This window comes from Glycine soja, chromosome 10 (assembly GCF_004193775.1).
Source record: "Glycine soja cultivar W05 chromosome 10, ASM419377v2, whole genome shotgun sequence".
Lineage (NCBI taxonomy): Eukaryota > Viridiplantae > Streptophyta > Magnoliopsida > Fabales > Fabaceae > Glycine > Glycine soja.
This window is the reverse complement of record NC_041011.1, coordinates 372,361-427,178: the sequence shown is the minus strand read 5'-3', so window position 1 is coordinate 427,178 and position 54,818 is coordinate 372,361. Positions and strand designations below refer to the sequence as shown.

Genomic DNA, 54,818 nt, shown 5'->3' with positions numbered 1-54,818 from the left:
TTTGCCTTACTTTTGATGTGAATTCTCACATAATCAAGCATGTTAATATTAATTCTGAAACTAAAATTGATTTTGAATTAAAATAAATAATTTAATTTTATGTTTGAATTGACATTCTAACACAACAAATTCAAAATCTGCCTATAAAAAACAAATTCAAATGTAACCATTTTTATTGCATGTAAATTTTGTGTCTTTATTCATTTTAACATGTGAAAATTTACTTAAAATTGTGGATCACATTTTAACTTTTGCCCCCACAATCACAGCTTGTATCATTTCTAGGATAGCCATTCAGTTTATGGGAATATTTACTTAAAATTACATTAGTTGATATTTAAACATAATTTTAGATTTTAGATTATTTAACATGAATTAAAACTTGCATTCAGTTTAGTGTAAACTTAACAGTGTTTACAAAATGTAGTAGACCAATAAATTAACATATAAATAATTAATAATAACTATTATAATTAATGATATGCTAATAGTCTATTGATTTTTAAGTTAACTATCATATCATTAAAGTGAACTAATTTAGTTAGAACAAGTTATGGTAGATGGTCGTCGATTGTCCTCCAAGATCTATGTTACACTTTTAAAACTCACTTCATTATCGAACTGCTTAACTTCCTTATTTAATAATGAAGAAATCATTCAAATTGCAATGTATGTATACATATAGTGATAATGATATAGGTTTACCAGAACTTTCTTTTTCTGTCGCTTGACTAGCTTGGAAATAATTATGAATGGGTTCAATAATAACATTTGTGGATAATAAAATTATAGATATTATCACTTGCTATTGACATTAATGTCTGTTCACTTTGCTTAAGTTTATAACTATGGTGCTATAATTTTACAAATTACTCCATTTTTCATACGTTCATTTTAAAAGATAGCGTATAAGTTAAATAATATACTAATATATATTTCTATTTGTATTAGAATTAAAATATTTTTTAACTTTCTAATATGATATTTACTATTTTTTTCTTATTTATAATCATTAATTATATAAATTGTTAAAGAATTAATCGAAGGTGAGATAATAATTAATATTATATTGAATTTTGGAAAATAAATAAAAAGAATAAAAAAACGAATAACATAATATAATAATTCACTTGCATTTGTATGATGGTATCAACACATCTGTTTTTGTAACTTTTAAATTGGTTAATACATCCGAGAATCAATCATGTGTTTTTGTAAGCTTTAAAGGGGGGAAAATGTAGTATGACATGCACTAGTTATATAGTGTCTTTTGGCATATTGTTTTTGATATGGACATTACAAGGGGGGGAAAGATAATCAACATATACTGAGATATAGTGAAAGTCAAATGAAATCCAACACATGACAAGATATCAATGGACTGATTTTGCATTATTAATTATAAGCTATTTTCAAAGGTATTAATGGATATTGCAAAGGTAAAATATCGACCTATAAATAGGAGAAGGAACTCTTTTTCAGTTTTTTTGTCATTCTTAGCAAATAACCCCAGGTCCCCAACCTTTCAGCTTTGTGTCCTTATATTATTTTATGATTACATTGACCAATAAAAGGATAAGATTGATGGATCCAAAGCTAAAATGTTCTAATCTATATGATAAGATTAACCAAATCATTATTAAACTGATCAATTCAAAAGCAGATTAACCAATTCGGGAACAAATTGCCCAATATCCTAAGTCATATAACTAATTAAGCGAGGTGAGGTTAAGATTGGTTGGTAACCATACTTTGATTTTGATTCAGTATGGTGTGAGTGTGACTGGTCCTGTCAACTTTTTAGATAGGAGTTGCATTGCAATATATTTGTATAAGTCGGTTTTAAATTGGACACATTCTGTCATTTGGTCTGGTCCAAAATAGGAGTCACACACTCACGTTGGCGGTGCTTAAAATAAATTTAACCACCACAACATATATGCATGATATGTGTATTTTATACACAAAATCTTACATATTCAATAAATATATATTGGTTTTTATGTGGTTTAATCACTAGTTTAATCAGTAACTCGATAAATTAACATTTTAATCAGGACTTACTTAAATAAAAAAATTTATAAGTATTTTTAGGAGAAAAATAATAATAAAATCAAATAATTTTTTTATAAGTTAAAATTAGCTAACTTATAAGCTTAATTGAAATAATAAATTTTACACCAAAGGAGTTGAATAGTATGTTAGATAAATCTTAAAGTTTTTTCAAGAGATAGAGAGTTTCACAAAATAAATTTATCACTTATATAAAAATAAAATGTTCTTAACAAGAGCGTCTAAAATATTAACAAAAGATTTTTGCAAAAATAATTTTCACAACAATTTGTGCATTCAAAGATAAGATAGAAGCAACTGAAAATAAATAAGTAATGACAAAAGCTAGCTAGAGTAATAGCTCAACTTTTATATTAATTCACTCAACTTAAGCTAGGTTAAGTTCTCATTCACAAATGGTAAAGAATTTCATTAATCACAATTGATTACAAATGAATTTTACTTTGTCACTCTTGATTACCGCAAGTATTCTCTATGTCATTCACTTTTAGTTTATCCTTAAATTAATTTTACATAATATTTTTTTTATTTTTATAAATAAATATATTCTATCATTGAGTGGGGCAATTAGTTTTAAATAACTTTTTAACCAAAAATCATTTAGATTTTGTTTTGTTTTGTGTAGAGCACATGTATCCTTCAAGTATGGGTGACAAAACTTCCCTTTCAAGTATTTAACACAATTGCATACATAGGACATGAACCTCAAATCTTTGTTTAAGCTAAAACAACTTCACATCACATTATCCATGTGGTCTTTATTTTAAAAAGAACTTTAAAAGTAAAAAAAAAACAATTTATAAAAGCTCTAGGTATGCAAAACCAATTTATCAAACAAACTTTACTTTATTATGAAAGCTCCTATTTTGAATTTTTAAATATAATGTAGCTTCAAAGAAAAAATAAAAATAGACAAAAAAATATCATATATTAAAATACAATAAATCACACTAGAGATGGAGGGTTGAATAGTGTATTAGTTAAGCTATAAAATCCTTTCGAATGGAAGATGTTTATTTAATAAACCAATTTATAAAAACTCTCATATAGTGACTAATATAAGTTTTCTTAAGCACAAGTAGACTATCGTCTAATGATGTATAAAACTTATTTTCAGTGAAAACCTTGTGTGTAGAATGTATCAATAATAAACTTTAAAATACTTTGGCAAGCTACATAAGAATAGTAAAAATATTTTATTTTATATTGATTCACTCAACTTGAGCTACGTTCAGTTCTCCTTCACCAACCAACAATAAAGAGTTCCGTTAATCAACTTTGACTACAATAAGTATTATTTTCTGTCATTTCTGGCTTACAAGTATTCTCAAGGTCACTACTGATACAGCTCTTAAACTCCCTTTGAATCTAAAGACACTCAAGTATTGTTTTGTCACTAAGTCACTCTTGACTTTCACAAACAAAAGTTTGGTTTAAAATCAAAGATTCTTTACAACACTCGAAGAGTGAATTTACAATGAAGGTCTAATCTCTCACATATATTACAAAGAATGGACTCTATTAAGCTCTGTGTATTTCTCTATAGATATTTTTCTTTTTTCTCGTTTCTTGTTTGACGATTCTTGTTTTTCTATGTGTTCATCATCATTCTTCAAACCTTGATGTGATATTTATTATTTCAAAGTTTAGTGTTCAAATTTGGAGGATAGAAAAATTGTAATAGTTAACTAGATTCTCAAATATAATAAATCATCAATAAAGTCGATAAATATTTAAGACTTGTAACATGATAATAAAAAAACACATGAAACCAAACACATCACATGAAACCAAACACATTATTATACAGAGACTCTAACAAGCCCGGTACTCATCAAAGACAAATTGACATCATTGTTTTGGTTTTTATGTGTGAAGAATTGTCATCTCCAATAATTTTCTCAAGATTATCACTATCTTCCTTTGTATAATTTTCACCTTCATTCACAATCTAACACATCATAAATGACTAACATTATTACTATGCTTTCAAATTCAAGGGATTGAAGTTTTGTCTTGATATTTTTTTCACTCCTATTCATGGTGCTCCCATGCATCAATGATGCAATAGTTACCATCGACTATGACAGTTTCGTGGTGCCTCTCCTTGAGCATGCAACTCGTGCATTGCATCCACATTTTTGGTTTCTTCACATTATTTCTATGTTTCTAAGAGTTATAAAAAGCTTTAGACGTGACCATTGCAAGAAATTATTGTTCTTACCTATTTTCAAAAAGATAATCAGTTACTCAATCCCATCAAAACATTATGATGAGTAACGAGCATGAAAATTAAGAAGACACACCAAAACTCATATTTCCATAAAAGAAGATGAAAAAGGAAAATGGTAGTTACGATAATGAAGAACAACAAAAAGCATGAGAAAAGACACACAAGACAAATTTTGTGGGATTGGCTTGCCTTGTTGTAGTAGCTTTTTTTAATGGACAATGATATGTAGGTTGGTAACTCATCCTTTCATTTAATGACATGTAACTTTTTTTGCCACGTCAGATAATAATTTAGTTTTTTTTTCCAATTAAAGTACAAGGACTATTTTGCAAATTTAATGTTTTTGTTTTTCTTTTATATTTTCTATTTAGTGTTTTTGGAAAAGACAGTTTCCTAATCCTTATAATCCTTACTTAATCCCTAATCTTCTTGGTCTCGACTTACTTTCCTACTCCTATTCATCATGCTTCCACGTGTCAAGAACTGTGGAACTCACCACTGACCATGACGACTTCATGACGCCTCTCCTTCAACGTGCAACCCGTGCATCACACCTATGTCTTTGGTTTCTTCACGTTAGTTCTATCATGCTAAGAGTTAAAAAAAATATTAAAAAGTGATGAGTGCACGAAATTCATGCTCTTACTTGTTTTCAAAAAGAAAATCAGTTACTTGTCCCATCAAAACCTTCTTATGAGTAACTTTATTATATTATACATTAAAAAATAATTTTTTAAAACTAAAATCCATTATGATAATTTAATCAGTCGGCTATGTAGTTTTCAATATCATATTACACAACAAAAAGAAACATTACATTTTTTTCCATTTTTTTCTTATTCTTTGCATCACATAACTCTTAACTCCAATGACTAAAATAAAATCAACAAAATAGAACTTTAATACACCATGACCCATAACTTAAAAAACTTTAACCAATAAAACCTGACACCATAATTTTAAAAACCTTACGATTTAAAGGCAAATTAAGTTTCTAAAGCTTTAGATCCAAATCCATTGCTTCCACCTCTAAGTTGTCATCGCCATCCATGTTAACCAAGTCAATGAAATCAATCTTCTTGATGGGTTTCTCCAACTTCGAGATATATGGCTTAGAGCCATCACCATTAATACTTCCTGAAAAAGGAAAAGCTTGTGGCGAAACTTGCATTTGCCTGATTGGAGTTGATGATGAGCCAATTTGGCTAGAATTGAAAATTGGGTTTTTACTAATTGGTTGAGGCATCCTCATAGGTTGTGATTGTGCTTGGAAATTCCTGCCGTCACCCATAGCAGGTTGTGGTGGGAACTGTTGTGAACCCAATTGCATTTGAGAATTGACATCTGGTGGTGATGAATTGAGCCTTCTAAGTGAATCCTCTTCTTGTGCCATGTGAGACTCAACATGGGTTAGAAGGGCCTGAGTGTCGGTGAAAACTTGGTTGCACAACCGGCATCCTTTTGGGTTGGTGTTGTTATAAAATCCAGCAAATTGTGCATTGTTATAAAAGTTGTTGGCCATGGTGGTGTTGGGCAAAGAAATGGAAAAAGGGATTTGGGAAAATTAGGTCAAAAGGGTGTGAGGCAGAACTAGTCCTAGCTTGGTAACACTTATTGATCACTTCAGATTAATCATATGTGGGTGGATGAGGGGTGTTATATAGCTTACATGTTACAATGTAGATCTATTTTTGCATTAATTTGCACGCAATGGTGCTTATGTCATATGTGGTTTTTTTTTTGTATTTGTATTTCTTCTAGAAGTAATCTTATTCGAGATACTATTATAAACACCTAGAGATTTGGTATTATGGGATTGACAGCTAATTAATATGTTTAGAAAAACATTTATGACACTTTAAATTAGAAAAAAAGGTATTTTATATATTTAATTTAGCTATATATATCAATATTATATTATTACGTGTAACAATACATACATTGTAGAGACAACTAATGGAAAGAGAAACAAAGAAAATATTTATCATTATACAATTTTGACTATATTTGACAAGTCATTTAAGTTGATTTTTAATATTTTTTTACTAGTTGAAAAACTTGTTTAACTATTTGAGTTTAACAAATAATTTTATTGAATATATATTATTTAATAAGTTAACTTAACAACTTCCAGGTTCTAATTAATTTTTTAATTTTCAACTAATTTTGGTGAACAAAACCTTTGATTTTGTGATATCTACCTAAATTATATTAGTGGATTGTATGAAAAATTAAAGAAAGTTAAAATGTGAGCTTCCTAAAATGTAATTTCAAGTTTGGACAAAGATCGATACTTGACAAAATGTTGTAATTAGTTAAGTTTAAAATATTTCAAATATTATTTTTTTATTATCGATTAAGTAATATTACGAGTTCATAGTTAAATTTTTATATCATAACCTCATTTATATTATATATTTCCCCTCTTCCCTTGTATATATTCATTAAATTTTTCATATTTAAAGTATCTAATCGTGTAGAAGATTTTCCAATGACATTCTATAACAATTAAGTTTATCCATAATTGCAAAAGATTGAAAAAGAATAAAAATTAATGTTCTTTCTTATATCCAGGGTATGAAAAATAAAAAAGATTCCACAAAAGGTTTGTAGTATAAAAGTACAATATTTTATGAGTATGTTTGGAGTCACTAGTTTAGGAATTCATTAAATATATATAAAAAATCTTAACCCACAAGTAGAGAAGTAAAACTACTACAAGCACGACAAAATTCTTCCTATTTTTTTTACTGTCCTATTTTTTTATTTTTTAGAATGGTTAGAAATAGAAATTGATTTAATTTTGAATATTTTTATTCAAATTGTGTATATTTAGAAATTCACTTAAATTTGGTTGAATTGGAGTAGATGTGATTAGATTTAAGTTAAGAATCAAATATGTGTTTTCTTCCTTAATTTTTTAAAAATTTATGATTAATCTCAAACTTTTATTTTATCTAATATTTTAATCTTTTACATCTATTTTAAACATTAAGGGATGGCGTGACGTTTGATCCCAAAAGCCAAGATCAAACAAACTAACATGTTCCACCATGACACGATGTTTCTGGGAACTTGCACTTGGTTTATTGGTGTTAGCTCTGCTTATGGAGTTGCGTCCCACACAAACCGCAAAATCCAAGGCCCATTGCCATCTCCCAAACCCTCATCTTTCCTTCACCTTTTCCTACGCTCTCATAGATCACTACAAAAAATATATGATCTGGGCTTTTGTTCTTATATTTTTTTAATTGATTTGATTTTTCTCTTTGATCTTTTAATTTATTCCTCAATGATTTTAAATGTGTATTCTTTATCAGAACTAATTTGCTTATGTAATGCATTTTTCGGGACAATTTGTGATTTATGAAATGGTTTGGATGAAGTTTGATGTTGCATGTTGTTGGTTAAGATGAAGCAATTTGCGGTGACTTTTACCCGAATAAATTATTTAATCTTTCAAAAATACAATGTAGGATTGTAACTAGAAAATAAAATAAAATAATAAATAAAATATTAATTAAATTTTTAATCCTTTAATTTTTCATGAATCCAATTTTTTAATCTCACATAAAATAGTCTCTATTATTAATTTCCTCTCTTAAGTAATTATGTGTCATTTCTGGACATTGCGGACTAGGTAAGTGGTGTCACGTTGCATGTCAACCCATTTGCCACATGTCTTAAAGCTATTGGTTGTGAAAGAGACATTGGTGTGTGTGTGGGAAATTTAACATTGACTGAATGGGTTTGAAGATGTTCACGTTGGAAATTAGGGTTACTATTTTAGAAAACACCAAATTAGTCTTTGTGAGTGGTCCCAAAAAGAAAAAGAGGGAGAAGAATCTTCTCAAACTCGTGATCTGTTGGTGCGAATCGATAGTCACAGACCAAAGGTGAGAGTCTTGTGAATCTGTAGAGAGTGCGATTTTGTTGTCTCTACAAATATTCAATCACTCAAAGGAAACGACACAACGTATTAGACGAAGCTCGACACGAGGAACACATGAAGGTAGGCGAATCTTGCTTTACCCTTTTTGCTTGGCTGGTTGGTGTGAATCGATAGTCACAATCCATGTGTGTTGAGGTTGGTCACTATTGGTTTATTTATTATTTTTTTTTTTTTTACTTTTTTAGGGTTTTCTATAATTGTTAATGAAGGAAATTGCCACTGTTGGTTGTGAGTGACTATGGAGCGGGGCTTTTTAGGATTTTTTTTCTGTAATTATTTTTGTCATTGTTAATTGGGGATTATTTTAATTGCAATTTGTTGTACCTATGTGGAAGTGGAGTTGGTTACTTTTGTCTCATTATTATTGTGTTTGATGTATTGTATGCAAGGATGTCATTCACTGTTGCTTTCTTCCATTTGGGGCATTTTATAAATACACCAAACCTAAAGTATAATGGCCACGGGAAAAATGTATACAAGAATGTAGATGCTGACAAATGGTCCTTTTTTTAGGCTTTAGGCATCGTAAGGAGTGATTTGGGGTACCATGGTGAAGTTCAAATGTGGTGGAAGCTTAAGGAATTGTCCCTTGAAGATGGATTGTTTTACTTTGTGGGTGACAAAGATGCATCATTGTTAAGTGATTGTACTAAACAATACACTCTGTTATGGTCATTCAGTGTTGCACTGACAAAAAAATGCAAAGAAAACACTTGTCAAACGAAGCTGGACAGACTGACCCTTGATGTAGAACCTAGATTTCAAAGATTCTACATGTGTCTTGATGGATGCAAGAAGGCTTTTAAATCTGCATGCAGGCCTTGTTATTGGTCTAGATGGTTGTCATCTTAAGAATAAGTATGGAGGTATCTTTTTAGCAGCTATTGCAACTGACCCAAATGATCAGTATTTGCCACTGGCCTTTGTGGTTGTTGAGTCAGAGAATAAGGAAAGTTGAACATGGTTTATGACTTTATTCTTGAATGACATTGATCATGATCGCAGTCAAAAATGGGTTTTAATATCTGATCAACAAAAGGTATATTTTCCATTACATGTTTTAAATTGTACTTTAAATTGAACTTGACTTACAACTAATTTAATCTTCTCAATTATTGCAGGGACTAGTTCCAACTTTTGAGGAGATGCTTGGGGATAATGAACATTGTTTCTGATTAAGGCATTTATACAATAATTTCAATAAGAGATTTGGAGGAGGCATTGTCATGAGGGATCTAATGATGGGTGCAACAAGAGCTACCTACCATGAAGCATATTTAGAGAAAATGGCTCAACTAAAGGAGATCAATGAAGCTGCACATAAATACTTGGTTGACATTGGTGAACAACATTGGTCCAAGCATGCTTTCAAGACCTATGCAAAGTGTGATGTTCTCATGAACAATCTAAGTGAATCCTTCAATGCTATTATTCTATTGGCTAGGGAAAAACCAATAGTTACTATGCTGGAATGGATTCAAACTTACTGTATGACTAGATTTGCTACTATGAATGAAACAACTCATAAAGTTGAAGGGAAAATAATGCCAATTGCCGAAGCCAAGGAAGAGGCTCGGCAAGGAAGATCAACACAGTGGGAGTTGGTTTGCTTCATTTTCAATAGACAACATATGTGAAGTTACTCACAACTTATTCATTGAAAGGTTTGTTGTTGATTTGAGCAAAACTTCGTGTTCTTGCAACTTTTGGCAGTTGGTGGGAATCCCCTGCAGGCATGCTATAGCTGCAATCAATTACAAAGGAGAGCATGCAGAAGACCATGTTGACAAATATTACCATAGGGATACTTACAAGCTATGTTACAGTCATAGTATTACAACAATCGATGGTAGGAAAAAATGGTCTAAGACTAATGATCCTGACTTATTGCCTCCTAATTACAAACGTGCAGCTGGTAGACCAAAGAAGTTGAGGCGAAGAGAAGTTGATGAAGATTAGAATGACCATAAACTAAGGGGGACAAATACAACCAATTGATGTTGGAGATGCCATAAGCTTGGACATAACAAGAGGACTTGCAAAAATTCCCCCATTCATCCAAATCCAGCAAAGACTCGTGTTGAAGGTGAGGGAGCACCCAGTGAAGAACAACAAAGTCATGTTCAAGTTGGACCAAATGGAACACAAGTGCAAACTGAAGCGAACACCAAAGGTGATAATGGAACACATGAATGGAAATTGATGCAGTGATTAATCTGCTAACACAAGCTAGCCAAACAAATCCAAATAAGGTAAAATCTACACCATTTTGAGTTAGAAGCTATTGTGTATTTCACTTTCATTTTCAGTCTTTAATGGTCCCTTTACACAAAAAATCAAACCTTGTTTCAAAGAAAACTGGTCCTACATCTGCATCTACATCTACAGATAATCCTGGTATTGCAAAGAAAGTGAGTTGTGCAACAACAAAAAAGGTAGGATTTCTTGTGACTTTGCACTTAAAAATACCCAGATTCATAGTGTTACCACATAAAAACTAAACTGATTTTGGTTTGTTTTTGCAGAAAAAAGAGACCTTGAAGAAACCTCACCTGTCTGAACAAAGTGCACAATGTAGCAACACTGTTTCAGGAGAAGACATGGACACTCCGTAGCTTATTGAACTCTTGAAGAGGAAGATGGGGTAGTCTTTTTTAGGATTAAGAATATGTTAGATCTGGGTTTTTTTGGCTGGTCATTTGGAATGTATTTTGATAGCATTTGGTTGTTCTAGATGTTGAGCACATGTTATTGTTTTGAGATGTATACTTTATTATTATTGTCATGACTTCACTGCATGACAACTTTATTTATGATTTACTAGTTTTAAAATTTTACCATTAAAAATTTCAACCACCCACACCAATTCAATAGAATGCCATAATTGCAACACATTTACGTTAATTATTTATAAAGAAAACAAATGCTGTAATTTTAAAAAAACTAATAATTTTTATTTTTTAAAATTAATTAATTATTACAAATATTATGACACATGACATATGAGTTGACATGTCATGTGAAATTATTATCCAGTCAATAATGCCTAAAGATGGCATATTATCACTTAAAAAAAAATTATCGTCATGAATCATTTTGTGTGACGGAAAAATAATGAGGAACTAAAAATTAAAAAAAAAATTGAGGACTAAAAATTGGATTCATTAAAAGTTAAAAGACTAAATTTAATTAATCCTAAAATAAATATCATGTTTAACGTTTAAAATAGACCTAAATAACTAAAATACTAGATAAAATAAAAGTTTGAGGATTAAGATTAATTGCAAAAAATTCAGGGACGAAAGCTATAAATTTAAATAAACTTAAGGAAGAAAAACATACTTTACCCTTTTTTAAGTTTTAATTATTTGAATTGGTAAGTTTAGTTATACTAATTAATTATATATCCATATGTCACAGATTCAACTATGATAAAAAAAAAGTAAGGTCACATGCAAATTAGCTAGACTCCTTATCATTAGGCCAATTAGTGTTTCTCCTAAACATATGAGAATTAATTTATAAATTAATTCACTTCAAATTTAATTTAATTTATAAGGACTAAGATATTATATTCATTTTCTTATCTCACTTTTTTTGTTATTCAATAAAATATTGCTATCGAAAAAATACTAATTAAGAAGAATACGTATTTTGTTTAGTTGATAATATTTGTATACATATGATACTTCTTGAAACCACGTACATATTTCTATATATATCATAATTTTAATTGTGGGTAAAATCCATTTTCTTCTATTTTGCTTGAATTTTGTTTTCAGTTATTTATTTAATTTATTTTCTATTTGTTAATATCATTTTATCCTTATTTTTTGTTGATTAAATTTTATTCATTAAATTGATATTTTTTTAGTCATGATTTTATAATGAATAATTGTTCTCTCTCTCACACACACACATACATACATATATATATATATATATATATATATATATATATATATATCTCAATATAAAGTTTTTAATATAATTTTAGTTTCATATTTATCGAAAATAATGTGGTATTAGCTACTCATGTAATTTAATTTAAAATTGAAAAAACGTATAAATTTAATAAAATAATATTTTAGTAAAAATCGGGAAAAAGGAGATAATTTTTAAGTTTAGTTTGTTTCCCTTTTTAATGGAAAATCAAAGCAAACTAGAGTTGCAAACAACCGTAAATTTAACTTTTTTTTTTATGAAACAAAAGCATCCAGAACTTGAAGTACAAAGGTTTTGGAAGGAACAAACATCTTGGTGGTAAACCCTACAGAGTACAGACATCATTTCAGGAACCAGAATCAGAGATTTAAAGGTTGGAACGAAAATTAATCATCGATGGCAGCAGAGACGAAAGAAGTTTCAGGTTCGGAGATGTCTCTAAAGGATCAGGGCAACGAGTTTTTCAAGTCAGGAAAGTATCTCAAAGCTGCTGCACTCTACACTCAAGCCATCAAGCAAGACCCTTCTAACCCTACTCTCTATAGGTACCCTCCTTTCCTTCAAATTTTTCATTTGGGTGTCATTGTTCACTTCTTTCAGTTGGTGGGTTTCAAATTTTGCTTCTGCATTCTGCTTTTCTGTTTTCTCTCTTGTTTGTTTTGTGTCTTTGTTCTGAAAACTAAATCACAAAAGGGAATCTTCTTTGCTATTCTTATCGTTATTATTTTAATTTAATTAGGTTTTTCAGTTATTGCCAGCTTATGATCAAAGTTTCAGAATTGGATTTTTTTTAATGAAAGGTTTGCATTGTCATGTGTGTTGTTTGGGTTGGAGTTAGATCGATATAACGCTTAAGGCTTAAGATGGTGCACTTAAATAGGAAAAAAAAAATCCCTTTTCATCAAGTTTGATTCTGCTAAGTGTGAAGCCGTGTAGATTAGTAGGCTGGAATATACTGAACTTTATGGTCTTTTTGATATGGTGGAGAGAAAAAAAGTGATAAGATAAAAGTTTGAAGGGAAAGTGGAAGGAAATGAAAGTTTAAATTTTTGTTTCTTGAAGTCAAGATTTTTCTTTATTTTCACTTTCTCCTCCCCCCTCCCCCCAAATGTTAACTGTATTTTCATTCCTCCCATCTGAGCATACCAGCAAGCTCTAATACTGGTTTGGAAAAAAAAATGATAACTAGCGATGAACTAAGTGGCTAAGCTTGTAAATAGAACACATTGCTAAAATATCCTGCCACACATATATAGTTTCTCTTACTGCCTTTGAAGTTTTGAACACACAGTAATTAAGAATTCGGATTATTGGCTAGTGAGAAAATAATTCTGTAGATGCTTATCATGATAGACCGCTCAGGATATTGTGGTATCTTTGAATGGTTAAATATTTCATGGTATCCATTTTTATGCTTAATTTTCATCTGATATCTGTATTTGTTAATTGTCATACACTTCAGTTGAGCTTCTGATCATATCTCATGTTGGATGGCACATTGCTAGAAATAATTACTAATGTAGGTCATTCTAGAAATGTGTTGTGTGGCACTTAGAAGTTATTGACTTGTTCTTTCTTAAGCAAATTAAGCTGTTTGGATCAATGTTTCACATGTGAGATTTGCCACATGCACTCAATGTATAAACATCTTGTCCTGATGTAGTTTCTGTTTATTCATTGTTTGCCAGTAACCGTGCTGCAGCATTACTGCAATTGGATAAGCTTAATAAAGCTCTAGATGATGCAGAGATGACAATCAAATTAAAACCCCAATGGGAAAAGGTAAATGTTTATCTATTAATATTTGGGTGTTCAAACCCTTGTGATACAATTTTCAGTAATGCTTCTTGAATACACTTCCAGGGATATTTCAGGAAGGGAAGCATATTGGAGGCCATGAAACGATATGATGACGTATGTATATAATAGCCTTTTGCTTAAATTTGATCGGAAGCTATTTACTCTGCTATGTTTTGGGATTTTGATCCTACTGTGTCTGCTTGCATGAATATCTGTTTGTAGGCTTTAGCTGCCTTTCAGATAGCATTGCAGTATAACCCGCAAAGTCAAGAAGTAACAAAAAAGATAAAGAAGATAAACCAACTGATGAAAGATAGCAAGCGAGCTCAAGAAGTGGAGAATATGAGATCCAATGTTGACATGGCCAAACATTTAGATACATTCAAAACTGAAATGGTTAGTATACATGTATTCTCATTCTGTTCCTAGGAGTGCTCGACATGTGCTTTTTTGAATTTTCTTTTGAATTAATTATGATATGATGATGAAAGGTTTAGGGAGAAAGAGAAGGGAATAAGTTGTTCATGGAGAGAGACAAAAAGGAGGGAGAAATACAGTAGAAAGGGGGGACAAGTACACAAGGAGGGAGAAACATAAGTTTATGAATGATGTATATTCTTAAATTTAGTCAAAAGTATCAAAATCAGTGCATAGCTATCCTTATGTAGGCTAACCTCAGTTGTCAAAAGAATTATGTATATTCTTAAATTGAGTCAAAAGTATCAAAATCAGTGCATATCTATCCTTATGTAGGCTAACCTCATAGTTATCAATCTCAAATAATAGTGCAGAGTGGCTGACCCTAAAACTGCTATAGTGGGATAACCTGTAGTGGCCACTTTTATGAAGATTTTTAAGTACAAATTAAATATTTTATATTACACTTATAAAAGTGCTAAATAAATGCTCATTTTTTTAAAATTATCCAAAATTTGAGGCATATTCATAATTAGTATCTAAAAGTTTTAGTCTTATGCTAAATACACAAATCAATAAATTGATAGTGAAAGTCAAGGAATCAAATAAGTAATGCATTTATGGCTTAAAGTAAAGTAGTAAAATCGATACAAAAAGTCAGAGACAAAAACAAGAACTTAAATAAAAACCTAAGGTCACTGCCACCAAGCAAAGGACAAAGGCAAGATCTTTGTGAGAAAGAAATACCTGTGTGAAAACTGAGTCATGCTATTGAGAACTTGCAGAACAGAGTAAGTGCACAATAGAGCAATGGGTTGCAGAGCTTGGCCTGAACAATGCTGGCAAGCTGTGGGTTGGAGGGATTGCATCAAAACAGAGAAGGTTGTGGCTGCGACAACATAGAAAGGAGGGATAAAATGGGTTTTAGCTGCTGTTCACAGTCATTGCCACAAAACCCACAAATGGCTGTGATTTCTGGCACAGTAGCGGGCCTAACATCTGAGAAGCCAAAACACTACCAAATATTGTGTGCTGTTAACAGCTATGGCTAATGCGTCTTGATAACCAATCAATCCAATATAAACTCCAAATAACCTAAATTTATGAACATCAAAATGATTAATCAATAAATACCAATATATATGTAATATTGTTAGATCTTCTGAGATATTAGCATGCTTTGTTGCAATATTCATGATCTATGTATGCTTTTTTGCCTTTTCCCCCTTCAAGTCCTTACTTTGTTGTCCTTTTTCCCTTGAGGATTTCTTATACTCTACTTCTGTATCTTTCTCTTTTTTCCTAATAAATTCTTTGTTTATCAATAAAAAGGGGGCCAACTGGTGGTGTTGGAAGAAACATCAATTAATAGCTTTGGATTTTAAACTTCCTCATGAGTACGAAATCAAAGTGAAGCATGACAAATGTTGGTTAAACTTCAATAGGTTTCACATCAACATTAATAGTATTTTTGCCTCTTCAAGTGGTTGTGTGTTTATGCTAATATTGACCTATCAACCAAAATGGATGATCAAGAGTAAAATAATTGAAAAGGAATAACGCAGAAAAACACAAGGATGGTTGAATCAAGTTTTTCTCCTCTTTAATACTATTTCAAATAAGAGCAATCAAGACAAAAAACCTTTCGCAAAGCAGCATTTAGACAAGCATTTGTTTAGGCAGACTATTGGTTTATCTTCATAATAGATATCTTGAAAAGGATTTTTTGAAAAAAGATTTTCTTTTAACAAAATCTCATATCAAGTCTCCAATGAGTGTTAGTAAGAGCATACAGAGAGAAGGTGATGGATACACGATAATTTATACTGGTTCATCTCATAAACCCAGGGCTACATCTAGTCCTTAACCAAAAGGCTAAGATTTTCACTATCTCTTTAAACTGTTTTATACTCTTAGTGTTTCACTGCCAAATTATTCTTTTACCAGCCTCTGCTAGTTTTTTTATCAGTAAATGTTAGCAGTTAATATGTTATGTTAGTAGGGGGATTTGAACCCATGACCTCCTTATCACTCCAATCCTTAAGCCCCTCCCCCTAACCACCAAACTACCTTTTGATTCCCACCAGCCTCTCTTAACTAATTCCCAAGTATTTTTTTTCTACAAGTCTCTTTGCAGGAAAGCTATTTTGGGAAGTATCTTTGATTGTGCAGCTAAAATCTCTGCTCTTGTAGCCTTCTCATGTAAAATAGGAAGTATCTTTCTTTGGGAAATTGGGAGTCCATTTGGCATACTCAGTTTTGTGATAAGGACACATCTTTCAAGAGAATTTGACTTTCTTTAAGGTACAGTTGTCAAAGTCCTAAAATGTCCTTGATATTTTCTAAGACATTTCAAAACATCAGAAACTTGTGTATCTATGAGATGCTTGCTTATATTGACACTTAGATACACTGATTCTTTTGGTTTTATGAGACACTTGAAATTCTACAAACTTAATACACTTGTTAGATTTTTGCAAAAATTCATTCAAGTCCTAATGTTTTGTTATTCATTGAATCTTTGGGGTGTCAACCATCTTGGTTCAGAATAATTTTTAATACACATGTTTGTATGACCAAAGTTAACTCTTCATACACTCACTTGATATGCCCCCATATAGGATCTTCCATCTTTTGTTATGATCTCACATTTTACCTTTTATGTTTCTATCTTCCATGTCTGAACCAAGATGGGATTTACAATTTTGACATCCATGGTGCTGCCAGTCATTTATATGACAATAAGCTGTAGGATATCAACACATTCAAAATTGAACAATGCATTTATTCATCCAAGTTCAACTGAATCAACAACAAAGACTCCAATTCTCAAAAGCAGAGAAAAACACCTGAAAAATGAACCAAGAACATTGGAAATATTTCTCTTTCCTTCTTTTTGTATCTTGGTTACTGAGATGTTTTATTTTACTGTTTCCTTTAACTTTTGATTCCTTGTTATTGATATTTATATAAGGTTGTTAAAGAATTCATTTTTTCATATAATCATGCATCATTTTAAAAAATTTCCATGTGAGGATTAAAATGATCTCCTCCGTACAGTCCGGGAAGTATGGATTAGAAGAAGGCTGGAAAGATTTGTTCTCATTCCTTGTTGAGACTATGGAGACAGCTGTAAAATCATGGCACAAAACTTCTTCAGTGGATGCTAGAGTTTACTTTCTTCTTGATAAGGAAAAGACAGACACCGATAAGTATGCCCCAGTTGTGAATATTGATAAGGTATGCATTTTCTTGTTTCATGTTAAATCTTTGTACAATTATCATTGTGGTTTCCTTGCTTTTTGTGCTTGGATATCTGATTTATGAACTTTATGCTTAATATTCATGCTTATTTAACTGCTTTGCTGTTTGCATATGATTATCAACTCAAAAAGTTCCCTATATGGTATTCTGAGTTTTAATCTTTTTATTTTTCTCATCTTCTTGGCCAGGCCTTTGAATCACCACATACACATGGCAACTGCTTTGCATTTCTTAGGCAGTATGCTGAGGAGTCTTTCTCCAAAGCAGCCTGCTTGGTGACTCCGAAGAACATCATTGCTTATCCACAGGTAACTTGATTTCTTAATGCATTGAGGATTGAAACTTCCACATCAGAAAATGTAGATGGTTAAGAAAATGAACAGTTAAATGGGAAATTTTATTACGAGGTTTAGGGGTACTTTTGAGGCATATGATATCACATCTTCAACTAGGAAAGTGAAGAGAAATGATATTTGTACACCTAGGGTGCAAGGCGTGTGAAATTTGGATGTACAAAAATGTTTAAGCTGATCAGTTATCACTTTAGGTGGGCTCTGTATGAGAGTATATAATTCAGATGCTTTCATTTCCATTGGTGTGTTGTGAATTCCGTGGAGTAGCAGCACTATACAACAACAACAACAACAACGCCTTATCCCACTAGGTGGGGTCGGCTACATGGATCAACTTCCGCCATAATGTTCTATCAAGTACCATACTTCTATCCAAACCATTAATTTCGAGATCCTTTTTGATAACCTCTCTTATAGTCTTTTTGGGTCTTCCTCTGCCTCGAATTGTTTGTCTTCTCTCCATCTGGTCTACTCTCCTCACTACAGAGTCTACCGGTCTTCTCTCTACATGCCCAAACCACCTAAGTCTATTTTCCACCATCTTCTCTACAATAGGCGCTACTCCAACCCTCTCTCTAATAGCTTCATTTCTAATTTTATCCTGTCGAGTCTTACCACACATCCACCGCAACATCCTCATCTCCGCTACACCTACTTTATTCTCATGTTGACTCTTGACCGCCCAACATTCTGTTCCGACATGGAGTAGTGTTAGGCTTTCGACAGCCAACGTTAAACTTTGTCGAATCTCTATGACATGGAGTAGCAGCACTATGAGAAAAGAAAATAGTAAGAGGTCTGTAGCATCATTCTTTTAGTTAAAATATTGTGGTATTTGATATCATTTAAGTTTTTTTATACACTACATACTCCAGACATGGCTACACGGCGATGGTAAAAGATGGACTGAAGGGAAATGTTTCCCATCCGAATGGCTTATATTTACTTTTGTACTTCGACAAAATAGATCTTTGTAACGAAAAGAAGATTGTCAAATACTTTTTAAGCCTGAGCTGGTGGTCTCAGTAGGAAAAAGGGGTTTTGGTTGCTGATCAGCTCATTACATCAATGATGATGATGCAGTAACTCTAACTCATAAAGGGCTCTTGGTTTAAAAATGCAAAAGTGGTAACAGTAAAGCTATCTGATCAATGTTCATTTTCAACAGATCAGGTTACAACCTCAAAATTCCATGTTTTTTTTAGGTTAATTGTGAGGCTCAGATTGCCTGCTTTTCTACTCATTCTGTTAGAATTGCGAATTCTGAATGTCAGCAGAATCTATTAATGACATTCTATGCCTGCAGGTCTGGAAGGGCCAAGGACCAAGAAAGTGGAAACATGCACAAAGTGATGGTTTCTTTGTTCAATTTGAGTCTCCTTCCCTGCGAAAGCTGTGGTTTATACCAAGTTCGAATGAAAAGGGGCAGACATTATGCAGGTTTCTCTCCCACTATCTCTCGCACACACCTATTTACTGCATAGTTTTGTAATTTAAGGAGGCCGCAGGGTGATAATTGCAAGGATTGATTGTTCTTTTAAGAAAAACGAGGATACACACTTATAATAATGGTTTATATAATATTAGCTTTTTTATCCTTTCTTATATCCACTAGGGTGATAGGCTGGTTTTGTTAATCTAATTTCTCTGCAGAATTATTAATATGAAAACTTTGCTATTGCATACGTTAATCTTGTGATATCAGGCATTCCTTGTACTCAAAGTTTGGTTATATAGACTTACGTAGTGTTTGACTTAGCTTATCTTAGGCTTCTTTTCTCAAAAGAAGTTGTTGAGAAATAGAGCTTTTAAAAATGTATCTTTTTTTCAATGAAGAAAACTTTGAAAAAAGGAGCTTTGTCTTGAGAGCTTTTGACTTCTCCATTTCCTTCTTCACTTAAAATCCCTTGATCTATAAACACAATCTCAGAAATTATCCAAGAAATTTTAACTTAAAAGTAACTTTTAAGTTTAAAAACTTTTTGTGTTTGCTATGTTCAGGGATCCAGAGGTTTTGGACATTGGTGCTCATGAAGTTCTTCCCCGGTTATTCAAAGAAAATCTGCCCCATTCTTAGTGTACTACTTCATTAGTACGTGGTGTATTTCTTAAGGTAAAAATGTCAGGCTCACACGAAGGTTTGCATGTTCAACGAATACAGACACAATATGGTGCCGATGTTTTGTCGTCTTCTTAGGATGTGAAAAATGCTGGCAAAAAGGATGTGTGCTTCATAATTTTGTTAGATCCGTATATTTATTTATTAAATTATTTTAAATCATCCAAGCCATCGAGGAGTTGCATTTTGGTATTATTTTATTGTGTTTGCTCTTCTGTTCTTGAGGTTTGGAGACCTTGGCCTTTAGTTTGTTTATTTGAGATGTGACACTTTTATGTTGCCAAGGCAAAGTATTCAAGTAGTTAGCATAGATATTTTATCTGTTTTTTTTTGTGGTTCAGATATGAATATTGAATTTGGCTGTTAATGTTCATTTTGATCAATTTATTTTTGTATCCTCTCGTTTGTATATGGCAAGAATTTTCTGATGATGTTTGGTGAAACTAAGAATTGGTCAATGAGCTTTTGTTCTCTAATGATCAGGCAAGAGTTGCAGAAGAAATTCAAGAAGCTTAGGACCGATGGTTGGTTGAGTTGAGTAGTTTAACGCACAGGTTATGCCAAGGGGCTTGCCATTTTAACACCCTAAATCAAGGTTGTCAAACATGAGTCTTTGTAAACTCGGGGTGCTTATATAAACACAATTTGGAGACATGTTTGCCTTAAATAAAAATAGGAAAATGGGGTTAATTAAATTTTTAGTAGCTTAATTTTTTAGATTTCAATTTTTAGTCCTTTAAAAGTTTTTTTAAACATATTTTAGTACTCTGTTAATTTTTTCATCAATACTTTTAGTCTCTTAGTTTTTTTTTTTTCATTTTTAGTCTCTCATTAATTTTTATTGTTCAAGTTAGTCATTGTTTCATCCATTTTTAGTTCTCATTATTTTATTTATTTTGAACAATAAAAATAAATGAAGGTGCAAAATTTTTTTGAGGGACAAAATGTTTGAGAAATTAATAAAAGACTAAAAGTTGTCAAATAAATTTTGAGAGACTAAAAATTTAACTAATCCTAAAAAAAGTGTACTAAAGTATCAAATCACAATAATAAAGTGTGATAGTATATCAGTCCAAAATAAAATCAAACTAAATAAATGATTAAATTCATAAAAAAAACATAAATAACTAAATCGAAAGCAGTCACTATGGAGTTGGTGGAGAGCAAATATTGTATTTGATTGCAAACTTGCTAACCATTTCTTGACTGGAGTTTATGCGAGTTTGAGTTTAATGACCTGAGTCTATTTGAAAAAGAGTTTGATAACGAGTTAACTTGATTTATCTATTTAGTTTAACAACCATATTCTGAATTAATTTCTTTAACCATTGAATTTAAAAACGATCATAGGATTCTGTTTACCATGAATTATGATGAAGGATAAAATAATCACTAAGTCAAGAGAAAAATATTTGTGTATTGTATTTCAATATGATAATGCATGATAAAAAAAAGTTCTAATTTTACCCATATAAATTAAGTTAATTTAGGTGCCTGCGAAATAATTGATAAACATATTTGGCTCATGTTTGGATTGATTTGGAAACAATAGAAAAAGTAAGATGACATGAGTGCAAAATTTGGTCATGATATGATAACTGACATAGAGGAATGCTTGTAATTTATTTATCAACACCCAAATTTGCGTCATTTATTTGGTATTAAATGAGCTCCCAGTAAAAGTGGATCATGTTCTTGACTTCTGATTACAAGAGAACAATTACTTAGGCTACTAAGTCTATATATGTCAAGAAATCAAATGAAAATATTAGTGGTACGTGCAAAAGAGGAAATGAAAGCAGTAGGAGAATTATCAGAGGTGCAAGAAATTGGTACAAGTTGCTCACCTTTAAACTAAATTGCATTCTATTGTAAATTTTCTCATTCTGGTCTTTGCGATATTTGTTAATTGTCTCAAACACTGTGAAGTTGAAAACAGAACTCATGCACACACAATCACCATGTAATTCTATGTCAAGAGTAAAATATTCTGTAAGACAATTGGAACACTATTGGATACATACGTTGCAAACATAGGACTTTTGATGGTAAGTTGTTTTGGTGTATAAATTTGATGGCATGTTGATGTTAAATAATTTTTTATATCTGGGGAATCAAAATAGTGACACCATTTCTGAAAAAGTGTACTTAGAAGTAGGTACTTAAATAGTATATACGTGTCTCTAAAAAAAAGTATATACGTGAGGTAATTTTTCATTGAAAATAAAAATTTAAATAATGGAAATAGTTTGATGCATTTAATTAGAATATTTTTGATATAAAATTCCAGAAACATATAATTTTATCTCATGAATATTTTATGCAGTTGTCCGTTTATTCTTAGAAAAAAAAATTATTTAGAGGGAAAAAAACTTATTTATTAGCCTAGTTAAATTACATTTTATTAATCGAATGATAATGTACCAAAAAAAATCTGGATGTTGAATGATTGGTTCATTGTTGAGTATAATTGTTAGCATCAATTCACTTGATGTTTATTTTATTATCTATTTTATGTGTTTGTTCATTTATTTGATATTAATTTTTAAATTGTTTACTAAATTTGGGTGACGAATAAAAATATATGTACATATCTCTTTATTCTAACAAATTAATTTGTTGTAATAATTTATTTATTTAAAAGATGTTTGTTTTAAATTATATTTTCATTGTATTTAGTGAGGTTGACCTAGTGATGAGAATGAGTTGAGATATTATATATGAAATCATAGCCGACATCGTGCATAGAAAAATATTTACACTGAAAAAAAAAACAAATTTTCTTTATTGATTCCAGCATGAGAATTTGACATCATGAATATTTTCACAATTTTAAAAATATGCATTATTGTTTTATCATAAACAAAAAGGATTAAGTCAAGCAGGTAGTTTTGTTAATCCTACATGGATAAACCACCAAACACATAGATCATATGACGTGGAGGTGTGCAGTTATTCTAGTTTAACCTAGAGATTTCATAAGAAGAGATGCCCTTATGAATTTTTTGTAACCATTTAATGAGTGTATCTCTCTCCTTAGAAAGATTTTCAGTGCTGGGATAGACTTTGATATTAGACTTTGATATTATCTTACAAAGTGGGTCTAACTCATATAGTGAACAACATCTGTTTAGCATAAAACATTAAAACTTCTATGTGCACAAGAGGAGAAAAACATATGTATGCACCAAAAGAAGTAATGCAAAGTTATCGTTCAAAAGAGTGACGAGTCAAATTATCATGCAAAAACGATGTTACATCTCTTAAATTTTACTTATCAAATTTTAATACGACTTGTGTTACTGTCTTACAGCTTTGCCAACACCTATAGAAGCCTATATCTTTGTAATAATATAATAATTGCTGTTAGGAATTAGTATCCCACTTTGTAAAAATTATACACATTCAAAAACTGTTATATTGCTTTCTCATAGTGTAATCCATGAGACAACAAATACAAGAAGAAGCTCTTCTAATTTTGGACTTGAATCAAAATCCCTTGCAAGCTAGGACTCTGAATTTGTAAATACAGAGTTTGTTATATGTTTTGAAGTCTAAAAAGTGAAGAAACTCTGAATTTTTGTACCCTTTTTGTTGTAGTGAGAAGTCCATGAGGCTGCAGCCAAAACAAGCAATAATAAAAGCTTATCACTTATCAGATCAAATAGTATTACCAAACTAAGTGACATACATGACTTGGCCTTTATTCAATGAGAACTATACATGATTTTTTGTGTTGCACTATCATTCAATTTTATGGTGAGAACATGTCACATGAGAATAGAATGGTAAGTAGCCGTACTGACATCGTGATGATCATGTGAAGTAATTAGAGTTTGTGTTTGTGATCACTGTACTTGTAGAGCCACACTCACTGACTATGGACCTGTCAAGCTTTATTGAGCATGGATATTGGTAGTTTTGGGCAGTGAAACCAACATGTGAAGATGACCTTTGCATCCTCACTGGCCTTGGGACATTTCTTCCTTCCACTGAAGCTCTTCTTCGGCTTGGCTGCCTCTCGTTCGAATCTGGCCTTGACTTTGGTGCACTCTGTGATCTGGCTTTGGCCCTCGACGATTCCGTGTTCGCCATGTAGTTTGGAAACAAAGGGTAGTCATAGGACATGGGTTCTGTGTATGCTGGTTTAGGGAATGCAAATGGAGCCTTTGTAATTTTATTATCCACTCTTGACACTTCTTCTGAGTAGTAATAGGGACTGCTTTGTGCTGTGCTGAATGAACACTCCTCAAAATGACCATTGCATGCTCTTGGACTCAATTCTGTCAGTGTTGATGGTGCAGGTGATGATGCATTGTACTTTTCCTCCTTTGAGTATGAACCGTTTGATGAGTAATATGCAGAAAATCTATGATCAGAAGGCTCGCGATTCGCAGCGCTGTTTCTTCCTCTTGAGTTGCCTTTGGATTCACAAACAGCCATCTCCACAATCTTGGCATTCTCTTCCAAACCACTGTCCATTTCCTAGATGAAAAAAAAAAAAAAACACATTCTATATCAATGAATAGAAGAACTTATTGTTATTTCCCCTCTTTTCCTTTTGTTTGGCCAAAGTAAGTTATTTTAGTTTTCAGATTCAACAAAATGTCTTGTCTCCTGAATAGTGCCAAGTATGTATCTTTTCATTTTAGAATGTGTCTTCATAGTTCATATTGACAAAATGCTTCACCAATTAATTCAAATGAAAATTTATCATTTTCTTTCTACCTTTGGCTGATATTTGAAAAGATCCATGCTTATCATTCATTCCTTAGATAATTCACCATCCTCTATATACACATCAAATCAGAAAATTTCCATGTAAAATTTGGACTATCATTCCACAATTTGAAAGGTAGTTAGTTGGCAGGAGTTAATTATTGAACTCACATTATGCATAAGCATGAAGAAGTTTTCCTCAGTGGTTATTCTGTAGGGTGATAGGTTTTGATCTTCTGACACCATCCGCGCCCTCTGAGCACGAGCCCTGGCTTGTGCTATGACCAAAGCCTGAATGCATCTCAGTGTCTCCCTGGCCTGTTTTCTCACCAAGTGACCCCTCACCAATGCCTGCAACTTCACTAGTCCTCTGAGAGCATACAGTGCCTTTCTTGCCTATTACAGAAACATTCAAATATTAATCGCTCACACATATCAGAGCTAGTATTAGTATTCCAGTCACACACACAAAGTCCAATATTTTCATATTTTTTTTGCTTTTCACTTTGTTTCTTGTATTTTGAAGTCTACAAAAAAAAAAGTGAAAACAGAAAACTTTTTCTCAAACCAAACGGTCTCAGATGTCACGTACCAAGTAGGACCGAAACACCGATTGAATTTTAATAGCTGCAGCCTCTTCAGAACATCTTGTTGACAACCCATTGGAATCAGGATCATGCTCCCTTTGATCATTCTCAGCATTTTGCACTGTGACTGAAGAAGCAATGACACCAGATTCTGCAAGATTCAGTTCCCTGGAAGCTGGTGATCTCCTGAAACTCCACCTTCTTTTCTCCTTGGTGGTTGTTGTTGTTGAAACTGGTGTGGTTGGATTTTCTGTTTCTGTTGTGCTTGTGATGCCATTCAACAAACACATGTTGGTGCCACATTTTTCCTTTTCCTTCTCTTTCTCTCTGTCTGATCTCTTCCCTGTCAACAAGCTCCTGAGCCATTTCCCTGTCCTCCCCATCTCTTTCAACAACTCCCAAGAAAGTAACAAAACCAAATATGAGATTTCTTCATATCTGCTTTATTTTTTATTTTTTTTTTATAATTGCTTTCAATACTATGGTCCCCATCCCATGCTAAGTTTAGCTGAGCATTTTCACAGCCCCTCTACTTATCTTATTGGTTATTTTCATTACTAACTATCACTTTCAGAGCATGTTTGGGTCCCTGTGCCATGTAATTAGGTAACTCCTCTGCTTGTATAAGTTGAAGCATAGAAGCAGCTTCCAATGATAAGTCAATTGCCAAGTCCTTGAACACTAGTGATACACATCCATTGAAAATGTATAGATAGATAGATAAATATATAGAATTATAGATACATAAATCAGGGATGTGTAAGATTTTAGCACTCACAACATTTAATATTTTTTTTATTGAATAACTTATTCTAAAATTAGCTCACTACAGATAGATACAAAAATAGGATATATGTAGTGAGGTAGACATTTTTTATGGGAGAAATAAATATAAATTATTAGATACGATAATAAATGGTGAAGATTAAAACTAAATAGAGTTTTTTTTTTATAAAAAAATTCGTATTGATTTTTAACTGTTTACTTGACTATTCATGCTTAATTGTATATATGAATTCAATTTACTCTTTAGAATGTTATGACATTGGTAAATGACATTATTTTTTAAACTTGTATTATATATATGAAACATTGGTTTTAACTTTTACCTATGTTAAAAAAGAATTAGAATGTTATGACATAATTGATAAATGACCTTGTTTTTTAAATTTATGTTAGAATGCATATAAAAAATTATATATTAAGAGATATTAGTTTCTTAAATAAATCTAAATATATTAAGAGATTAGTTTTTAACCGTGATCCAATGTTATTTTTTTTACGCTTCAATGCTTCATATAAAAAAATGACTTTCACACTAGTAATAACATTTAATACATTAGATTTTGGGTTTCCATGGTTGTCGCCAAAGGTCAAAAGCACACTTCCATGGTTGCCAAGTGTGTTTTGTTGATTTCTATTGTCGGGGTTGGATCAGAAACCATGTGAAAAGTAGTTGCAGGTCCATGATGAACTATTGAAAATTAAAAGTCCTAGTGCGACCGGATTCCACTAATTATAAGCGGTTTTTTTAGGGTTAATGCAGATTTTCACGTGCCAATACTTTGTCCATGAAGTTAAAAACATGATTGAGTTTGTGTTGATCAACGAATAAAATTGATTTTATATAATTATTTCTAAATAAAATTGATTTTGAAATGACTTAATTTATGTTTTAATGTTAAGAAATATTAACGATATTCTCTCTAAAATACTTTCTGTGTTATTAGTTGAAATTAAAGACGAACCATCCTGAAAAATCAGAATTCAGTATTTATAGTTGAAAAAAAAGAAGAAAGAATCGTGCCCCCTCTGCATAGAATAGGAATACTGTCTTTATGGTATTTGAGGCATTCACGTAATATAATGGCCAGAATGCAAAATATATTTGTAACTTTAAGTAAAATTTGAATCAACATATTAATTACTACCATTGGTATTTAATATTTATAAAATTGTTAGCACCGCTTTGAGAAGGACCAGTGTTAGTACAAATGTTTTATAAATGCTTTGCAATTTTTAATGTATAGTTGGTATTTTGTATTGACTCCTTAGATAACTTTTTTCAATATTTATTTGTGATGATGTTTGAAAAATAATAATTAAATTGTTAATGTATGACAACTTAAACAATTGTTTTTATTCTTTAAAAGAAATCAATAGTTTTGATCCATCTCAGCCTACTCATATGCCACAAGCTTTGGATTGATGTTTCACCCCGGGATTCTAACTTCTAAGCTTGATGAGCAACATTAAAATGTAGAACTCAGTAGAAGAATTCATCAAAGAATAAATGAATCCTATTATTTATTTATTTGAAAATGGAAAAAAGAATTTTATTAAGACAAAAGTAATTAGAAATAAGCACAAGATGTATAAATGAATGCTATTAATATAGAGTGATCATGGATTACATCCATACATATATATATATATAGAGAGAGAGAGATACTTTGACTATTTAATTATGTTGAAAAGAAGGTTATAAAGACATTTGTTACACAAAAATTACAAAAGAGTATATCAAATAAAAAAACTAAAGAATATCATGATCTTGAAGAAAAAAATAGTCATTGTTGTTAAATCCACCCCCCCCCCCCCGAATTTTTTCTGGTTGCGTCCCTTTTTGATGAATTTTACTTTTTATTAAGTGATAGAAAAAGAGTATTGTTAACATTTCTCTTAAATATTTTTGTTCTAAATGCAAGCTAGTAATAAAATTTCATAAAACATTTTATGTAATATAAAAATTATTTAAATTTGTTTCAATTTAAAATCAATTTGTCAACGTCAAATTAAATTTGGGAAAAATAATTTAATATTGTTTTAGATGGTATTTGAATGTGATTTTAGAGAATCAAAATACATTGAATCATGTGTTTATTTTTTTTTCACCACTTGATTCTGCTTAACCCAGGGTTGTCCTGATGTACCAAGGCATTGTGAATAAGGGTGCATGGATGCAAGAGCTTTTTCATGGTCTCTGTTGAGCAGAATGTGTTACAAGTTTCCTGGGACATTGCTTAATGACCATAGAGAACTATGAGTTTCACTATATGTTATTTCCTTTTTAAACTACTTCAAGGGGCTAATACTTTCTGTTGTCAACGCCCCTTGAATATTTTAATATTTCACATTTAATGTATGTTTGGTTTTCGTTAGGGAGCCTCCCAACAGTTGAATTCAAAGTTTTGAATTTCTATTTTTTATAAAATGTATATAAGAATATTTTTTTATTCAACCTTACGTTAAATCAAAGACACTTTTAGAAAATGTGAAGAAAAAATTTTCAATTTTAAATTTATTCTCCCCTATCCCCTTAAGATGAAACTCTAGACTTCGCCTTTGTTGGCTCCCAAATACCCATAAAAAATACTAAGGTGCAAGTGATTTTGTCAACATAGAGTTCAATTAACTTATGTTACAATTTCAATTTATGCTAGTATCCACGAGTGAGGGCCACCATCAGCACCAAAGTTTTTAAATAGCCAGACTAATTAGTTTAGGTGATGACCAAAAAAGCATTGATATTATTTTCCAAAAAGAAAAATCTACGAATACTAAATGCACCATCATCATGCACTTTAACTCCGTTGAATCTAAAGTACATTCAAGACAAAGAAAAAGATAACATTTCGATCGGTTGCAATGAATGCATTTTTTTTCAACTTTTAGAAAATGATATTAGATCATAATAGTAAGTGTTAAATATACTTTTATTTTAGTCTGTATAAATAGGATACTTTTTTTTATCTTTAATACCTAAAAAATAAATCTTCTTATTTTTTTTTTTCTATCATTCACTTATAGAAATGTGTCAAATGTGGTTCTTGTTCTTTTAGAAAAATTGTCGTCTTTTGATCCATCTTTTATGAAAATAATGATCATATATGACATTTTTATGAATAAGAGATAAAAAAGATTATTTTTTTGAGAGATTAAAAATAAGCATGATCCTATTTATAATAAGGACTAAAAATATATTTAATTTTATAATAAATTGAAAACTTTTGCATAGAGTACAGAGATGACGCATTGCTAAATGATTTGGCCTTCTATGTTAGCTTACCTCATGTGACGGTTATTTAAACCATTTACTGTAAAAATAACGGTTAGATTTTATATAGACCCACCTTTTGTATTATGTTGCAATGCATAAAAGAAGTTGAAATTACAGTCTGTGAGGAATAAAATGCATGCACATAATGTGCTACACAAAAGGACAAGTTTGTTGAAGCATCAATGGTTGTTTATACATGGCTATCAATTTAAATAGAAATAGGGCCCATCAAGCCTATAATGGAGTTGTGATTTGTGTTGTTATATGAATGATCTCTTTGCTTAAACAAACAATCAGTTGGCAATCACATGGCATGTTTTATGTTTAATAAGCTCCCCATTAGACTAGCTATTCCATTGAGGAAACAAAACTTTGGGATTTGGCCCATTAACTTCCCTTATTCTCTATTTAATCAGCTTTTTTTGCTAGATATTATCACCAAGCAAATTCCCCTCTATTGGTAATTCTTACATGTTGTGAAGGGTCACATGTATCATTCCAGTGCATGTGTGAAATTTCTTAGCCTCACGTGGTTACTTCACTAGCTAGGGAGGATATATATATATCCTCACTACGACCATTCCTCTACGACTCTATCTATATAGCAATGTAAATTTTGTCTCCTCAAAAATTTCAAACTTGTGATTTGGACATATCTATTGTATCCAACTCCTGTGAACATGCTTATTTGTCTGCATTTGAAGGTAGCATGAAATGTTGGTATTGGAGGATCTAATTTAGAGAGAAGAGTAAGTGCAAGCATGTTTGTACATCCAAAACGGATTTGGGCCTTGTACATCCATGATGTTATGATACTATTGCTAAGTCAAGGGTTAGGGTGCCATAAATGGACCATAAAAAGAGGTCAATAAGCTTTAGCCTCTATATCGATACCATACCTTGACAAAAAAGAAAAATGATTATAGACTATTTATTTAGACCAAAAGAAAAAAAAAAGATGGTTGATTAAAAATTTAAAGGCTAAAATCTCAACTTTATAATTTATTTTAGATGTATATGTATCTTATTATAATTTTAATCGTTTACATCACTGATTATTATTATTATTATTATTATTATTATTATTATTATTATTATTATTATTATTATTATTATTATTACTATTATTATTATTTTCTAAATTGCATTCAATAACTTAGGTGAGTCAAATTGGGCCCAAATGTCTTACAGTCTTGTCCCAAATTGGTGGATTTAAAGAAATTTTGAAATAACCTAAAATAAGAATTTATCTTAATTATAATTATACCATGAATTTGATTTTAGGGTATTTTCCAAAAAAATTCTACTAACCACCCCTTTCATTATGAAAAGGATTATCTAACTAGAATGTATCCGAATTATCCTTTTCATAGTAAAAGAGAATGTTGACAAAAGTTTTTTGAGGTGCTTGAAATTTTAGCCTTAATTTTTAATAAATGTTCCTACCAAAATAGTTCTTAAGTTGGTCCATAATCTAGACTAGCAATTCATTATAAACATAAATCAAGTTACTTAATTATAATTAAACTTAAATTTTAAAAATTAACTTTAACCAAACTCTACTTTTCAATTATAATCCGAACACACACTAGTTCTTCTCATATATTCTATGATACTATAGAGAATACCAAAGTTACGAACCTTGAATACAACATCGATTCTCTGGCCATGGAGCTTACCAATGAGGAGTTGGCAGAAATTTCTAAAGAATTTGAAAACAAGCATTCTTTTGATAATTATTTAAAGAGAACTAGCAACACATTTTTTACATACAATCTCTTCTATTGACTGAAATTTATTAAAGAGAATTGCACAAGTATTTATCAAACTAAAAGGCAAGTCTAAACAGAACTCAAGTTAACACTTCCCCAGCATAATCGTATGATACTTAGCTGCAGAAACGAGTATAACAATATAAACTGTGATTCACAATTGTCACAAAAAGATGACAATGATATATCCCCTCCATTACTTATCCAAAAAAGTATGTAACTATTGCTAAAACACCATCTTGTTAAATGCCTTTACATGGAAAATTTCCTAACATGACAAGTTAATTCATTTCTGGAATCCATACCATGAGATCAATGATATTTTCATATTAGTGATATGAGTGTAGCGTACAATGATTTTGAAGACTATATATAATTCCTTTGCAAGAACCCACCATGTATACATTTAGGAGCTTCTATATGTTAGGAATAATTCAAAGGTTGAAAGTTAGTTAGTTAGTTACCTATTAAGGGACTTAGTTGAGTTAGTTACTCCTAACTAATGTTTGTTACTTGCTATATAAGCAAGTTCATCATCTTGGATAATGTGTATTGCAGAAACTTGATATATGTAGCTTATTCATTCAATTGTGTGCTTAGTTAATTGAATGTATTTTACTGAGTGAGTTCATCATGGTATCAAGAACTGTGAGATCCTACACTGGTGAGGAATGCTAGCTAGAGAGTCTTGATTGCTTTCAAGGAAGTGTGTCTTCTTCTTGAGAGATTCTTTTTGTTTCTCTCGCAAGTTCTGTGCATTGAATCTCCTTCTTCACCATTCTTTTCGTGAGTTAGTTACTCCTAACTAATGTTTGCTACTTGCTATATAAGCAAGTTCATCATCTTGGATAATGTGTATTGCAGAAACTTGATATATGTAGCTTATTCATTCAATTATGTGCTTAGTTAATTGAATGTATTTTACTGAGTGAGTTCATCATGGTATCAAGAACTGTGAGATCCTACACTGGTGAGGAATGCTAGCTAGAGAGTCTTGATTGCTTTCAAGGAAGTGTGTCTTCTTCTTGAGAGATTCTTTTTGTTTCTCTCGCAAGTTCTGTGCATTGAATCTCCTTCTTCACCATTCTTTTCATGAGGTGTTGTGGCTGAGTGAGAGGTCTTATTAGAAGAACAATTGAGGGAGAGGTGATGTGGACTTTGGAATCTTATTTCCAAAAGGAGAGGCTGATGCAGAACTAGAATTGGTTAGATATTTTGATTCGGAGTAGTGTGGAGACAAAAGTGATAGGAAAAACACAATAGGTTGCATCTTCTTCTTTGGAAGAGCACCAATCTCTTGGTCCTCCACAAAGGAACCGGTTGTAGCACTCTCTTCTTGTGAAATAGAGTACATTGCAGCCTCAGGAACTGCATGTCAAGTAATATGGCTAGATGTCTTGATGAAAGAATTGCAAGTGAAGAGTAAAAGCAAGGTAAAGCTGGTGGACAAAAAATCAGCCATTGATTTGGCAAGGCATCCAGCATCTCATGGAAAGAACAAGCATATAGAAATCAGGTTTCATTTTTTAAGAGACCAAGTCAGCAATGAGAAGCTGTAACTAAAGCACTGTAGAACAGAAATTCAGTTGGCAGATATCTTTAAGAAAGCTCTGAAGTTAGAAAGGTTTAGGGAGTTAAGGGATTTGATTGGAGTTGCATGTGTAAATGCATCTTTGAATTAAGGAGGAGTGTTAGAAATAATTCAAAAGTTGAAAGTTAGGTAGTTAGTTACCTATTAAGGGAGTTAGTTACTCCTAACTAATGTTTGTTTCTTGCTATATAAGCAAGTTCATCATCTTGTATAACGTGTATTGCAAAAACTTAATATATGTAGCTTATTCATTCAATTGTGTGCTTAGTTTTTTGAATGTATTTTACTGAGTTCATCATTGTACGCAGAGCGGGACAATGTTGAAGACTATGTACATCTGCAGAATCATCCTCTTCTTCCTCTATGCCTACAGAATTTTAGAATTCGGTGGCTAGCTTAAAATGAATTTAATTTTGGATTGGAAATGAGAGAGAACCAAGCCTTAGACACACATTTTAAATGTGAAGTGAGATCCATTAAAATATATTTTTCTCAATATATTTTAGTGAATAATAAAAAATGTTCATATGTCGAAAAACAAATATTTTGCCAGTATTGTTTCTGAAAAAAATATAAGAAAAAAAATTAAGGATCCGTCTAATTTATTAAAAATATAATACTGAACGGGATAAGAAAAGCAACATAATACAAATATACAAGTTACAAAACATTTTTTTATCTTGTATATCGTTTGATAAATAATGACCCATACAAGTAAAATAATATAAGTTTGTTGAAATACCTAATATTAATTTTCTTAATATAATTTTTTATCAAATTTAATATGTTTATCGAAATAAAAAAAGAGAAATTAGAATAAAAAAATTATATTTTTTCTTTTTAAAATAATTACGTTGGTTAGTTATTATTTTCTGTTATTAAAGAGATAAAAATATAAATGTATGTATCATTTTAATATTTTGCACTTAGACAAAGAAAATTGTCAGATAATTTTTTGAGTAACAAAGATTAAAAATTTTGTGTTGTCCTCCTATGTTTGTTTGGTTTGTGTTAGCTAATTTTTCTTTTTGAAATCAAATATGGATTTATTGTGTACATTACCATAATTTTTACGGATTGACCCTAAGAAACAATAGAAAAATAGGTTGACTTTTTCTAATGTTAAATCATCTGGTCACTTGTTCATTGCATAACCAAAAAACTTTATGATTGATACTACGTGGAGCATCACAATTGGTGTCACGGATACACGAACTAGGTAGATGAATATGGGTCAAAGACTCAACTTCCAACGACCCACTGTGTCCACGCACTGCTTTTTTCCGTTGTAGACATGTAACCCATGTTGCACCATTAATTTGTATATTCAATAGTACTGCTAGTATGTTTCATTTTCACACTTGTCCACGATTCATTTAAATTCAAATACAAGTACCCAAATATCTCAGCTTTGTTTGCTTTCTTTCTAGTGTAATCCCCTCCCTCCCATTCTCTTTTGACTTTCAAAAATGGCCTTTGCAAGTGTCATAGCCATTGTTGCATTTCTTCTTCTACAACCTCTTTCAACTACTTCTGACTTCCTTTCTCCTTTGCTTTCTCCCATCTTTGGTTTGTACCCATTTCTTCTTTACTCTTTTTTGTTGGATTTCCTTATTGGGGTGTTATATGTTTGTTGATTTTGCATTTCCTGGCTTTAGATTTATAGTGTTCATCTAAGGATTTGGATGGATCTTTAAATGACAAGATAGTAGATATGGTTCTTGCATGCAAAAAAAAAATTGTGTATTTTGATAAACATTTCTTGTTGATCCAAATCCTTCATAAAAGGGTCTTTTCAAGTTTTCTTTTTAATTATTTCGGCTTGGGAATTCTAGATTGCTTTTATATGATGTTTTGTTTTGTTTTCATGTGAGATGGGTTCAGATGATGTCTGCAAAGAAGTGGAATGTGGAAAAGGAACATGTAAACCTTCCAAGAACAGCACTTTCTTGTTTGAATGCGAGTGTCATCAGGGTTGGAAACAGAGTCTTTCCAATGATGATGATGAGTCAAGCTTGAAGTTTCTTCCTTGCATCGTTCCCAATTGTAAGCAAAGAACTCTCTTTATTATGTTCACTAATCACTATCATTGTGTTGATTTAATCTTGACACTGCCTCTAACACGAAAAATTATTTGTTGATGAACTATACTTACTAACATAGTAGCACTCTATCACATGGCAATTTTGCAAAGCACATTATGTTGTTCCTTTTCTTCTTGGTGTCTATGTTATTTGACTGATTGGTGAAATTGTCTACCTTTTAGATGTAAAGAATGAAAAGTGTATATGTAACTTGCAAATTGATTGCTGCTTTATTGAATTCAAAGTGGCTGTTATATTATATAGCCTTTACTTACAACGCTTAACAAAATGCTACAAAATAGCTCAGGTACAACTAAGTGATTCTCAACAGTTGAAAATTAAAAAGCAACAGAATCCTAGATATTATTAAAAACAAACAAAAGTTAAACTCGTAACTTATATAGCCACTGACTGTAACAGCAAGTTAGACTCCAAATTGTAACAGCAAAGACCTCTTCATCATTAGAAGTAAGGGGATTAACTGTAGTAAAAGAGGGTAGCGAGATAACTTGGTGGAAATTTTACCAAGAAGGATAAAGTGTCTGCTTGAAGGGTGTAGAAATTTTCTTTGTAAAGTTGGCCCCTATCAGCTAGAGCTGTCCCTGGCTAATATGATAGGCAAATAATATTTGGACAATGTGAAGTAACACCTGGTGAGAGAGAGATAAAAAAAGAGAAAAAATATACGAATAAGAGAAAAATGTAAGAATTATAGATGATATAATGTGACGGTAATTAGGATGACAGATTGTAGAGAGGAATGATGATAGGTGTTAGATAGGTATTTGAAAAAATTGGGTGTTTAAAAATCATTGCTCAATGTGTTAGAGAAATGGAAACATAAAATAAATGATTTTCTATGTGATATGGAAAAAATTTGGTGAACGCCTCTTGCCCTATCCACACTAGCATAAGAAAAGAAAGAGAAAAAAAAAGTAATAGATGTGATACAAAAGGACAAATATCTCATATAGAAAAAAAAATAAGAAAGATGTACATCAAATTCATGTATTAAATAAAAAATTAAATGCATTTAATGTCCTAAATAAAACTCAATTTTTTGAAACTTTAGTGGGATTTAGAATTCTTATTCTTTATATAAGTGTTAAATGAAAAAAATAAATACAATTAATTCTTCAAAATTTTCTAAATATTTACACACTTTTTCTTATTGCATAATTTTCAAGATAATTAATCTTAACACGGTGGTTACAATTTATTTTTAACTTATTATATGTTTAGCAGGTGTCACATGGAATCGTACAACTTACTAATAAATGACAACATGATTAGCATACTTTCTTTTTAACACATTTTTTATTGATTAAAATCCATGTGGCTGTTACTAATTTGGGAATAAAATAAGACTAGCCTAATGGAAAATGAGACCTACATAAATTTCATCAAGAAAGTGTGTTAGAGTGAAACTAGCAGTATTAGTCATTAGAGAGAACTTACTTATATTTCTCTTAAAAAGTATTTCATTGTTTCATATGCTGAAAGATTTGCATGATATCTTCTGTAGGTACATTGGACTACTCTTGCTCCAAAGCCCCTGCCCCTGTTCAAGAAAAGGCAACAAAGTCCAATGAGTCAATTTTTTATGGTAATTGAAAGATATATAACATGCATGATCATATTTCAATTTGATATTTTTTCTTATGAGATATCAATAGCATTTTGTTCATCAGTGCGTTATTGTAGCTTGCCACTGGGTTGATTGTGGAGGTGGCTCATGCAACAAGACATCCATGTTCTCCTATAATTGTGAATGTGATGCTGGCTATTACAATCTTCTAAATGTCACTGCCTTCCCTTGCTTCAGAGAATGTAAGATTACAAACCTCATTCATAGTAAATGATGTCATTTGCTTTAAGGGAATAATATGTTCTATGATTGATGTTGATGCAAAAAAATAAGGTTTTGACCTCTATGTTCACATTTTGTACCACTAAGTAGTTGTAGATAATTTACTTAAGATTTGAAATTTTTGTGTTTAAGGTTCTCTTGGCATGGGTTGCTCTGAACTTGGAATATCAATGACAAACTCATCTACTTCCACACCACCAGCTTTGAATGACAACATTAAGAATGAGGGTAAGTTCACAAATGTATGGCTAACTCAGCATTTGGTTTTTCCTTATCTTTGCTCATCAAACAGGTCTTTATTGAGACTATGCATACATGTTGTTCTTTCCAAAATCCCCAGAGAAACTGAAATTTGATCAATTAATAGACCTGCATAAACAGTTGAAAATTCAAGGCATGAACTTGGTCATATGGTTATCAAAATTGTCATTCCGTTATTTATAGGTTAAAAAAACAAAAATTTTGATGTAAAATAATTTAGTGATTATTTTTTAGAGATTTTGGAAAGAAAAAAATATAAGTTAATTTATATTTATTTACTATCATAAATATCACTTAAAAAAATTATGATAAGTTATTCAAAAATAGTTTTTAATTACAATAAATTTTATATTCTTTTCAGCTTTTGATAATTTTGTAAAGATGAAACAAACGTATCAAAAGTATGCATTAGTATTTATTGAGAAAAAAAGTTATTTTTTTTATAAAAAATGTAACAACGGACCTTATATAAGATTTTTTCTAACTTAAAATCAGAAATTAACTTGTCAAGCTATATACTGTATGTTCTAGCCATGTTATGGCAGTGTGTAATGCTAATTGCTTCTGTGATATACATTTTTGAGTTATGTGAATGTGAATCTAAACACACAACTAATTCTAATCATGTCGTGTACACGAGATAATTTCTTTTGTCTTTTGTTATTTAATATTTTGGGTTTATCAGGTAGCGCGATTCTACAAGGAAGCTTTTTTTGGCTGGTCATGCTAATTATGTTTATGGCAAAGCTTCAATTACAATAGGATAATTGCTGGTTGATTTTAGCAGTATGTCATTTTATGCTATTAATTTGGCCAGGGAGTAATTAAGGCATCACATCAGGGTTTAATACATGTCAGTTTTAGTTACTATTTATATCTAGTACCATGATTTGTCCTTGTTTTCTTAATTCTCTTTATATAATTAGTCCAGAGAATATTAATGTGATGATTGAGGATGAAGACAGCATATAATGAATCACCTACGCTAGTGTTAAGAATAGTTTTTTTTTTTTCCTTTTTATGATAAGAATGAAAGACAATATCAAAGAATATATAATATTTATGTATTTAGTTTAATCAATTGAACTAGATGTTTTTAGTGTATTAAGTATAGTTTGATAATATGATTGGATCAACACTATACCTATCTAATTTCAAAGCCCAATTTTTCAACCATGACTTAACATCCAAGTTTTTCATCTGTGTACCAACCAATGTACTAGTTTTTCCAATGCCTTAAGTTTGTCAAAGAACTCACCTTCATTCACATTTCACATCACTGTTATCTTTTAACACTCATCTTTTATTAGTAGGAATTGATACAAAATCACAAAATTTGGTAAGTTATTTCTTATTACATAAATCTCATTCATGATTTTATAGTTTTGACTACTAAATTTTAAGAAATGGTAAAAAAAAAACGTGTTAAAGCATTTATAATGGTTTTTATTGAAACCTTGCACACACACACACACATATATATATATATATTGTTATTTGTAGGATAAAACATGTTTTTTTGTCTCTTAAAATATTTTAAAACTCAGTTTTAATTTCTATTATAACAAGTTTTTATTTCCTATATTTTACTAGTATCACCTGTTTTTAGTCTTCTTTTTTTTACACGTAAAAATAAAAAATATCAAAATTTACAACAACTTGTGCACTTGCTCGATTAACTCAATTATATCCTTGATACCTGTTCTTAGTCTATGAGGAGCTAAACCCATATTACTATAAAAAAAACATATTAAATAATTCTAGGAATTAAAATCAAATTTTGAGATATAGTTTTATTCTTTTAAAATCTCAATAGAACTTCAATTAATAGACCTACCTTAAACAGTTGAAAACCCAAACTTCTTTTATATTCTTTCTTTCTTATGGTATAAATATTGTCCTATTGTTATCGAAATTGCAATTAGGACTGCTTTTCTAACTTATTGATGGAAATCAACTTGTGATTTGTGAAGCTATATATTGTTCTTGGCGTGTTTGTACTAAAAAAAAAATGTTCATGTTGTGACAGTGTATAATCCTAATACCATGTACACCTGATAATTCATTCCTTTCCCCTTTTTTATTTAAAATTTTGGGGGTTTCATCAGGTAGCTCAATTCTACAAGAAAGTTCCCTTTGGTTGATCATGCTAATTATGTTCGTGGCAAAGCTCCATTTGCAAATAGGATAAGTTTTGAATGGTTTTAGCAGTATCTTATTTTATTGTATTAATTTATACTGGTGTTCATATAAATAAGGCATCACATCAGAGTTAATACATGACAGTTTTAGTTATTATATGTGTCTAGTTCACGATATGTCCTTTTTTATTTCATTAGAGTTAAACAATTATTCCAGAGTATATTAATGTGATGATTGAGGGTCTTGTAGCTTTTGTGCTTCCCAAGTGTCACGAAATTGTATATTTGTTTGATTTTATTTTCATGCAACTTGCGTAGGTGCTAGAATTTCTCTACAAGTATTAATGTAAATGGAGCCCAGGAGGAAAAAAATGGAAGAGATGATAACGGAAAATGATTTCTAAGAAAATTGCAATTTAGTGGTGGAGGAAAATGGTAGAACTGAAAATGTTTTCTAAGAAAATGACAATTTAGTTCAACACATATTTCACTTTAACTCATAAATACATTTTCTAATAATTAAGTATTAATGATTTTAATAACAAAAAGTCTTAAAAAAATTCAAGTTAACTTCTTTGACTTTGGAACTAGAACTATTATTTCTCATTGAAAAAAATAAAATACTCCTTAAGTTATATGTCCACTTCTAAAAGCAAATTTGTTTTTTTTATTGATCTGTCTATTTAAAAGTTTGAGGTAATGTTAATTGTTATCTTAATAATTAAACTCTTATCTTTACATAATTTTTAAATACATTAAACACTTATTATAAACAAAAGAATAGTGGTCATATAAGAAAACTAAAAACGCAGTAAAAAAATAATAAGAAAAATAAAAAATAACTAACATAAGGACAATGACTATATTTCTTAATTTGTTTGTTATCCTCTTAAGTGGATAGATAAATACCTCAAACAAAAAGTGGATAAACAAAAAGAAAAGGAATATTTTTTTATGAGTAAAAGAAATGGAATATACGTGTGAGAATAAGTTAAACCATTTGTTAGGACCTACAGTGTAGCCTATACTGGACTTAAATAAGTTAGATTAATTAGACATACAAAATAAGTGTAGATACTTTTTTTTCAAAATATTTAGTTAAGAAGTTCCACTTTAAGGCACATGAGAAGTCTTTTAAACTTAATAAGCCAACTTATTTAAAATATAACACATTACATTACATATAATATAAAATTCAAATAAAAAATTATAGCACATTATGTACAATACAAAAGACATGGAGTCAGATAAAAATATAACAGATTCTATTACATACAATACAAAAATTCAAATAAAAAATCTTAAACTATTAGCCCCATACAACGCATGGCCCAAGTCAAAATATAGTATAAATAATATTATAAACAAATATCATTATGTAGGCATACAATAATTAGTGAAGAATTTATAATCTTGAGCTAGTAGGGACAATCTATTTAAAAAATAAAATTAACAATAACTATTATTCATATATGAAGATAAAAGACACAAATATTAAATACAGAGGAGTCATATACATCAAAATAGGAGGGCAACATAAGTAAAATTTAAGAATACACAAATTTGTAAAATTTGTCTATCCTCGTATACATACAGGTTTGTCGCTGACAACAACAATATTTGTAGTTTTCAAATTATACATGATTTGTAGGTGTTTCAATTGAACTCTTCATTCTGAAGAATCTGGAATGTGGGAGTGTATGATCTGCACTCTGTTGAATAAAGTAAGCATCCAAATTCCAAATATGTTGCATTCATTCATTTTTTTTCCATTCTTAATAAGTATAATAAATAAGGTAGAAAGTATATACATTACAAGTTCAAATATTATTATGTTATGGCTTCATTCATCTGAGATATACATTACCAACCTATGATCTTATAGGAGATATAAGATTAGTCTAGAGGTGAAGGAAAAAAAAGAAAGAGAGGAGAGATTACAAATTTAAATATCCCACTAACAAACTAATAATACTAACAATTAATATTTGTCGATACAAAAACAAAACAAAACGATGATCTTATAAGTTATAACATGATTCCTTTTTTATCATCATATAGTTGTTAACTAAATTGTCGACGGTTGTCATGATCCACCTAATCTCTTAGGGTTTGTTTAGGGTTATTTTTAATTTTGAGTTTCAAAACTTTTAAAAATAACTAGTTTTTAGTTTTAGTTTCAAAAAAAATTTAAATCAGTTTTTAAAATATGATTAGTTTTAAATAAACTCATTTTGAAAGTCATATTATATTAAAATTAGTTTAAGAGCATTTTTATATGGTGGTGATGTCAATAGCAATATCGACGATAGAGATATTGTGGTGGTCGCAATGACAATGATGGTGGTGGAGGTGGCATTGGTGGTGATACAAATGGTGGTAACAATGACGATATGGTGGTGATAGTAGTGTTGGTGGTGACAGTCAATGGTGGCAATATTGGTGGTGGTGACGGAGGTGATATTAGTGATGATAGCAACGACATTTGTGGTGGCAGTGATGAAGGTGGTGGTAACAATGTCAATAGTGGTAGTGGTGACAGTGGTGAAGGTGGTATTGTTGGTAGTGATGGTAGTGACAATGATGGTAGCGGTGACATTAATGGTAGTAGTAATGATAACAATGTCGGTGGTAATGGTGATGTCAATGACAACAATGGTGGCAATGACAATAGTATTATGGTGATACCAAGTGGTGGCAGTGTGGTGGTTGTGGTAGGCGGTGATGGAGGTGATATTGTTAGTAGTGATGATGACAATGACAGTGACAGTGACATTGATAGTGGTGGTGGTGGTAACAATATCGGTGGTGACAATGATGACAATGACGATGGTGTTGGTGATGACACCAAGTGGTGGTGGTGATAGTGGTGATAATAACGGTAGTGATGACACTAATGATGGTGGTGGTAGTAGCAACGGTGGAAGTGGTGGCGATGGTAACAACCCGTTCTGATGATGACAACAATGGTGATGCTGGTGGTGGCAATGACAGACATGGTATTATGGTGATGGTGTTAGCAGTGACAATGATGGTGACAATGGTGGTGATGATGATAGTGGTGATAGCAACAACAAATATTATTGTCAAATGTGAGAAATGTGTATTTTTTTAAACTAAACCAAATTCATAACCTTTTTTTATTTTGAAAATAAGCATAAAAATATTTCGATGATTTAAAAATCATTTTTGCTTCATTTTTGCCTAACACATGTTGTTTTAAAAATTTCATTTAAAACCCAAAAATCAAAAACTCACAACTATTCCAAACAGACCCTTAGTGATTTCTTCTTTGTCCAACATCACATTAATTGCTCAAATAATAACAAAGGAAGTAACTATTTACTTCCTTCATCTCAAAATAAATATCGTTTTAAGCTATTTTACACAGACAAATAAAAACTAATATCTAGATAAAAAGAAGAATGATTTTAAAAAACTAACCTTAGTATTGATATTACATTGAAAAACTAATGTAATACTTATAATAGATATTAAGTAATACTTATTAGGAGTATTATCTAAAGGAAAAAAATTAATATTACATTAAAAAAGTAATTGCAATACTTATTTTGAACCATATTTTTTGCCAAATGCGACAATTATTTTGGAGCAAAGAAGTAATATAAATGAGTTTGATAACCTAAAATCCTAGATATGAATATGATGTGCTTCAGATTAGATCATAAATCTTGTGGTATTGGTAGCTTCGTTTCAATCACTCTTAGAACGAAATATTGTTGCAGATTTTTTTAGCTGGCCAATAGTCACACTCACAAGTTACCTGTGGTTGTGGGTTTACACACTTCATTTTCCAACATCTTGGGGGTTATGATTATGAATGAGTGTATGGGTAACTGCCCAAGGTCTATTGCAGATTCTTACAGTCCTAGCCCCTTCAGTAAAAAGATAATATATAAATTTGTATTTGAAGATGTTATTTACTAACTTTACTTAACTAGCATAGTAAAAAGACAGGTTACACAAGGACAACCACGAGGTAGGGGGTATAGTATAGTATTAAAATTCAATTACATTCTAAATTCTCTATTCTCACATGAACATTTCAAAATATAACCCGTTACAATTAAAATGCAAATGGCATAAAAGCTATAATCTTGATTTATTGTCCACAACTAGAAAATGAGTACATAACGCTACCTAGCTCTAGGTAGATACATATCTACAGAAAGTCTTGAAATAGGACAGAAAAGAGGAGAAAATTGACAGACTAAAATCATTCCAATGACTTGAGCAGCCTAAATAACGCAGCTGCCTCTCTAATCCGTGAAAACTCGATGCAAAACGCTTGAACTTCAATGAAGAGATCTTTGACTGCAAGTTTGATCATCACTAAAATCAATGACATGCTTCCACTTTCACTTTCTTCTTGTGTTACATTAAATATACAAATATTGCATTCAACTCTCAATAGCAAACAACAAATAAGAAACCCAAAGAAACCAGGCAAAATTACCTCTACTGTTATTTTAAAGGAGATTCAAATACAAGAGATAAGATATCCTCCAAAAACTAATCAAAGAAAAGACAAAAAAACTAAACGTGAAACATGTAATACTGCATGACAATCTCTCAGAAGAAATACAAAGACCGTCCCCTAAAAAGTCCTTGGTCACAGAATCTAAGTGCACCAGTCAATCCTGAATAAACTCCAAAGTTAAAAGTCGAGCAGAGAAAATACTAGTGTTTCTTTACAACCAAACACTCCAAACAACCACAAATTGAGCAGAAATCCTTTTAGAACCACAAATTGAACTTCACTTTTGTGCCTTCAACAAAGAACTTATCATTTAAAATATTATCTACAACAGTTTAAACAAATTCTGAACATGTTCAAGTGTGCTATTTCCGCACCCTCTTTTATCACCAATTGTGTAATTTATCCAGAGTAAAACTAGTTACTAACAAACAATTTATCTTCTTTTCTTTTCTTTACTAGGGACCTACATTTTTTAAAGACAATAATGTTACAATTCAATAATGTCCCAACTGGGTAAACTCACCATTAATAATGTTGTTCCGAATGAGGCTTTGCAGAAAAACACAGACAAGTCTCACAAGCCGGTTCTGCATGTATTTATCCTGAGAAAAAAAAAGTAGAAATCAGAGATGTTAATTATGGGGGGAAAAGCAATAGCATAGTCATATTATGAAATGCAAAGAGAGAAATGGTTACTAAATTGGATCATTATTGCAATTATTTAGTATCTGAGTGACATGAATATAAAATCCAGCTAAAAAATTATATCAATGGTTGTTATGCAAATTTTACACCAAAGTTCATTGCCAATGACTTTTGGACATGTGGAAATAATAAGGTACTTTGGCATACATATGCAGGTGGTTAGATAAGGGCAGTTATCCTATAAGAACAAATGTATTTGCATGCATGCATTGTGCATTCATGTGGATACATTTCTGTCCAGATTAAAGAATACTGTACTGGAGTCAACTGGTTTGTCTTGAGTTAAACCTTAAACTCTTGCAATTTTGGGTAGACAAAACAAGTTATCTCATAGTCAAACTCTTTTCTAGATAAACTTTGGTAAATTCATTAAACCCATATAAACTTGCATAAAATCAAATGTTATCAAGTTTAAATCAAATGTTTGTTTTGCAGAAAATAAAGGCTTACCTTGATGCCCACACAGGATGCTATACAATTAGTTATGTACATGTGAATGAATTGAGACGGTAGTTCAACTGCTGTTGTAAGCCTGTTCACAACTTCCATTGAATGTAGACTCATGTCCATATTGACAAGTACTGTGAAGTATCTGTATCCATAAATAAGCAAATAGAAATAAAGAAAATAATAGCGATAGGGTAATGTATGTACTAAAGCACAGATAATATAATAGAGGAAAAATGCATACTCTGCTATTTCTGGAGAATTTATCAACTTAGTGAGAACATCAACTGCAATAAGGGGATTGTTTTCCACCAGGTCCTGATAAAAAAATGAGAATAAACATCAAGACCTAACTTGGTCATTGATTCATCAAAAAGATTACAAAAACACTTACTGGCAACTTTCTTGGTGTCAGTCCACAGTGATATACAAGCTTTGGATCATTTGCCAGCTCCACAAGGACTTGCTGGATTACAAGGAAATCAAGATCATATTCTTCATTAAACATTTGACAAAATAAGAACTAAGGTACAGATACACTTTTGACACTGCAATGTGATGCAATCTGTAACAACTAGCATGGAATATATGTGCTATTATAGAAAAAAAGAGTCTTCCAATGGTTTACTCAGCTTTCCTTAAAATCCCAACCTAAAAGGAAATCTTTTTTTGTAACAAATCAATCAGGAGACCCATCACGTAATCTAATTTCTACATAAAAACTTGCAGGTTTGGATGCCATACAAGCCACAAGGTTTTCTTTACCTTGATGTGTTACAGTGAGGTGCTAGTTCAGAATTAGTTCATCTGTCCCTAATTGTTCAGTGTAAAGAGCATGCTCCATTTATCCTTAACAGAGATGCTCCTACAATGTTTCATCTTCTATCAAATCAAATAATAATAATAATAATAATAATCACCTCTTGCTGTGCAGGCGCAAGGGCTCCCTTCAGAGCTTTTGCAATTAAGTCCCTTACTGCAGCCCCTCTGCTGGTATCAACACACATACCATAGTCCCACATAAGTTCATGATTGTCATCAGGATTGAGCCAAACTAGCTGAAAAGGAATTCACAGTATAAATAGCTTGAATAATTAAGACTCAAGAATCAAATATTGCAGTACCTCCCCATCAAGTATCGGCAGCCTTGGTGGAAGGGGTCTGATCCAGTGAGGACTTAATCCTTCCAATGAAAGATTTGACAACAACCCAACTATTGCCTCATCTTTATCTCCGGCACCATGTTTAGGTTTTGTTCCAGGTCGCAGATCAAACCTATAAATGGGTCGTTATAATAATTTAGAGCATCTGAACTTTGAATTGATACTCTAAATTAGCTATAGGAAACCATTGAAGGGACGGAAAAAACAAAGTAAAATTTAATAAAAAGCTATATTAATTTGTCAATCCACTGCATGGGGCCATACTCTAGTGAGTCTGCATCACAACTTGGGGGAACATCTGGGTCTGGGACTACATTTTTTACAGAGCCATCTTTAAACAAGCAGCGATATGGTTCTAGATGAACTTTATCAGAAAACTGCTGCTTCAACTGATCTAGTGGAGGGAACTCCTGGAATCAGAGAGGATAAATAAGTATAGAAATCCTAAACCAAGGGAAGGACTATCCTGAGACATTTGAAAAGGCAGTGATACATCTCAGGAAAGTTAGATATTATGGAAGGACAATATTGGATATGTTATGGGTAAGGACTTTGCATATCTATAAGTAACTTACATGTAATGACTGATCAAATCCTTTCACATAATCTGATGCAGACTGTTTAAGAAACTGCAATTCTCCAGGAAAAGAAAAACACCTCAGAAATTACAAACCACTAAAAATAAACACCTAATGAAAGAGATAGAATAAGGAAGATCAACAGCAAACAATTAGATGCATGTTGAAGGTGAAACAAGCGACAGAATCTTAAACTGAAAATATGTTACAAATATGTTTAACCAACAAACAACATTCCATTCACAAAAATTTCAATTTAAAACAAATTTAATGGCCAAAAAGTGGATAGATTTTTATCAAGGAATTTTTTAGGAGAGAAGAAGGCAAAGGCAACATGGAAGGAGGATTAGAACTCCAATAGACAAATATGAGTCAAAAGAAACAAGCTGAAAGGAAAAAAGATTAGAACAATCAAAATCAGCATTCTCTTATAATTACAAAATGAGCCAACAACAAGTCAAATAGACTCCCTTAAGAAAACAATTTCCAATATCATACAACTTCTGATTAAAATTTCTCTAAAATCTTGCTCTGCTAATTCCACACTTGACTAAGTGGCTTTTGCAGAGTACCAATAACAGTATTACATGTCAAAACTTGCAACTGGCTGATAACAATACCTATAAATAACCTCTTCCCAGCCTATGTTCAAAGAAATTGTACCTAATAATAGCTAACAAGAAATGATGTTTATAAAATAGGATGTTGAACTAAAAAAAAACATCATTATGTAGAAGAAATAAAAAGATAGCGTGTATGAATAGAATTAGACAATGAAACAGAATATAACCTCTTTCCCACTGTTGGAGCTATCAAGACCTAGTAGCTGTAGAATAAATGCCCTCTCAACTTTTTCGGACCCTTCATTACAGGAAGCCTGTAGCCAAGAAATTATCCTTATCTCAACAGTCATATAACACAATAACATAAAATGTAGAGAGAAAAAGCACAGTCCAACTTATTACTTATTCATATAGAGATGAAAAATGATGCAATATCAATTGCTTATCATTAACCTTTCATGATTGTTTCAGCTAAGATTTCCATTAAGAGTTCCAAAAGGCATTTGGCTGAAGAGAAACCCACAACAACAAACACTCAACATATTTCAGCAGGCAAGGTTGGCTACATAAACCGACTAACACTACTAACTCTGTCAATATCTAGATTTCAATAATACCATTTGTGCAGGGTTTTTTTAAATGGTTTATCCTAATGTTTTCTTAGCTATTCCGCTCCCCTCTAATTGGACTATCTTCCCATTCATCCACTTTTCTTACTCGCATGGTAGTCAACTCGCTAGTTTGAACCATTAACTGCTGGAGTATACTACTGTTTAGCATACTGAATTCTGTTAGTTAGTTAGTCAGTTATTTTCTGTTGTAAATAACCAACTGTAGTATCCTAGAAATAGCAATCAGTTGTATCTCTAAACACATATATCAATAATAATTTTTTCTCAGATCCCTCTCAATTCTCTACCTGTTGTACCCTTTTAACATAAACTTTCTGCCCCATAGGCCATAGTGACCAAATTGTGCTAATTCACAATAAACTCGCCATCTCTTATGGTAAACTTGGTTCAAATTCAGCTCGCACAAACTCGTGCTTATGGATGAATTAGTTAGTTTCACTTTTTTTTATAGACTGCATGTCCATAAGTAACTCAATTGTAATTCAGATGAAATATAGTTAGTTCTATTTTGTCAGAATTTCTGATTTGAGAAACACAGTAGAAAATTACTCTGCAGAAAGAATGTTAGATTTCCATATTGGTATAATATTTTAATCACAAACTTTTCATTCATCAACATCTGGAGCATGTAGGGAGGCATAAATGCAGTGCCGTACAGATCCATTTATTATTGACAATAGTTTAACTAGTTTCAATGACAAAACCTTATTCTAAGGTGCCTGCTCATAGTTCTTATTCATCGTGTTTTTGTTAAGGAATCACATCCTTCTCTAGCATTCAAAAACCGGTTCTAACTTCAAAGAAAAGAATTAGACATGCAAAAAAGTTTCAACAAGTACAACAACAATAATAAGTGCTTACATTTACAATAAAGCTTATGAAGGGATTTGAAGCCGGTTTCTGGGATGAATAAGCCTCAACTAGCAGAGCAAAAGCTATTAACCGCTCAGTGGTGCTGAGCACCTTATTGTCCTGCCCACAAAGATTCCAATTAGACAACATTCAACACTATTTCCAATCAAATAACAGGGTAACAAAAATAAAATAAACACACACATATGCCAGAATCTCTATCTAACGAAAAAAAAATCACAAACCCCCATCCCAAAAAATGAAAATCTTCAATTCAACAACATTTCCACCTAATAATTTAAATCCCTAAAAAATGGCATGCCAGAATCAGTATCTAATGGGAATCCAATAAGGTACAAGATTTGTTATAGAAAAACCCTAGAAGTTGAATTGTGAGTGGGAAACGAAAAACCCTAAACGGAAAAAGAAAGGGATTTCACCTGCAATAGGATGAGGAGATAGGAAGAGAGAGTGAAATGGCGGGTGGAAGGGATTGCAGCGTTGAATTGGGAGAGGATCTCATGGAGCGAACGTTGCTCTGCTCTGAGGAGAGAGTAAAGTGTTTGCGATTCTTCGGCACTCAACCTCCGAATGCTCATCTTCAATATTAGTTAGGGTTTCACTCCAAGTCATAAACCAACGAACCAACGCGATTTCTAGGTTCTGCTCTCCCTTCTGTTATCTATCACTTAACACCATGAACAACAACAACTGCCAAAGCAAATCAAATCATTAAAATTGCAATATTTATTTTTACTTTATCGGACACCATTTACTTTAATTTTCATATGTTGAATTAATAAATATCGTATAAATTTACGTTTTATTTTATCAACCAATTAAAAAAAATTCGTTGACGCACCTCTTCAATTAATTATTGTAAAAGTCTTCAAATGATAGCCAGAAGGATATTCATGGACCCTATGAAAATTGAAAATTTTGGTTAAAAAAATCAAATATTGAACAACTTGAAATTTTTTATTACTCGGATAGGAGTTTAGATTTAATTTTTAAAATCAATCCTATTTAAACCAATTCATATATTATTTCTTTTTTTTTTCAAGATTCTTTCTCTTTCTTGTTGCTTTTTTTTTAATAAGTTATATTATATTCAATAAAAAAAAACAAAAAAATGATTTTATTTTCTAAGACTAACTATTCTTAATAAGAAACAAGATATGTTTAAATTTGATTTTCATCCTCCATTTTTTAAAAGATTATTTAAGTCATTTCGTTTTTAATGTTGTTCATCTTCACTTGTCAAATTCTGACTAATTTTATTGAATCCGAGAATTTCTTCATTTTTGGTCCACATCTCGTACACTCTGGTCTTGTTCTCATAGCACAGACATATCCTCCCATTACAAATTGTCTTTCAGATTCAGCAGCTAAATCACACGCATTTGAAACGCAACACATGTCTCACTGCCAACCTCAACAAATTTCTCCGCCAACAGTTATACTTAATTGTGCAAAATATAAATAGAGAAAATATTTAAAAGATTTGAAATGATCGTAAATAAATAAACCAGATCTTTTATATAACACTGTAAATGTGAGATTGATTAAAAGTCCAGGTGTCATTGTGCGTTTCCAGAATTTAGAAATAACAATCTCTAGTACGTACAATAACACTTATTTAAATGAGATTTTAAAAAAAATAAAAAAGAAATGGGTTGAGAATAGAAGAAATGTAGGTGGGGATAGCAGTTCCTGTGGCTGTTTGTTTCAATTCTTAAAACTACGTATTGAGTAGAAAAGACATGGATCACAAAGCCTTTATTTACGGCATTGGTTGAATAATGGATCCCATCCCAAATTCAACTTGAACAGTGCATATAGCATCCTGACTTTGAATTATTAGAGCTATCATTCAACACTGAATCAATACTATGATGTGGTCCTCAAATTAGATCACAAAATTCATCATGTCCCTTCTCCAATCCTAGGATAGTCATCTCTTTCACTCTTATTTCTTTCTACTCTCTAATATGATTTGTTTAGAGACTGAAATAATATGAACTATTTCTTTATTTAATAATTAGACTGAACCCATTATATGAACTTGTCTCATAACAACCATTTTATAACCTCTGCAAATGCACGGAGTTTTTATATACTACAATAATTTAATTATATACATTAAAATTACTTTTCATATTTTCTAATGAATCCAATTAATATATAAATATAAAATAATAATTAATACAATTGAATTCAAAATTTTAAAAATAATGTAACTTAACATAAAATATGATTCAATTTAAATTTAAATTTGAATTAGAATATAATAATAATAATAATATTTCTTTCTTTTTCCCTTTAATTTACCTTTATCACTTCACCTAAATGGTTGAACAATAGTTTTATTCATGTGTTTAGAGAACTTTATATATATATTACAAGAGTAAACATCTTATGAGAGTAAAAGGATTAAATCTAAATTGCATAACTATAAATGGATGATTGAGATTTAATGTTAAAAATTCAAATGACTTTTTAAGTAGTCATATGACATTAAATCTTGATAATTCATGTTTGATTACACGGTCTAAATTTAATCCTCTTACTCTTATGTAAAATAGTTTCCCCTCATATGATATGTCCTCTATATGAGGGCAAATCTTATGAGAGAAAAATCTTATATGAAAATGAGAAGATTAAATCTTAATTGTATAATCATAAATGAATGGTTAAGATTTAATGTCAAAAAGTCACATGACTTTTTAAAAATCCACATAACTTTTTTAAGTGGTCACATCATAACATTAAATCTTGATCGTTCATATTTGATTATATAGTTTAGATTTAACTCTCATATAAAATAATTTTCTCTCATATGACATATCCTCTATGAAGGCATATTTTATGAGAGAAGTCATCTTATATGAGAGTGAGGATTAAATCTAAACCGTATAATCATAAAATGAAATGTTAAGAAAAAAATCACATGACTTTAAACTCACATGAATATATCTTCCAAAGACGGGTGTGTTTTGACTTTTGCGAGTCTCTCTTTATTTCAATCATGATGTGAATTGCAAGAGTGCAAATTGTTTCTTATATATCTTTCATTGGAACATATTTGTCATTGTTCTTTGAATTGAGATGTTAATGGTTTTATAAATATTATGAAGTTGATGATAAGAAATATTCTATTTTAGATATAGCTAGCAAACATTATTTTAGTCATGCACTCTAGCTTCATTGCTATATGTTGCTACATATCCTTGGCACTAGGATGTGGTGTAGGATAATGCTAGAAAATGGAAAAACAAAGTTATGTTATTATATTCCGAGTGATATGTTATGGTTTAAGTCTCTTGAACAATAGAATTGTCCCCAATGTTATGTTTTCTAATACACTGCATAATGTCTAGTTTTTACTTCATTTTATATCTCCTCTTTGTTTTGTGCAATAAGATGTTATCTTTAATGATAATTAGTCTATTGAACTATGAATTGCCTTAGCAGTAACTTAGTAACTTTGTGTGTTCTATGATTTTTACATGGCATACTTCCATATATAAATATTTTGTACTCGCATAAGTTTAGTAGACTTGCTTACATTGATGAGGTGTTCAAGGAAACACGCATTAAGAAAAAGGACAACACCTAGGTAGATAAGGGATCAAAGCAAACCTATGTAAGTTAACATGCTATATAAATTATTTAATTTTTTAGTAAAAAATTAACTTTGACTGACTACTTTTTTTCATTTAATTTGGGAGACTTTATGAAGAAATTGTAGGAAGGCTCCACTAGTGGGACGCATGCCATTAACCTTGCATCAAGAGTTAAATTGTGGGGTAATGTTGTTGGAAGCAAGTCTTGGGGACGTCTTTATAAGGCTAGAGACATGTCCTCCCATTATAGATCTGGTATGGAATCACTAACCCCGATGCCACGAGCATCTTGTAGGAGCACATCATCTCAAGACATTCCCCAAAGTGGGCAAAACAAATTTCACAAGCAAACGAAAGATCTCAAAAAATTGAGGAACAAATGATGGAGTAGCAAGAACAAAATCAAAAGACACAAGACGAGATGCTTAACACTATTAGGAAACTTGCAACAACTATGGGTGACCTCACCAAGTGGCTTCAATCTAGTTGTTATTGTCATCTCTCCAGGCTACGAAGAAAACTTTGATAATGATGTTCAATACATACCTAGTCATTAGAGACATAACACTTGTAATATCTCATGAGTGTCGACTTCTCGTCGACTCACACTCTACAATGTTTCACACAATGACATTTCGCTCAACATCTTTGTGGATTATAACCCTCTGTAAGTAGTCTTTTCGAGACCTTGACATTTTGCTTCGATTGTTTTCAGAATCATTGATTGTCTCACAAACTTACATGAGACTTTTCAGCATACTTTGTCTCCACTCACACGTTTGTTGGAAAACTTCCCAGAAGGTCACTCATATCATAACTATTTCAAGACACGTTTAACCGTGAAATTCTTAAGTAATAAGTTATTGACAAATAGATGCATCTTGTTAACATAGGTAATATCAATTAATTCTTTTAAGTCATCATCACTTGCACTTGTACAGTCTCATACCTGTAGAACCTTGGATCCTTCTCATTGTTGTGTGATTCATTCAGGATGTTACAACATTTTTATTATTTTTTTTTATTATGACCTACTATCATATTTATATGGGTTTTTTTTATACTTCATAGTAGCACTTCAATCGTTTTTTTTTTTACTTATTAACACTTACATGGATTTTTATTATGACTTAGGAGCTCTACTGGGAAGTGTTATTATGAGTCATGATGGAAATGAAATATTTTGTTATTTATTAATTTTTTATTTAAACATATATTGTTTTTAAATTGTTTGTGTTTGAAATTAATGGATATATATAGGTATTGATAATTTCGTAAATAAACAAATTTTAATAAATATAATTACCGAAAGCTAAACCCTCTAGAAAATCTACTATATTATCAAAGAATTAATCGTTTATATTTTAATAGATTTGGTCAACGGTAAAAAGTCCATTGTAATACATATAACTTATCTCATTGTAATACAATTAAATCCACTATATTACTCGAGTTAATTATATCGAACTTAGCTCACAATATTATTGATGACTTTTTCAAAGTCGTCGATAACATTTATCGATGAGGTTTTTACAGAGAAACAATAAATCGTTTGAAGTAGTTATTTTAGATTAAAGTGGATTTTTAGCTCGTTGTTATAGTGAATATTTTTGTAGTCCTAGAAATCAATTCCTAGCATAAAACTAAGCACACGTTATCCTATACATGATTAAAAAAGTTTGACTCAAATCTCTGGCCATCCTCATCAATTTGCAAGTAGCAAAACTTGATCCATATCATAAATAACATAACTCCATCTGCTAAGTGCAACTACCACCCTCCACCATCACTCATGACCTCATTCGGCGGCGTACGTCCCACCATTATTATTATATTTATGCATCAATTCACATCCAAAGTAGCTAGTTAGTGACTCCCCAAAACTATGTTTTATATATTCAACATATTTCAAGTTCAACCACACCCTAGCCCTTCATCATTTCCCCAGGTCCACTTCACTTAAGATACTTGCTATATGTGTACACCAAAAAGGAAAATTGTGGTGTAGAATACTCCCTTTGCATTTTGTAACCCATTAGTCATTTAGTATTTAATAATATGTCTCTCCCTCCCTCTCACTTTGAATTCGTGAGTGAATTATTGATGGGGCTTTGTTTCCATTCTTGGGTTTCTCTACATAAATACCCTTTCCTTTCTTTACGTCAATTTTCATTTAGATAAGAATAGGGCGTTCTTTTCAAAACTTGAACCAGTTCTAGCTTTCTTTTTGTTTCAAAAATTTAAGAGATACTCTCTTTGGACCCTTTATATCATTGCTTTATCGTTGTATCTAACAACTTTGATTGTTCACGGCAAAGCTTAAAAACGTCCCTTTTATTTGTGTAAATTTTATTTACGTGACATGGATAATGTTCAGTTTGAAATTTTTTTTCATGTTTATTCTTTTCAATTCAATTGATGGATTTTCAAATGTAACACTGACCCAATGATTAAAATAAAATTTAAAAAATATTTTACTTTATAATATAATAACTATATAATAAACTTTT

The 54,818-nt window shown here is 31.2% G+C and overlaps 4 protein-coding genes and 1 long non-coding RNA gene across 12 annotated transcripts; 3 read left to right on the top strand and 2 right to left on the bottom strand.

Moving 5' to 3' along the window:
- Nucleotides 1-8,058: 8,058 nt before the first annotated feature.
- LOC114372244 lies at nucleotides 8,059-11,105 on the top strand. Of its 5 annotated transcripts, none has more exons than XR_003658183.1 (4): nucleotides 8,059-8,318; nucleotides 8,444-9,297; nucleotides 9,380-10,693; nucleotides 10,784-11,105. It is a non-coding gene; the product is annotated as an uncharacterized LOC114372244 (long non-coding RNA). The 5 variants fall into 5 exon arrangements; XR_003658182.1 differs by having other exon boundaries at nucleotides 8,060-8,318; nucleotides 8,772-9,297; XR_003658184.1 differs by having other exon boundaries at nucleotides 8,060-8,318; nucleotides 8,648-9,297.
- Nucleotides 11,106-12,442: 1,337 nt separating this feature from the next.
- LOC114369305 (serine/threonine-protein phosphatase 5-like) lies at nucleotides 12,443-20,554 on the top strand. Its single transcript, XM_028326514.1, has 8 exons — nucleotides 12,443-12,748; nucleotides 13,892-13,985; nucleotides 14,067-14,117; nucleotides 14,226-14,399; nucleotides 17,481-17,660; nucleotides 17,873-17,992; nucleotides 19,344-19,477; nucleotides 20,039-20,554. Exons 1-8 carry the CDS (start codon nucleotides 12,600-12,602, stop codon nucleotides 20,112-20,114), a joined length of 978 nt encoding a protein of 325 aa, XP_028182315.1. The 5' UTR covers nucleotides 12,443-12,599; the 3' UTR covers nucleotides 20,115-20,554.
- Nucleotides 20,555-23,554: 3,000 nt separating this feature from the next.
- Nucleotides 23,555-26,133, bottom strand: LOC114370269 (protein IQ-DOMAIN 14-like). Its single transcript, XM_028327568.1, has 3 exons — nucleotides 25,468-26,133; nucleotides 25,047-25,271; nucleotides 23,555-24,641 (listed from the first exon to the last, which is right to left on the bottom strand). Exons 1-3 carry the CDS (start codon nucleotides 25,843-25,845, stop codon nucleotides 23,973-23,975), a joined length of 1,272 nt encoding a protein of 423 aa, XP_028183369.1. The 5' UTR covers nucleotides 25,846-26,133; the 3' UTR covers nucleotides 23,555-23,972.
- An 8,126-nt stretch (nucleotides 26,134-34,259) lies between these two features.
- Nucleotides 34,260-39,617, top strand: LOC114370897. 2 transcript variants are annotated; one of them, XM_028328300.1, is made up of 6 exons: nucleotides 34,260-34,454; nucleotides 34,770-34,931; nucleotides 36,495-36,575; nucleotides 36,674-36,799; nucleotides 36,972-37,067; nucleotides 39,209-39,617. In XM_028328300.1, exons 1-6 carry the CDS (start codon nucleotides 34,355-34,357, stop codon nucleotides 39,289-39,291), a joined length of 648 nt encoding a protein of 215 aa, XP_028184101.1. In that variant the 5' UTR covers nucleotides 34,260-34,354; the 3' UTR covers nucleotides 39,292-39,617. The 2 variants fall into 2 exon arrangements, with proteins under 2 accessions (XP_028184101.1, XP_028184102.1); XM_028328301.1 differs by lacking the exon at nucleotides 39,209-39,617 and adding an exon at nucleotides 37,786-37,996 and having other exon boundaries at nucleotides 34,262-34,454.
- A 3,053-nt stretch (nucleotides 39,618-42,670) lies between these two features.
- LOC114372482 (CCR4-NOT transcription complex subunit 11-like) lies at nucleotides 42,671-49,425 on the bottom strand. 3 transcript variants are annotated; one of them, XM_028330056.1, is made up of 12 exons: nucleotides 49,123-49,425; nucleotides 48,692-48,802; nucleotides 47,426-47,512; nucleotides 46,633-46,686; nucleotides 46,322-46,467; nucleotides 46,019-46,169; nucleotides 45,815-45,952; nucleotides 45,289-45,360; nucleotides 45,139-45,212; nucleotides 44,898-45,039; nucleotides 44,266-44,344; nucleotides 42,671-43,137 (listed from the first exon to the last, which is right to left on the bottom strand). In XM_028330056.1, the coding sequence occupies exons 1-12, from the start codon at nucleotides 49,279-49,281 to the stop codon at nucleotides 43,049-43,051; spliced, it is 1,302 nt and encodes a 433-aa protein (XP_028185857.1). In that variant the 5' UTR covers nucleotides 49,282-49,425; the 3' UTR covers nucleotides 42,671-43,048. The 3 variants fall into 3 exon arrangements, with proteins under 3 accessions (XP_028185857.1, XP_028185856.1, XP_028185858.1); XM_028330055.1 differs by lacking the exon at nucleotides 42,671-43,137 and adding an exon at nucleotides 43,221-43,576; XM_028330057.1 differs by lacking the exon at nucleotides 42,671-43,137 and adding an exon at nucleotides 43,704-44,031.
- Nucleotides 49,426-54,818: the final 5,393 nt, after the last annotated feature.

Coding starts and splice junctions, on each gene's coding strand:
- LOC114369305 (XM_028326514.1), top strand. CDS start 12,600: ATGGCAGCAGAGACGAAAGAAGTTTCAGGTTCGGAGATGTCTCTAAAG. Junction 12,749..13,891: donor TCTAACCCTACTCTCTATAG/GTACCCTCCTTT, acceptor ATTGTTTGCCAG/TAACCGTGCTGCAGCATTAC. Junction 17,661..17,872: donor CAGTTGTGAATATTGATAAG/GTATGCATTTTC, acceptor CTTCTTGGCCAG/GCCTTTGAATCACCACATAC.
- LOC114370269 (XM_028327568.1), bottom strand. CDS start 25,845: ATGGGGAGGACAGGGAAATGGCTCAGGAGCTTGTTGACAGGGAAGAGA. Junction 25,272..25,467: donor CGGTGTTTCGGTCCTACTTG/GTACGTGACATC, acceptor TTTCTGTAATAG/GCAAGAAAGGCACTGTATGC. Junction 24,642..25,046: donor TCTTCATGCTTATGCATAAT/GTGAGTTCAATA, acceptor TTTTTCATCTAG/GAAATGGACAGTGGTTTGGA.
- LOC114370897 (XM_028328300.1), top strand. CDS start 34,355: ATGGCCTTTGCAAGTGTCATAGCCATTGTTGCATTTCTTCTTCTACAA. Junction 34,455..34,769: donor TTTGCTTTCTCCCATCTTTG/GTTTGTACCCAT, acceptor AGATGGGTTCAG/ATGATGTCTGCAAAGAAGTG. Junction 36,800..36,971: donor CTTCCCTTGCTTCAGAGAAT/GTAAGATTACAA, acceptor TTTGTGTTTAAG/GTTCTCTTGGCATGGGTTGC.
- LOC114372482 (XM_028330055.1), bottom strand. CDS start 49,281: ATGAGCATTCGGAGGTTGAGTGCCGAAGAATCGCAAACACTTTACTCT. Junction 45,953..46,018: donor TGCCGATACTTGATGGGGAG/GTACTGCAATAT, acceptor ATTCCTTTTCAG/CTAGTTTGGCTCAATCCTGA. Junction 45,361..45,814: donor TTGCGCCTGCACAGCAAGAG/GTGATTATTATT, acceptor CTTGTAATCCAG/CAAGTCCTTGTGGAGCTGGC.